A 72089-nucleotide genomic window follows, 5' to 3' on the forward strand; every position below is an offset into this window, starting at 1 on the left:
TATCGAACGAAGTCTACCTCTTCCTTCTTTCTCTGGGGTTAGCTACTATTATAATGGCATTAGAAATTGCTGAGACTGGGCTAGAACTTGCCTCCTTTGACTTGTCAAGCAAGTTCTATGGTGGAGTTAGAATGGTAACATCAATCGGTGCGTTGGCACAACCATTCATAAAATGTCCCAGTAGCTGCTCGCATCTAAAACACTTCATACTCCTTCCTGAGCTAAAACTGCAAATCCAAAGGCATTCTAGGGAAAGAATCATGTCCACTGTGCCCACTCGCTTTTCATACTTGGCTCCAATCTTGTCCCCTATTTCTCTTTGAATTTGGCATACTAGAATTAGATGGAGCTCTCTTTGGGAGGGGGCAAAAAGGCCTTTTACTACACGGTCTCCTTAGAAAGAAATACATGCACAAAATCCTCAGCCACCACCATCTTAATTGCTTCCCCGCCGCCGCTAACAAAGACAGTTTCGCATTCTTAACCAATCTATCCAAGGGAGGATCCAATCTTCTGACAAACCCATGGAGAAGGGTCTCGTCTTCCATCGGAAGAGCATGTCGGACTAGGCTTACGTAAGATCAATTGATAATACGCCTCCGTAAGTTTGCCTGCTTGAGAAAACTCTATAAACTCATTTATCTTCTCTTCCATGGGGACAAAACCTTTGATGGAGGTAAGCTTTCATGTCCTCCCATCTCAGACTATACCATTAACTTTCAATTTGGCGAGATCCATCTTACTGTACCCCGCACATGTTACACTACTCGTCCATAGAATCTGTCCAATTCAACACTCCCTCTCTCCAAGGTTTTTACCCTTGCCTCGAAATGGCTATGGTGGTTGTGACCCATATACGAAGTGCTTCCTTGACATCCTTATCCAATGCCTTAATTCTAGATATGACATCATCCATCCCTCATGATTATTCTAAAACAAAAGACCGTCGTAGGCTCGGCCAGCAATCGAGATCCTGTATCAAGGAATATAATGCCCCAGAGTCGTACACATCAATCTATGAACACTAAGGTCTCGTCGAGGTGGTGCTTATAGAGAACTATCCCTCTTGTAACAGGCGTTCACTAAGGATCATGGCAAAGGCAATGTTCTCTGCCAACCGCTCATGCCGACTATAGGTGGTGTGCCATGATCTACTGACTATCCTAAGCACACGTGTACCTCCGCCGATCATTCAGTAGTACTCAGAAAGTAGAGGCTCTCCAATTATCGAGCCGAGATGACTTAATCTGCGTAGTGAAGGTGCTTGAAGGCAAAGGCTATCGTGTCATCCTCTAGAGACAGCTCAGGGACTCCAGATAGATAGGGTCTCACCATCCGATTTGCTGCTTTATCTGAAAGCGAAACTGGATAAGATACTGTAAGTTTTGGTTTTAGGCTAGAATAGGCACCATTAGGGCCTCTTAGAGGTTGGTGGCACGAGAAGAAAGTTTTGAGTAAAAGAAAAAAGGGGAGGAAAATAAAGGAGGTACCTATTCTAGGGTTTGGATCCATTCGCGCTCTTGACAAGGATTTGATTCCCACGCTTTGTGCACTCAAGCCTTCTTTCAATCCACACTCTATGGTCATTTGCCTAGCCCGTTATCTTCACCATTAACCTTATCCTATTTTCTTGCACACATGTACACACCTTCGCTACACTGGTATTGAAAGAGGCTGCTTTCGTGCAAATTTTGCATACGCACATTTGGAGAGGATTTGAGGTCTAGAGGATTGATCACACATATTTTTAGTGATTGTTAGGCATGTTACATGGGGGTGAGGGGAGAGCGTGTTTTCAGGGATCTATTGTGGGTCTTGTTCACACGTGATTGCACCCTGTATGAGTCACGTGTGGGGCTTGTGTTGAGCATTGGTTGTGGCGTTTTTTCACACGCTTGTGCACTTTGGGTATACCGTGTTCACACACGACCATGGGTTATGATTCTTATTACTTTTACCCTTCAGTTGGGCACCATGGTACGACTTTGCATCATCATCGCGTGAGCAAGACGACATCGTTTTGATTGTTTTTCCGTTTATGATCGGATCATGGGAGAGCCGCTCATGCACTATTATCGTCGCTCTACGATCGATATTATGAGTTGCCATTTTGTGTCATGGTTCACATATCTTTTGTCAATTTCACACGTACGTTTAGTAGTGCTTCAAGGCTTAGGACCTCTATACCCTCATTTACAGACTCCACGCTATGAAGAGATGGCATACTCATGCCATTGTTGGACGTTGGAGCTTGCATGTTTGTTGCCTAGTCATATGAGGTGTTGTTTTGATGAGGAGGATATATGGTCCACATACCGCAACTTTGTTGACCCACTCTGTGCTCGAATGCGTTGACACAGAAGGTTCGGCATTGTTCGCATTCATGGGATGAGTCTTCTTTTGGTGACTTGTACGAGTGTCTGACACTCTTAAGCCGCCATGATTACGTTCTTAATACTGTAGACTACATCGATGCACGGATCTGATGATGATGATGATGATGATGTATCTTATATAAACCCATACGCATGATGATCTATTACACACACATACGATGATATTGATGTATCACACACACATGTGCACATGATGATACATACACATATATTTGCACATGATGATATGGACACTGATGCTGACGTATGTGATAGCGATGTGTGTGAGCTAGATCATGTGGGCATGATCTGGAGAGGGGGCAGGGATGATGGCATCGAGCATTATGAGTGTTCATATATCTAGGCCTACCTTCTCATCATCCAATACATGACTTGGATCTAGAACATACTTCTTCTTTCTTCAAATGAGCTCGCATGAAAATACATTGTGGATCTTCCAGTATGGAGGAGGGAATAAAAGTTCACGAGCTCAATCTCCAACTTTCCTCGTATTCATGCACAGTCTATAACTTAATCTCCAACTTTCCTCATATTTGTGTAGGGTTTATGTTATATGGGCAAAAACTTCTTGTACTTTTCCCCAAGGAGAGGGATTTTCTGTGGTTGGGTCGTATACCAACAAGGAAGACCATATCACCTTCATCAAATTCTCTAGTAGTCTACTTGAGATCAACACGCTACTTTTTTCTATCGTGAGTAGCTTTGATATCCTTTTTTATAGTCCGCATTGAATAATCCACTTTATCTATTTGCTTCAAGACTTCCACTCTGACCAGTGGGTTGAACTAAATCAATGGTGTTGCACAATCTACTATAAGATGCATCGCAATAAAATTATACCGAATGTGGAGAATTCATCCATTTTTTGGGTTCCCTTCCATGGAATGCTCGAAGAATGTCTTTGATTACCCTCTCTGCCTAATCATCAATTTCTAGATAGTACCAAAATCTATAGAGCTACAGCTTCAAAGCATTTATTCCAAGAGCAGGACACAGGAATTCAGCACCCCAATCCCTAACTATCCTTCCAAAGTAAAGTCTAAATATATCCTTTGGAATGACTTTTAGCAAACACCAAGAGCAGTATAAGTCTTTTTCAAAAGAATCGAATGAGCAACCTTCGTCAAGCGATCTACCACACCGCTAAGATGGAATCATGTCCTGCATCGACTGAAGAAAAATCTAATGATGGAATCCATGCTTATGTATTCTAATTGTATATGTGAAATAGGATGCACGTGTCTTGGCGTTTTTGTCATTTCACCTTTGCAAGGCTAAAAGAAATGCTTCTTTGTAGCAGCCACCATGACGGTCTTCACTTAGCTGGGGCGTGTCACGAGCTTTCTTTAGAATCCTCTTACTAAGATCTCTATCTTGAAAAATATACAACCGATTATTGAAGTACAAGCATCCACCTCTAACGTGAATCCATGAATTTTCTTTACTTCTAGGGTTGCCTTTACTTTTGCGGTAATCAATATGATAATAGGGATAAAGAACTTATCTAATCCAATCTCTTCCTTAATCTCAACGTGCAAGTAAGGAGGCCTTCCTGCCTAATATATCTATGACCGCATTCTCCTCGTCTAACCTATACTTGATTTTAAAACCAAACTCTCGAAGTGTTTGTATTTATCTTCTTTGCGTGATGTTAACATCATTCTGGTTGAAAATTTGCTTTAAAATTTTATGATCTATAACCCGAGAAGACAAGCAACTCTACGTCATCATTGTTCCTCTCGTGAGATCTTAGCTATAGCACCAGCGGATTAGTCAAGCAACCCCTCAGCTTATCAAAGTTACTTTGGCACATCGCGCAGACCGTTAGAATGGAATGTCCTTCTTGAGAAGCGCCGTCAAAGGAGAAACAATCTTGGCATATGAACATCGGATACCATCTTATCAATCCCAAGAACCATTTGACTTCCTCTATCGTCTTTGGTTCTGGCAAATCGATAGCCGCTTTTGCACCTTGGCGGGATCAGCTAATATACTATCTCTTGACATTATGATCCCGGATATTCAATTTGATGGTAAAGAAGGTACATGCACTCTTCTTAGAGAAAAGTCTGTGCTTCTGGAGGCTTTCGAGGACTTTGAAGAGACACATACTTCACATGCGATCAGCTACATTCTTCGAGCAAACTAGAATTGCATCAATGAAGACCGAGATAAAATCATCCGAAGGTTTCTTTTCTTTTTCTTTTTGCATTCAACAATTATAGCTAGAAGGGGAATTATTTAATCCCAGCAGCATTATCGTGAACTCGTAATGTGCATACCATGTATTAAAATCTATCTTAGGAATATTATGATACGATAACATCCTAAGTTTAAGTCAATCTTTATAAATATCTGGCCTTTATGCGATCAATCTAACAGCACATTCCAGGAGTAAGATGCTTATTCTTAACAGTAAGCCGATTTAACCCTGAATATACAATCTCATAGTCCCATCATTCTTCTTCTGAAAGAGAACGAGCACCACATAGCAAGGGGATACAAATGGGCCAAACAAAGCTCTCCTCAAACAGTTATCTCGATTATTCCCCGAGCTCGGTTGCTTTCGGAATGGCCTTCTTATAAGCTCAAGATTCACTATTGTTGGGCTCCGAGAATGAACTATTTCTCATGATCCACCTCACGAGTCGAGGGTATTGTATACGTCACAGTATATACTCACTTAACCAACATGGTTTCCTTGCAACTCTTTATCTGCAGGATGGCTTGCTTCTGCTGGAGTCCCTTCAATAACTTTACTACTTTTACAGGTTACGGGGTGGGAGTTCAACAAACTACTCCAGTTCCTTTCATCTTGTTCACATGAAGATCCATGAAGGAAATGGTGCCTTTGTGATAATATTTGGCTAGGTTCCCATCCAAGAGAAACTGAATTACATCCGTCTTTTGGCAAGTAACTTCCACTACCCAATTCCACTCGCATTGGTCTGCCTTGCTTCTGGTCGATTACTAATTTATGCAACATCCAAGTGAAATGAATGAATGAATGAGCGTTTCTCGAATCAACAAAAAGCTTAAAATTCTTACCTCAAAAATCGGATGGGGTGTAACTTAGTGAGAATCGTTGGTTTCGATCCTGGTGCTCCACTCTATCGAACGAAGTCTACCTCTTCCTTCTTTCTCTGGGGTTAGCTACTATTATAATGGCATTAGAAGTTGCTGAGACTGGGCTAGAACTTGCCTCCTTTGACTTGTCAAGCAAGTTCTATGGTGGAGTTAGAATGGTAACATCAATCGGTGCGTTGGCACAACCATTCATAAAATGTCCCAGTAGCTGCTCGCATCTAAAACACTTCATACTCCTTCCTGAGCTAAAACTGCAAATCCAAAGGCATTCTAGGGAAAGAATCATGTCCACTGTGCCCACTCGCTTTTCATACTTGGCTCCAATCTTGTCCCCTATTTCTCTTTGAACTTGGCATACTAGAATTAGATGGAGCTCTCTTTGGGAGGGGGCAAAAAGGCCTTTTACTACACGGTCTCCTTAGAAAGAAATACATGCACAAAATCCTCAGCCACCACCATCTTAATTGCTTCCCCGCCGCCACTAACAAAGACAGTTTCGCATTCTTAACCAATCTATCCAAGGGAGGATCCAATCTTCTGACAAACCCATGGAGAAGGGTCTCGTCTTCCATCGGAAGAGCATGTCGGACTAGGCTTACGTAAGATCAATTGATAATACGCCTCCGTAAGTTTGCCTGCTTGAGAAAACTCTATAAACTCATTTATCTTCTCTTCCATGGGGACAAAACCTTTGATGGAGGTAAGCTTTCATGTCCTCCCATCTCAGACTATACCATTAACTTTCAATTTGGCGAGATCCATCTTACTGTACCCCGCACATGTTACACTACTCGTCCATAGAATCTGTCCAATTCAACACTCCCTCTCTCCAAGGTTTTTACCCTTGCCTCGAAATGGCTATGGTGGTTGTGACCCATATACGAAGTGCTTCCTTGACATCCTTATCCAATGCCTTAATTCTAGATATGACATCATCCATCCCTCATGATTATTCTAAAACAAAAGACCGTCGTAGGCTCGGCCAGCAATCGAGATCCTGTATCAAGGAATATAATGCCCCAGAGTCGTACACATCAATCTATGAACACTAAGGTCTCGTCGAGGTGGTGCTTATAGAGAACTATCCCTCTTGTAACAGGCGTTCACTAAGGATCATGGCAAAGGCAATGTTCTCTGCCAACCGCTCATGCCGACTATAGGTGGTGTGCCATGATCTACTGACTATCCTAAGCACACGTGTACCTCCGCCGATCATTCAGTAGTACTCAGAAAGTAGAGGCTCTCCAATTATCGAGCCGAGATGACTTAATCTGCGTAGTGAAGGTGCTTGAAGGCAAAGGCTATCGTGTCATCCTCTAGAGACAGCTCAGGGACTCCAGATAGATAGGGTCTCACCATCCGATTTGCTGCTTTATCTGAAAGCAAAACTGGATAAGATACTGTAAGTTTTGGTTTTAGGCTAGAATAGGCACCGTTAGGGCCTCTTAGAGGTTGGTGGCACGAGAAGAAAGTTTTGAGTAAAAGAAAAAAGGGGAGGAAAATAAAGGAGGTACCTATTCTAGGGTTTGGATCCATTCGCGCTCTTGACAAGGATTTGATTCCCACGCTTTGTGCACTCAAGCCTTCTTTCACTCCACACTCTATGGTCATTTGCCTAGCCTGCTATCTTCACCATTAACCTTATCCTATTTTCTTGCACACATGTACACACCTTCGCTACACTGGTATTGAAAGAGGCTGCTTTCGTGCAAATTTTGCATACGCACATTTGGAGAGGATTTGAGGTCTAGAGGATTGATCACACATATTTTTAGTGATTGTTAGGCATGTTACATGGGGGTGAGGGGAGAGCGTGTTTTTAGGGATCTATTGTGGGTCTTGTTCACACGTGATTGCACCCTGTATGAGTCACGTGTGGGGCTTGTGTTGAGCATTGGTTGTGGCGTTTTTTCACACGCTTGTGCACTTTGGGTATACCGTGTTCACACACGACCATGGGTTATGATTCTTATTACTTTTACCCTTCAGTTGGGCACCATGGTACGACTTTGCATCATCATCGCGCGAGCAAGACGACATCGTTTTGATTGTTTTTCCGTTTACGATCGAATCATGGGAGAGCCGCTCATGCACTATTATCGTCGCTCTACGATCTATATTATGAGTTGCCATTTTGTGTCATGGTTCACATATCTTTTGTCAATTTCACACGTACGTTTAGTAGTGCTTCAAGGCTTAGGACCTCTATACCCTCATTTACAGACTCCACGCTATGAAGAGATGGCATACTCATGCCATAGTTGGACGTTGGAGCTTGCATGTTTGTTGCCTAGTCATATGAGGTGTTGTTTTGATGAGGAGGATATATGGTCCACATACGGCAACTTTGTTGACCCACTCTGTGCTCGAATGCGTTGACACAGAAGGTTCGGCATTGTTCGCATTCATGGGATGAGTCTTCTTTTGGTGACTTGTACGAGTGTCTGACACTCTTAAGCCGCCATGATTACGTTCTTAATACTGTAGACTACATCGATGCACGGATCTGATGATGATGATGATGATGATGTATCTTATATAAACCCATACGCATGATGATCTATTACACACACATACGATGATATTGATGTATCACACACGCATGTGCACATGATGATACATACACATATATTTGCACATGATGATATGGACACTGATGCTGACGTATGTGATAGCGATGTGTGTGAGCTAGATCATGTGGGCATGATCTGGAGAGGGGGCAGGGATGATGGTGTCAGGCTAAAATCTGAGAGGTATTTTGGTTCAGTGTACATATGGTGCGTGTGGTTTGCAAATGAATTTTGCCCTGAATGCCCTGGCAAGTGTACAGGCCGAGCGGTTTGGTCGTGAGTGGGTTTATGCACGTGTTTTTTTCCGGAGAAAATGCTGGAGATCTGGAGTTTTTATGGCAAGTGTGTGGTGTGCAGATGGTTACTAAGCAGAGCACCGACTGGGAAATTGATGGGTAATCATCGTGTTTAGCAAGTTAATGATGCAGCTGACGAGAATGTAGACAACTCTCGCATTTATTGGAAGGTTCGACGCGGTGTGATGTTCTGGAAAAGTATAAAGAAGGGGCTCTTTTATTATTTGAGGGTGGCCATTACTTGGTGGTTTGGAAGCTTTTAAAAAATAAAATATTAATATATCCATGTGGCCAATTTAGAAGGCCACATGGAAGGAAAAGTTGGCAGCCAGCAAATCGTCGAGAAGGTGGTAAAAGGAGTCGCCAGAAGGAAGCGAAGGTGTGCGTCGCCAGAAAAAAGCGGAAGAGAAGCCTTGCTGGAAAGGGACGCAATGCCAGGGGGGTCGTCGCCTTGCTAACAGTGAAGGGCCAGCTGTAGAGAGAGAGAGCTGAGGGGCCGCCGTGTGCCAGACGAGTGCTTGGAGATGTGTGTGCTGGCTGGACGAAAAAGAGTCGCCGGCGCTTGCTGCAGACAGAGAAGGTGACTGTGTGGCTGGTGATCGCAGTCCTGAGGAGAGGTGTGAGGCCTAGTTGACCGCCTTGGGATTGGAGATGGGCTGGTGAAGCCGAGGTAAAGGAAGGCGAAGCTGGAGTACTGCAGCTACGGAAAGTGTGAAGGCCGCCTTGGTGGACAGTGTAGCTGGAGCGCAACCACAGGTGGCAAAGGGGAGGAACCGCCTCGTGGAAGAGCTGGCGAGAACGTGAAAGCAAGGTGTCGTTGTGTGTACAAAAGGTAAAGAAGGCCTCGAAGGCAGACGTGAAGCGTGGTGGCCGCCGGGTAAAGGAGCCATCTGGTGATAAAAGTTGAGCAGTGCGAAGAAGTGAGAGTGGTGACTGTCTAGTGCTGGAGGTTACTGGACAGTAACAGGCACAGAGAGTGTGAGAGACTTTGTTGGGTAGCTGTGCAAAGCCAGAGGCAAAGAGAGAGAGAATCTGGTGATTGGCGCAGCAAAAGAGCAACAAAGAGAGGCTGCAGGCCTATGGATGATGGTTTAGTATAGGCTGGTGATTGGAACAGTATAAAGGGCTGCTGTGAGGAAGGGTACATGTGATGTGGCTTGGGCTATATTTCTGAGGATGCTGCGGTGAGTAGTGGGTTCGTGGTGAAGAGGTTTTGCAGAGGCTCTGGGGTTGGTGAGACTGCTGGTCACGACATACAGAGAGTGGGAGCTGCTGAGTGAAGGTTAGCTGGTGTGGGCGCCTTCTGGTGAGAGTAGCTGGTCTCGTGTGGGCGGTGATTGCAGGCAGAGTGTGGATGCTGACCAGAGAGGGAGCCTTGGGTTTTTGTGTGTGTTGGATGCAGAAGTGGTGCTGATGTGTGGGCTGGAAGAGTGGGGCTCGCCTACGACAATTGGCAGGTAGCAGCAGACAGAGAGTAGCCAGGCTACAGAGGAAATGAAGAAGGGTTGCTGGTGTGGGCGCCCTCTGGTGATTACAGAGATCGGGAGACAGAGGCTTGGTCGTCAGACGCGAGGGTGTATTCCCTTGGCAGTAAATCCTTGCCAGAGTCCTGGTCTTTGGTGTATTTGCTGTGTTTATACAGTGTGTATGGTGTTGTGTGTTTGCTGAATATATCATCTGTCCTTCATGGTTCTGAGCTGTCTTATGGTGTGGGTGGGTGGCGAATGTTGAGAGAGTGTTCCAGCCGGTGGCTGGTGGTGCCCCGTTCGTGGTAGTTTTTCCAAGTTTGGGAGGTGGAAGAGCTATAGAGGCAGGCTTTTCTTTCTTTTTTTCACCTCACATCCTTCTGGTGCCCCCACTGAGGAGTTGCTCAGGCATTGTGTGACTGAGGAGTGGCTCAGTTGACAGAGGATAGCTCAGGGATTTCTCTTACGAGGGTGTATGCCCCAGAGTGAGAGATTGAAGGAAGGTGTTTTTGGGTTTTTGTTTGGGATTGGAAGTGAAGTTTTGGGATCAAGATGATGTCTTACCCAGAGTTTTATGGTGGTCCGAATGAGGATGTGGCAGATTTCTTGGAAAGAATGGAGGTTGCATGTATAAGCAACCATATCAGTGAGCAGGTACAGGTGTTGCGGCTGTTGAGCATCTGTCTGAAAGGAGATGCAAGGACCTGGTACAGGGCTTATGAGGAGTCGTTGAGGGATGCTGTTCCACGCATTGAGATGACTGAGGATGGACTGAAGACAGCACTCAGCAACAGGTTCAAGAAGGTGGAAGACCCCGACAAGATTTGGCATGAGGTGCAAGCTCTGACACAAGGTGAGTGTGAATCAATAGATGATTATATGAAGAAATTTTCTTTGCTATGGGAGACTCTATGCAGGGCTTTAGGGGAAGATCAGGTGCCGCCTGATATGATGAAGAAGAACAAGTTTGTAGCTGGACTTAAGAGGAGTATTCGCTGGAAAGTGGAATTGAAGAAGCCCAGGTCATTTGAGGATGCGGTGGAAATTGCTAAGTCAAAAGATTGGAAACTGCAGCGGATGAATCAACTGGGGATGATTCCAGTTGTAGCACAGCCGGAGATTTGTAGAGTGGAGGCTACACCCATGAGTGCAGTGATTGAGAGGATGAAGCCCACTGAAGCCCAAGCTATGCAGATGATGCCACAAGCTGGTCAGGGAGTACCTATGATTCTTGCAGGTTCTGATGAGGGATTGCGACAGGATATGAAACAGATGGTTGATCTTATGAAGAATTTGAGCCTAAATTTAATGGGAAGTACAGGTGGTGGACGTGGTAGAGGTCGAGGTAATTATGAAGGGGGAGATGGACAAGCAAGATATGGACGTGGTCGCAGTAGGGGCCGTCATTTCATTCCTACATGTTGGAACTGTGGTGAGCTTGGTCATTTGAGTACAGATTGTGATAAGCCTCAGCGTATGGGTGGTGATATGTACCCACTACCTTCACAGTTACCGGACAGGTCAAATGATTATGGTATTGATATCAGGGATCAAGCAGGTCCGAGTGGAATTACAGCTGAAGAGAAGGGTAAAACTAAGGTGATAGATGTGGTCACCCTTGAGAAGATGAAGTAGGCAGAAGCTGATTTGATGCCTTTAGGAAAATGGATGCCACAGGAAAGGGAAAGCAAGGATGCTGCAGGACCCAGCAAGAAGAAAGGAAAAGTGAAGGAAGGAGAAGATGTGAAAGTCAAGCAGAAGAGGAAGCCTCGTAGGAAGTTTCAGGTAACTGATTTTCCACTAGGGGGTGGGCAGGATAGCTATAGTTTGCAGGAGGACATGGCTGAAAGGAAGGCTAACAATACTTTTGGGCAATTGATAGAGTTAGCTCCTAATTTGAAGCGCCAGTGGAAAAGACTTGTGAATCCGAGAGAGAAGGAGCCGGCCAAAGGGATAGTGACTGTTCTATCTGTCCAGGAGTTACCTGACATATGTCCTGTGGTGAATGTGTGGTATAAAGGGAAGAATCTGGGGGAGGCATACATAGATGGTGGAGCACAGATTTGTGTGATCACATTAGCAGCTGTGGAGAGGCTTGGTCTTGATTTTACTGAAGCATCTGGATTTCGTATTCGGCTAGCTAATCATCAGAAAGTCAAATGCTTAGGTATGGTTAAGGAATTAGAATTGGAAGCTTTTGATGTGAAGGTGCTTGTGGATTGTCATGTTATGCCTGCAGGAATGGGTGCATTCCCCATTATTTTGGGAAGACCATGGCTGAGAGCAGTAAAGGCTGTTCAGGATTGGAGGAAAGGAGTTATTACTCTGTATGACAGGAGAGGGGATAAGAAGCAGTTTAATATGAATAACCAAAAGCCTGTCAATGATGAAGAGGAGAGTGAAGCTGATTCGAGTGATGATACGACCAGCACCACTACTAGTGAGGAAACAGAGGATACTTCATCGAGTGAGGAGGATGCAGAGATGGATGCTGTGGTTATTGATGAGGAAGTGCTTGGTGATGAAGTTGCTGAACAAGAAGAAGCCATACATGAGGAATGCGAGGAGGTGCAAGTGAATCCTGAGCAAAGGTATGCATATGATGTGAAAGAGCTTGCTTTTAAATCTTTGGATAATGAACCTGTGTGGGATGAGTGGGAAATAGACAGTCTACAGGATGATGAGCCTGAGTTGGAGATGGATGATGAGATGTGCATGAATGTTAAAAAAGCCATGATCAGAATTGAGGCTATGAAGAAAGAGAAACAACAGAAGGCTTTGAATGATGCTGCTGTTATGGATGAGTCTATGGATGCTGTAATAGGTGAATTTCTTGGTGACCTTGACGAAGATGAGCATACAGGGACTGAGGTGGATGCTTTGGCAATGGTGCCTATTGAAGAGGAGTTTGTTTTGCCTGAGGTGGCTGGCTTTGATGGTGAGGCTTCTTATGCTGATGAACAGGAAAGTGTTATGGTACAACAGGTTTTTTTTTATGAATCTTTCATCAATTTTTACTCTCAGCAAGAGCTGCTGCATTGGTTCTCCGATATTGGTGCTGATCGTATCAAGGATATTGGGATTGAGATGAGGCAAGATGGTGTGTATGTCAGGAGCTTTGTCTCCAGAAGCTCTGGTGATATATTGTGGGAAGTGGGATGGAAAATTATGCCTGTGGAAGATGATAGAGTTTCTTGGATCATTTGGAATAGAGATGTGCTGATTACACTGTATGATGCTCAGAGGATTGATCGAGGGAAACGTGGTCATCGGAGGAAAACATGGTTATATGCTTTCTGCTGATCATAAATGATTCAGCAGGCTAGGGGTTGGGCAAAGTATGTCAGGCTAAAATCTGAGAGGTATTTTGGTTCAGTGTACATATGGTGCGTGTGGTTTGCAAATGAATTTTTCCCTGAATGCCCTGGCAAGTGTACAGGCCGAGCGGTTTGGTCGTGAGTGGGTTTATGCACGTGTTTTTTTCCGGAGAAAATGCTGGAGATCTGGAGTTTTTATGGCAACTGTGTGGTGTGCAGATGGTTACTAAGCAGAGCACCGACTGGGAAATTGATGGGTAATCATCGTGTTTAGCAAGTTAATGATGCAGCTGACGAGAATGCAGACAACTCTTGCATTTATTAGAAGGTTCGGCGCGGTGTGATGTTCTGGAAAGGTATAAAGAAGGGGCTCTTTTATTATTTGAGGGTGGCCATTACTTGGTGGTTTGGAAGCTTTTAAAAAATAAAATATTAATATATCCATGTGGCCAATTTAGAAGGCCACATGGAAGGAAAAGTTGGCAGCCAGCAAATCGTCGAGAAGGTGGTAAAAGGAGTCACCAGAAGGAAGCAAAGGTGTGCGTCGCCAGAAAAAAGCGGAAGAGAAGCCTTGCTGGAAAGGGACGCAATGCCAGGGGGGTCGTCGCCTTGCTAACAGTGAAGGGCCAGCTGCAGAGAGAGAGAGCTGAGGGGCCGCCGTGTGCCAGACGAGTGCTTGGAGATGTGTGTGCTGGCTGGACGAAAAAGAGTCGCCGACGCTTGCTGCAGACAGAGAAGGTGACTGTGTGGCTGGTGATCGCAGTCCTGAGGAGAGGTGTGAGGCCTAGTTGACCGCCTTGGGATTGGAGATGGGCTGGTGAAGCCGAGGTAAAGGAAGGCGAAGCTGGAGTACTGCAGCTACGGAAAGTGTGAAGGCCGCCTTGGTGGACAGTGTAGCTGGAGCGCAACCACAGGTGGCAAAGGGGAGGAACCGCCTCGTGGAAGAGCTGGCGAGAACGTGAAAGCAAGGTGTCGTTGTGTGTACAAAAGGTAAAGAAGGCCTCGAAGGCAGACGTGAAGCGTGGTGGCCGCCGGGTAAAGGAGCCATCTGGTGATAAAAGTTGAGCAGTGCGAAGAAGTGAGAGTGGTGACTGTCTAGTGCTGGAGGTTACTGGACAGTAACAGGCACAGAGAGTGTGAGAGACTTTGTTGGGTAGCTGTGCAAAGCTAGAGGCAAAGAGAGAGAGAATCTGGTGATTGGCGCAGCAAAAGAGCAACAAAGAGAGGCTGCAGGCCTATGGATGATGGTTTAGTATAGGCTGGTGATTGGAACAGTATAAAGGGCTGCTGTGAGGAAGGGTACATGTGATGTGGCTTGGGCTAGATTTCTGAGGATGCTGCGGTGAGTAGTGGGTTCGTGGTGAAGAGGTTTTGCAGAGGCTCTGGGGTTGGTGAGACTGCTGGTCACGACATACAGAGAGTGGGAGCTGCTGAGTGAAGGTTAGCTGGTGTGGGCGCCTTCTGGTGAGAGTAGCTGGTCTCGTGTGGGCGGTGATTGCAGGCAGAGTGTGGATGCTGACCAGAGAGGGAGCCTTGGGTTTTTGTGTGTGTTGGATGCAGAAGTGGTGCTGATGTGTGGGCTGGAAGAGTGGGGCTCGCCTACGACAATTGGCAGGTAGCAGCAGACAGAGAGTAGCCAGGCTACAGAGGAAATGAAGAAGGGTTGCTGGTGTGGGCGCCCTCTGGTGATTACAGAGATCGGGAGACAGAGGCTTGGTCGTCAGACGCGAGGGTGTATTCCCTTGGCAGTAAATCCTGGCCAGAGTCCTGGTCTTTGGTGTATTTGCTGTGTTTATACAGTGTGTATGGTGTTGTGTGTTTGCTGAATATATCATCTGTCCTTCATGGTTCTGAGCTGTCTTATGGTGTGGGTGGGTGGCGAATGTTGAGAGAGTGTTCCAGCCGGTGGCTGGTGGTGCCCCGTTCGTGGTAGTTTTTCCAAGTTTGGGAGGTGGAAGAGCTATAGAGGCAGGCTTTTCTTTCTTTTTTTCACCTCACAATGGCATCGAGCATTATGAGTGTTCATATATCTAGGCCTACCTTCTCATCATCCAATACATGACTTGGATCTAGAACATACTTCTTCTTTCTTCAAATGAGCTCGCATGAAAATACATTGTGGATCTTCCAGTATGGAGGAGGGAATAAAAGTTCACGAGCTCAATCTCCAACTTTCCTCGTATTCATGCACAGTCTATAACTTAATCTCCAACTTTCCTCATATTTGTGTAGGGTTTATGTTATATGGGCAAAAACTTCTTGTACTTTTCCCCAAGGAGAGGGATTTTCTGTGGTTGGGTCATATACCAACAAGGAAGACCATATCACCTTCATCAAATTCTCTAGTAGTCTACTTGAGATCAACACGCTACTTTTTTCTATCGTGAGTAGCTTTGATATCCTTTTTTATAGTCCGCATTGAACAATCCACTTTATCTATTTGCTTCAAGACTTCCACTCTGACCAGTGGGTTGAACTAAATCAATGGTGTTGCACAATCTACTATAAGATGCATCGCAATAAAATTATACCGAATGTGGAGAATTCATCCATTTTTTGGGTTCCCTTCCATGGAATGCTCGAAGAATGTCTTTGATTACCCTCTCTGCCTAATCATCAATTTCTAGATAGTACCAGAATCTATAGAGCTACAGCTTCAAAGCATTTATTCCAAGAGCAGGACACATGAATTCAGCACCCCGATCCCTAACTATCCTTCCAAAGTAAACTCTAAATATATCCTTTGAAATGACTTTTAGCAAACACCAAGAGCAGTATAAGTCTTTTTCAAAAGAATCGAATGAGCAACCTTCGTCAAGCGATCTGCCACACGGCTAAGATGGAATCATGTCCTGCATCGACTGAAGAAAAATCTAATGATGGAATCCATGCTTATGTATTCTAATTGTATATGTGAAATAGGATGCACGTGTCTTGGCGTTTTTGTCATTTCACCTTTGCAAGGCTAAAAGAAATGCTTCTTTGTAGCAGCCACCATGACGGTCTTCACTTAGCTGGGGCGTGTCACGAGCTTTCTTTAGAATCCTCTTATTAAGATCTCTATCTTGAAAAATATACAACCGATTATTGAAGTACAAGCATCCACCTCTAACGTGAATCCATGAATTTTCTTTACTTCTAGGGTTGCCTTTACTTTTGCGGTAATCAATATGATAATAGGGATAAAGAACTTATCTAATCCAATCTCTTCCTTAATCTCAACGTGCAAGTAAGGAGGCCTTCCTGCCTAATATATCTATGACCGCATTCTCCTCGTCTAACCTATACTTGATTTTAAAACCAAACTCTCGAAGTTTTTGTATTTATCTTCTTTGCGTGATGTTAACATCATTCTGGTTGAAAATTTGCTTTAAAATTTTATGATCTATAACCCGAGAAGACAAGCAACTCTACGTCATCACTGTTCCTCTCGTGAGATCTTAGCTATAGCACCAGCGGATTAGTCAAGCAACCCCTCAGCTTATCAAAGTTACTTTGGCACATCGCGCAGACCATTAGAATGGAATGTCCTTCTTGAGAAGCGCCGTCAAAGGAGAAACAATCTTGGCATATGAACATCGGATACCATCTTATCAATCCCAAGAACCATTTGACTTCCTCTATAGTCTTTGGTTCTGGCAAATCGATAGCCGCTTTTGCACCTTGGCGGGATCAGCTAATATACTATCTCTTGACATTATGATCCCGGATATTCAATTTGATGGTAAAGAAGGTACATGCACTCTTCTTAGAGAAAAGTCTGTGCTTCTGGAGGCTTTCGAGGACTTTGAAGAGACACATACTTCACATGCGATCAGCTACATTCTTCGAGCAAACTAGAATTGCATCAATGAAGACCGAGATAAAATCATCCGAAGGTTTCTTTTCTTTTTCTTTTTGCATTCAACAGTTATAGCTAGAAGGGGAATTATTTAATCCCAACAGCATTATCATGAACTCGTAATGTGCATACCATGTATTAAAATCTATCTTAGGAATATTATGATACGATAACATCCTAAGTTTAAGTCAATCTTTATAAATATCTGGCCTTTATGCGATCAATCTAACAGCACATTCCAGGAGTAAGATGCTTATTCTTAACAGTAAGCCGATTTAACCCTGAATATACAATCTCATAGTCCCATCATTCTTCTTCTGAAAGAGAACGAGCACCACATAGCAAGGGGATACAAATGGGCCAAACAAAGCTCTCCTCAAACAGTTATCTCGATTATTCCCCGAGCTCGGTTGCTTTCGGAATGGCCTTCTTATAAGCTCAAGATTCACTATTGTTGGGCTCCGAGAATGAACTCTTTCTCATGATCCACCTCACGAGTCGAGGGTATTGTATACGTCACAGTATATACTCACTTAACCAACATGGTTTCCTTGCAACTCTTTATCTGCAGGATGGCTTGCTTCTGCTGGAGTCCCTTCAATAACTTTACTACTTTTACAGGTTACGGGGTGGGAGTTCAACAAACTACTCCAGTTCCTTTCATCTTGTTCACATGAAGATCCATGAAGGAAATGGTGCCTTTGTGATAATATTTGGCTAGGTTCCCATCCAAGAGAAACTGAATTACATCCGTCTTTTGGCAAGTAACTTCCACTACCCAATTCCACTCGCATTGGTCTGCCTTGCTTCTGGTCGATTACTAATTTATGCAACATCCAAGTGAAATGAATGAATGAATGAGCGTTTCTCGAATCAACAAAAAGCTTAAAATTCTTACCTCAAAAATCGGATGGGGTGTAACTTAGTGAGAATCGTTGGTTTCGATCCTGGTGCTCCACTCTATCGAACGAAGTCTACCTCTTCCTTCTTTCTCTGGGGTTAGCTACTATTATAATGGCATTAGAAGTTGCTGAGACTGGGCTAGAACTTGCCTCCTTTGACTTGTCAAGCAAGTTCTATGGTGGAGTTAGAATGGTAACATCAATCGGTGCGTTGGCACAACCATTCATAAAATGTCCCAGTAGTAGCTACTCGCATCTAAAACACTTCATACTCCTTCCTGAGCTAAAACTGCAAATCCAAAGGCATTCTAGGGAAAGAATCATGTCCACTGTGCCCACTCGCTTTTCATACTTGGCTCCAATCTTGTTCCCTATTTCTCTTTGAATTTGGCATACTAGAATTAGATGGAGCTCTCTTTGGGAGGGGGCAAAAAGGCCTTTTACTACACGGTCTCCTTAGAAAGAAATACATGCACAAAATCCTCAGTCACCACCATCTTAATTGCTTCCCCGCCGCTAACAAAGACAGTTTCGCATTCTTAACCAATCTATCCAAGGGAGGATCCAATCTTCTGACAAACCCATGGAGAAGGGTCTCGTCTTCCATCGGAAGAGCATGTCGGACTAGGCTTACGTAAGATCAATTGATAATACGCCTCCGTAAGTTTGCCTGCTTGAGAAAACTCTATAAACTCATTTATCTTCTCTTCCATGGGGACAAAACCTTTGATGGAGGTAAGCTTTCATGTCCTCCCATCTCAGACTATACCATTAACTTTCAATTTGGCGAGATCCATCTTACTGTACCCCGCACATGTTACACTACTCGTCCATAGAATCTGTCCAATTCAACACTCCCTCTCTCCAAGGTTTTTACCCTTGCCTCGAAATGGCTATGGTGGTTGTGACCCATATACGAAGTGCTTCCTTGACATCCTTATCCAATGCCTTAATTCTAGATATGACATCATCCATCCCTCATGATTATTCTAAAACAAAAGACCGTCGTAGGCTCGGCCAGCAATCGAGATCCTGTATCAAGGAATATAATGCCCCAGAGTCGTACACATCAATCTATGAACACTAAGGTCTCGTCGAGGTGGTGCTTATAGAGAACTATCCCTCTTGTAATAGGAAGTTCACTAAGGATCATGGCAAAGGCAATGTTCTCTGCCAACCGCTCATGCCGACTATAGGTGGTGTGCCATGATCTACTGACTATCCTAAGCACACGTGTACCTCCGCCGATCATTCAGTAGTACTCAGAAAGTAGAGGCTCTCCAATTATCGAGCCGAGATGACTTAATCTGCGTAATGAAGGTGCTTGAAGGCAAAGGCTATCGTGTCATCCTCTAGAGACAGCTCAGGGACTCCAGATAGATAGGGTCTCACCATCCGATTTGCTGCTTTATCTGAAAGCGAAACTGGATAAGATACTGTAAGTTTTGGTTTTAGGCTAGAATAGGCACCGTTAGGGCCTCTTAGAGGTTGGTGGCACGAGAAGAAAGTTTTGAGTAAAAGAAAAAAGGGGAGGAAAATAAAGGAGGTACCTATTCTAGGGTTTGGATCCATTCGCGCTCTTGACAAGGATTTGATTCCCACGCTTTGTGCACTCAAGCCTTCTTTCACTCCACACTCTATGGTCATTTGCCTAGCCCGTTATCTTCACCATTAACCTTATCCTATTTTCTTGCACACATGTACACACCTTCGCTACACTGGTATTGAAAGAGGCTGCTTTCGTGCAAATTTTGCATACGCACATTTGGAGAGGATTTGAGGTCTAGAGGATTGATCACACATATTTTTAGTGATTGTTAGGCATGTTACATGGGGGTGAGGGGAGAGCGTGTTTTCAGGGATCTATTGTGGGTCTTGTTCACACGTGATTGCACCCTGTATGAGTCACGTGTGGGGCTTGTGTTGAGCATTGGTTGTGGCGTTTTTTCACACGCTTGTGCACTTTGGGTATACCGTGTTCACACACGACCATGGGTTATGATTCTTATTACTTTTACCCTTCAGTTGGGCACCATGGTACGACTTTGCATCATCATTGCGCGAGCAAGACGACATCGTTTTGATTGTTTTTCTGTTTACGATCGGATCATGGGAGAGCCGCTCATGCACTATTATCGTCGCTCTACGATCGATATTATGAGTTGCCATTTTGTGTCATGGTTCACATATCTTTTGTCAATTTCACACGTACGTTTAGTAGTGCTTCAAGGCTTAGGACCTCTATACCCTCATTTACAGACTCCACGCTATGAAGAGATGGCATACTCATGCCATAGTTGGACGTTGGAGCTTGCATGTTTGTTGCCTAGTCATATGAGGTGTTGTTTTGATGAGGAGGATATATGGTCCACATACGGCAACTTTGTTGACCCACTCTGTGCTCGAATGCGTTGACACAGAAGGTTCGGCATTGTTCGCATTCATGGGATGAGTCTTCTTTTGGTGACTTGTACGAGTGTCTGACACTCTTAAGCCGCCATGATTACGTTCTTAATACTGTGGACTACATCGATGCACGGATCTGATGATGATGATGATGATGATGTATCTTATATAAACCCATACGCATGATGATCTATTACACACACATACGATGATATTGATGTATCACACACACATGTGCACATGATGATACATACACATATATTTGCACATGATGATATGGACACTGATGCTGACGTATGTGATAGCGATGTGTGTGAGCTAGATCATGTGGGCATGATCTGGAGAGGGGGCAGGGATGATGGCATCGAGCATTATGAGTGTTCATATATCTAGGCCTACCTTCTCATCATCCAATACATGACTTGGATCTAGAACATACTTCTTCTTTCTTCAAATGAGCTCGCATGAAAATGCATTGTGGATCTTCCAGTATGGAGGAGGGAATAAAAGTTCACGAGCTCAATCTCCAACTTTCCTCGTATTCATGCACAGTCTATAACTTAATCTCCAACTTTCCTCATATTTGTGTAGGGTTTATGTTATATGGGCAAAAACTTCTTGTACTTTTCCCCAAGGAGAGGGATTTTCTGTGGTTGGGTCGTATACCAACAAGGAAGACCATATCACCTTCATCAAATTCTCTAGTAGTCTACTTGAGATCAACACGCTACTTTTTTCTATCGTGAGTAGCTTTGATATCCTTTTTTATAGTCCGCATTGAACAATCCACTTTATCTATTTGCTTCAAGACTTCCACTCTGACCAGTGGGTTGAACTAAATCAATGGTGTTGCACAATCTACTATAAGATGCATCGCAATAAAATTATACCGAATGTGGAGAATTCATCCATTTTTTGGGTTCCCTTCCATGGAATGCTCGAAGAATGTCTTTGATTACCCTCTCTGCCTAATCATCAATTTCTAGATAGTACCAGAATCTATAGAGCTACAGCTTCAAAGCATTTATTCCAAGAGCAGGACACATGAATTCAGCACCCCGATCCCTAACTATCCTTCCAAAGTAAAGTCTAAATATATCCTTTGGAATGACTTTTAGCAAACACCAAGAGCAGTATAAGTCTTTTTCAAAAGAATCGAATGAGCAACCTTCGTCAAGCGATCTACCACACGGCTAAGATGGAATCATGTCCTGCATCGACTGAAGAAAAATCTAATGATGGAATCCATGCTTATGTATTCTAATTGTATATGTGAAATAGGATGCACGTGTCTTGGCGTTTTTGTCATTTCACCTTTGCAAGGCTAAAAGAAATGCTTCTTTGTAGCAGCCACCATGACGGTCTTCACTTAGCTGGGGCGTGTCACGAGCCTCTTATTAAGATCTCTATCTTGAAAAATATACAACCGATTATTGAAGTACAAGCATCCAGCATCCATGAATTTTCTTTACCTCTAGGGTTGCCTTTACTTTTGCGGTAATCAATATGATAATAGGGATAAAGAACTTATCTAATCCAATCTCTTCCTTAATCTCAACGTGCAAGTAAGGAGGCCTTCCTGCCTAATATATCTATGACCGCATTCTCCTCGTCTAACCTATACTTGATTTTAAAACCAAACTCTCGAAGTGTTTGTATTTATCTTCTTTGCGTGATGTTAACATCGTTCTGGTTGAAAATTTGCTTTAAAATTTTATGATCTATAACCCGAGAAGACAAGCAACTCTACGTCATCACTGTTCCTCTCGTGAGATCTTAGCTATAGCACCAGCGGATTAGTCAAGCAACCCCTCAGCTTATCAAAGTTACTTTGGCACATCGCGCAGACCATTAGAATGGAATGTCCTTCTTGAGAAGCGCCGTCAAAGGAGAAACAATCTTGGCATATGAACATCGGATACCATCTTATCAATCCCAAGAACCATTTGACTTCCTCTATCGTCTTTGGTTCTGGCAAATCGATAGCCGCTTTTGCACCTTGGCGGGATCAGCTAATATACTATCTCTTGACATTATGATCCCGGATATTCAATTTGATGGTAAAGAAGGTACATGCACTCTTCTTAGAGAAAAGTCTGTGCTTCTGGAGGCTTTCAAGGACTTTGAAGAGACACATACTTCACATGCGATCAGCTACATTCTTCGAGCAAACTAGAATTGCATCAATGAAGACCGAGATAAAATCATCCGAAGGTTTCTTTTCTTTTTCTTTTTGCATTCAACAGTTATAGCTAGAAGGGGAATTATTTAATCCCAACAGCATTATCGTGAACTCGTAATGTGCATACCATGTATTAAAATCTATCTTAGGAATATTATGATACGATAACATCCTAAGTTTAAGTCAATCTTTATAAATATCTGGCCTTTATGCGATCAATCTAACAGCACATTCCAGGAGTAAGATGCTTATTCTTAACAGTAAGCCGATTTAACCCTGAATATACAATCTCATAGTCCCATCATTCTTCTTCTGAAAGAGAACGAGCACCACATAGCAAGGGGATACAAATGGGCCAAACAAAGCTCTCCTCAAACAGTTATCTCGATTATTCCCCGAGCTCGGTTGCTTTCGGAATGGCCTTCTTATAAGCTCAAGATTCACTATTGTTGGGCTCCGAGAATGAACTCTTTCTCATGATCCACCTCACGAGTCGAGGGTATTGTATACGTCACAGTATATACTCACTTAACCAACATGGTTTCCTTGCAACTCTTTATCTGCAGGATGGCTTGCTTCTGCTGGAGTCCCTTCAATAACTTTACTACGTTTACAGGTTACGGGGTGGGAGTTCAACAAACTACTCCAGTTCCTTTCATCTTGTTCACATGAAGATCCATGAAGGAAATGGTGCCTTTGTGATAATATTTGGCTAGGTTCCCATCCAAGAGAAACTGAATTACATCCGTCTTTTGGCAAGTAACTTCCACTACCCAATTCCACTCGCATTGGTCTGCCTTGCTTCTGGTCGATTACTAATTTATGCAACATCCAAGTGAAATGAATGAATGAATGAGCGTTTCTCGAATCAACAAAAAGCTTAAAATTCTTACCTCAAAAATCGGATGGGGTGTAACTTAGTGAGAATCGTTGGTTTCGATCCTGGTGCTCCACTCTATCGAACGAAGTCTACCTCTTCCTTCTTTCTCTGGGGTTAGCTACTATTATAATGGCATTAGAAGTTGCTGAGATTGGGCTAGAACTTGCCTCCTTTGACTTGTCAAGCAAGTTCTATGGTGGAGTTAGAATGGTAACATCAATCGGTGCATTGGCACAACCATTCATAAAATGTCCCAGTAGCTACTCGCATCTAAAACACTTCATACTCCTTCCTGAGCTAAAACTGCAAATCCAAAGGCATTCTAGGGAAAGAATCATGTCCACTGTGCCCACTCGCTTTTCATACTTGGCTCCAATCTTGTCCCCTATTTCTCTTTGAATTTGGCATACTAGAATTAGATGGAGCTCTCTTTGGGACGGGGCAAAAAGGCCTTTTACTACACGGTCTCCTTAGAAAGAAATACATGCACAAAATCCTCAGCCACCACCATCTTAATTGCTTCCCCGCCGCTAACAAAGACAGTTTCGCATTCTTAACCAATCTATCCAAGGGAGGATCCAATCTTCTGACAAACCCATGGAGAAGGGTCTCGTCTTCCATCGAAAGAGCATGTCCGACTAGGCTTACGTAAGATCAATTGATAATACGCCTCCGTAAGTTTGCCTGCTTGAGAAAACTCTATAAACTCATTTATCTTCTCTTCCATGGGGACAAAACCTTTGATGGAGGTAAGCTTTCATGTCCTCCCATCTCAGACTATACCATTAACTTTCAATTTGGCGAGATCCATCTTACTGTACCCCGCACATGTTACACTACTCGTCCATAGAATCTGTCCAATTCAACACTCCATCTCTCCAAGGTTTTTACCCTTGCCTCGAAATGGCTATGGTGGTTGTGACCCATATACAAAGTGCTTCCTTGACATCCTTATCCAATGCCTTAATTCTAGATATGACATCATCCATCCCTCATGATTATTCTAAAACAAAAGACCGTCGTAGGCTCGGCCAGCAATCGAGATCCTGTATCAAGGAATATAATGCCCCAGAGTCGTACACATCAATCTATGAACACTAAGGTCTCGTCGAGGTGGTGCTTATAGAGAACTATCCCTCTTGTAACAGGCAGTTCACTAAGGATCATGGCAAAGGCAATGTTCTCTGCCAACCGCTCATGCCGACTATAGGTGGTGTGCCATGATCTACTGACTATCCTAAGCACACGTGTACCTCCGCTGATCATTCAGTAGTACTCAGAAAGTAGAGGCTCTCCAATTATCGAGCCGAGATGACTTAATCTGCGTAATGAAGGTGCTTGAAGGCAAAGGCTATCGTGTCATCCTCTAGAGACAGCTCAGGGACTCCAGATAGATAGGGTCTCACCATCCGATTTGCTGCTTTATCTGAAAGCGAAATTGGATAAGATACTGTAAGTTTTGGTTTTAGGCTAGAATAGGCACCGTTAGGGCCTCTTAGAGGTTGGTGGCACGAGAAGAAAGTTTTGAGTAAAAGAAAAAAGGGGAGGAAAATAAAGGAGGTACCTATTCTAGGGTTTGGATCCATTCGTGCTCTTGACAAGGATTTGATTCCCACGCTTTGTGCACTCAAGCCTTCTTTCACTCCACACTCTATGGTCATTTGCCTAGCCCGTTATCTTCACCATTAACCTTATCCTATTTTCTTGCACACATGTACACACCTTTGCTACACTGGTATTGAAAGAGGCTGCTTTCGTGCAAATTTTGCATACGCACATTTGGAGAGGATTTGAGGTCTAGAGGATTGATCACACATATTTTTAGTGATTGTTAGGCATGTTACATGGGGGTGAGGGGAGAGCGTGTTTTCAGGAATCTATTGTGGGTCTTGTTCACACGTGATTGCACCCTGTATGAGTCACGTGTGGGGCTTGTGTTGAGCATTGGTTGTGGCGTTTTTTCACACGCTTGTGCACTTTGGGTATACCGTGTTCACACACGACCATGGGTTATGATTCTTATTACTTTTACCCTTCAGTTGGGCACCATGGTACGACTTTGCATCATCATCACGACATCGTTTTGATTGTTTTTTCGTTTACGATCGGATCATGGGAGAGCCGCTCATGCACTATTATCGTCGCTCTACGATCGATATTATGAGTTGCCATTTTGTGTCATGGTTCACATATCTTTTGTCAATTTCACACGTACGTTTAGTAGTGCTTCAAGGCTTAGGACCTCTATACCCTCATTTACAGACTCCACGCTATGAAGAGATGGCATACTCATGCCATAGTTGGACGTTGGAGCTTGCATGTTTGTTGCCTAGTCATATGAGGTGTTGTTTTGATGAGGAGGATATATGGTCCACATACGGCAACTTTGTTGACCCACTCTGTGCTCGAATGCGTTGACACAGAAGGTTCGGCATTGTTCGCATTCATGGGATGAGTCTTCTTTTGGTGACTTGTACGAGTGTCTGACACTCTTAAGCCGCCATGATTACGTTCTTAATACTGTGGACTACATCGATGCACGGATCTGATGATGATGATGATGATGATGTATCTTATATAAACCCATACACATGATGATCTATTACACACACATACGATGATATTGATGTATCACACACACATGTGCACATGATGATACATACACATATATTTGCACATGATGATATGGACACTGATGCTGACGTATGTGATAGCGATGTGTGTGAGCTAGATCATGTGGGCATGATCTGGAGAGGGGGCAGGGATGATGGCATCGAGCATTATGAGTGTTCATATATCTAGGCCTACCTTCTCATCATCCAATACATGACTTGGATCTAGAACATACTTCTTCTTTCTTCAAATGAGCTCGCATGAAAATACATTGTGGATCTTCCAGTATGGAGGAGGGAATAAAAGTTCACGAGCTCAATCTCCAACTTTCCTCGTATTCATGCACAGTCTATAACTTAATCTCCAACTTTCCTCATATTTGTGTAGGGTTTATGTTATATGGGCAAAAACTTCTTGTACTTTTCCCCAAGGAGAGGGATTTTCTGTGGTTGGGTCGTATACCAACAAGGAAGACCATATCACCTTCATCAAATTCTCTAGTAGTCTACTTGAGATCAACACGCTACTTTTTTCTATCGTGAGTAGCTTTGATATCCTTTTTTATAGTCCGCATTGAACAATCCACTTTATCTATTTGCTTCAAGACTTCCACTCTGACCAGTGGGTTGAACTAAATCAATGGTGTTGCACAATCTACTATAAGATGCATCGCAATAAAATTATACCGAATGTGGAGAATTCATCCATTTTTTGGGTTCCCTTCCATGGAATGCTCGAAGAATGTCTTTGATTACCCTCTCTGCCTAATCATCAATTTCTAGATAGTACCAGAATCTATAGAGCTACAGCTTCAAAGCATTTATTCCAAGAGCAGGACACATGAATTCAGCACCCCGATCCCTAACTATCCTTCCAAAGTAAAGTCTAAATATATCCTTTGGAATGACTTTTAGCAAACACCAAGAGCAGTATAAGTCTTTTTCAAAAGAATCGAATGAGCAACCTTCGTCAAGCGATCTACCACACGGCTAAGATGGAATCATGTCCTGCATCGACTGAAGAAAAATCTAATGATGGAATCCATGCTTATGTATTCTAATTGTATATGTGAAATAGGATGCACGTGTCTTGGCGTTTTTGTCATTTCACCTTTGCAAGGCTAAAAGAAATGCTTCTTTGTAGCAGCCACCATGACGGTCTTCACTTAGCTGGGGCGTGTCACGAGCTTTCTTTAGAATCCTCTTATTAAGATCTCTATCTTGAAAAATATACAACCGATTATTGAAGTACAAGCATCCAGCATCCATGAATTTTCTTTACCTCTAGGGTTGCCTTTACTTTTGCGGTAATCAATATGATAATAGGGATAAAGAACTTATCTAATCCAATCTCTTCCTTAATCTCAACGTGCAAGTAAGGAGGCCTTCCTGCCTAATATATCTATGACCGCATTCTCCTCGTCTAACCTATACTTGATTTTAAAACCAAACTCTCGAAGTGTTTGTATTTATCTTCTTTGCGTGATGTTAACATCATTCTGGTTGAAAATTTGCTTTAAAATTTTATGATCTATAACCCGAGAAGACAAGCAACTCTACGTCATCACTGTTCCTCTCGTGAGATCTTAGCTATAGCACCAGCGGATTAGTCAAGCAACCCCTCAGCTTATCAAAGTTACTTTGGCACATCGCGCAGACCATTAGAATGGAATGTCCTTCTTGAGAAGCGCCGTCAAAGGAGAAACAATCTTGGCATATGAACATCGGATACCATCTTATCAATCCCAAGAACCATTTGACTTCCTCTATCGTCTTTGGTTCTGGCAAATCGATAGCCGCTTTTGCACCTTGGCGGGATCAGCTAATATACTATCTCTTGACATTATGATCCCGGATATTCAATTTGATGGTAAAGAAGGTACATGCACTCTTCTTAGAGAAAAGTCTGTGCTTCTGGAGGCTTTCGAGGACTTTGAAGAGACACATACTTCACATGCGATCAGCTACATTCTTCGAGCAAACTAGAATTGCATCAATGAAGACCGAGATAAAATCATCCGAAGGTTTCTTTTCTTTTTCTTTTTGCATTCAACAGTTATAGCTAGAAGGGGAATTATTTAATCCCAACAGCATTATCATGAACTCGTAATGTGCATACCATGTATTAAAATCTATCTTAGGAATATTATGATACGATAACATCCTAAGTTTAAGTCAATCTTTATAAATATCTGGCCTTTATGCGATCAATCTAACAGCACATTCCAGGAGTAAGATGCTTATTCTTAACAGTAAGCCGATTTAACCCTGAATATACAATCTCATAGTCCCATCATTCTTCTTCTGAAAGAGAACGAGCACCACATAGCAAGGGGATACAAATGGGCCAAACAAAGCTCTCCTCAAACAGTTATCTCGATTATTCCCCGAGCTCGGTTGCTTTCGGAATGGCCTTCTTATAAGCTCAAGATTCACTATTGTTGGGCTCCGAGAATGAACTCTTTCTCATGATCCACCTCACGAGTCGAGGGTATTGTATACGTCACAGTATATACTCACTTAACCAACATGGTTTCCTTGCAACTCTTTATCTGCAGGATGGCTTGCTTCTGCTGGAGTCCCTTCAATAACTTTACTACTTTTACAGGTTACGGGGTGGGAGTTCAACAAACTACTCCAGTTCCTTTCATCTTGTTCACATGAAGATCCATGAAGGAAATGGTGCCTTTGTGATAATATTTGGCTAGGTTCCCATCCAAGAGAAACTGAATTACATCCGTCTTTTGGCAAGTAACTTCCACTACCCAATTCCACTCGCATTGGTCTGCCTTGCTTCTGGTCGATTACTAATTTATGCAACATCCAAGTGAAATGAATGAATGAATGAGCGTTTCTCGAATCAACAAAAAGCTTAAAATTCTTACCTCAAAAATCGGATGGGGTGTAACTTAGTGAGAATCGTTGGTTTCGATCCTGGTGCTCCACTCTATCGAACGAAGTCTACCTCTTCCTTCTTTCTCTGGGGTTAGCTACTATTATAATGGCATTAGAAGTTGCTGAGACTGGGCTAGAACTTGCCTCCTTTGACTTGTCAAGCAAGTTCTATGGTGGAGTTAGAATGGTAACATCAATCGGTGCATTGGCACAACCATTCATAAAATGTCCCAGTAGTAGCTACTCGCATCTAAAACACTTCATACTCCTTCCTGAGCTAAAACTGCAAATCCAAAGGCATTCTAGGGAAAGAATCATGTCCACTGTGCCCACTCGCTTTTCATACTTGGCTCCAATCTTGTCCCCTATTTCTCTTTGAATTTGGCATACTAGAATTAGATGGAGCTCTCTTTGGGAGGGGGCAAAAAGGCCTTTTACTACACGGTCTCCTTAGAAAGAAATACATGCACAAAATCCTCAGTCACCACCATCTTAATTGCTTCCCCGCCGCTAACAAAGACAGTTTCGCATTCTTAACCAATCTATCCAAGGGAGGATCCAATCTTCTGACAAACCCATGGAGAAGGGTCTCGTCTTCCATCGGAAGAGCATGTCGGACTAGGCTTACGTAAGATCAATTGATAATACGCCTCCGTAAGTTTGCCTGCTTGAGAAAACTCTATAAACTCATTTATCTTCTCTTCCATGGGGACAAAACCTTTGATGGAGGTAAGCTTTCATGTCCTCCCATCTCAGACTATACCATTAACTTTCAATTTGGCGAGATCCATCTTACTGTACCCCGCACATGTTACACTACTCGTCCATAGAATCTGTCCAATTCAACACTCCCTCTCTCCAAGGTTTTTACCCTTGCCTCGAAATGGCTATGGTGGTTGTGACCCATATACGAAGTGCTTCCTTGACATCCTTATCCAATGCCTTAATTCTAGATATGACATCATCCATCCCTCATGATTATTCTAAAACAAAAGACCGTCGTAGGCTCGGCCAGCAATCGAGATCCTGTATCAAGGAATATAATGCCCCAGAGTCGTACACATCAATCTATGAACACTAAGGTCTCGTCGAGGTGGTGCTTATAGAGAACTATCCCTCTTGTAATAGGAAGTTCACTAAGGATCATGGCAAAGGCAATGTTCTCTGCCAACCGCTCATGCCGACTATAGGTGGTGTGCCATGATCTACTGACTATCCTAAGCACACGTGTACCTCCGCCGATCATTCAGTAGTACTCAGAAAGTAGAGGCTCTCCAATTATCGAGCCGAGATGACTTAATCTGCGTAATGAAGGTGCTTGAAGGCAAAGGCTATCGTGTCATCCTCTAGAGACAGCTCAGGGACTCCAGATAGATAGGGTCTCACCATCCGATTTGCTGCTTTATCTGAAAGCGAAACTGGATAAGATACTGTAAGTTTTGGTTTTAGGCTAGAATAGGCACCGTTAGGGCCTCTTAGAGGTTGGTGGCACGAGAAGAAAGTTTTGAGTAAAAGAAAAAAGGGGAGGAAAATAAAGGAGGTACCTATTCTAGGGTTTGGATCCATTCGCGCTCTTGACAAGGATTTGATTCCCACGCTTTGTGCACTCAAGCCTTCTTTCACTCCACACTCTATGGTCATTTGCCTAGCCCGTTATCTTCACCATTAACCTTATCCTATTTTCTTGCACACATGTACACACCTTCGCTACACTGGTATTGAAAGAGGCTGCTTTCGTGCAAATTTTGCATACGCACATTTGGAGAGGATTTGAGGTCTAGAGGATTGATCACACATATTTTTAGTGATTGTTAGGCATGTTACATGGGGGTGAGGGGAGAGCGTGTTTTCAGGGATCTATTGTGGGTCTTGTTCACACGTGATTGCACCCTGTATGAGTCACGTGTGGGGCTTGTGTTGAGCATTGGTTGTGGCGTTTTTTCACACGCTTGTGCACTTTGGGTATACCGTGTTCACACACGACCATGGGTTATGATTCTTATTACTTTTACCCTTCAGTTGGGCACCATGGTACGACTTTGCATCATCATCACGACATCGTTTTGATTGTTTTTCCGTTTACGATCGGATCATGGGAGAGCCGCTCATGCACTATTATCGTCGCTCTACGATCGATATTATGAGTTGCCATTTTGTGTCATGGTTCACATATCTTTTGTCAATTTCACACGTACGTTTAGTAGTGCTTCAAGGCTTAGGACCTCTATACCCTCATTTACAGACTCCACGCTATGAAGAGATGGCATACTCATGCCATAGTTGGACGTTGGAGCTTGCATGTTTGTTGCCTAGTCATATGAGGTGTTGTTTTGATGAGGAGGATATATGGTCCACATACGGCAACTTTGTTGACCCACTCTGTGCTCGAATGCGTTGACACAGAAGGTTCGGCATTGTTCGCATTCATGGGATGAGTCTTCTTTTGGTGACTTGTACGAGTGTCTGACACTCTTAAGCCGCCATGATTACGTTCTTAATACTGTGGACTACATCGATGCACGGATCTGATGATGATGATGATGATGATGTATCTTATATAAACCCATACGCATGATGATCTATTACACACACATACGATGATATTGATGTATCACACACACATGTGCACATGATGATACATACACATATATTTGCACATGATGATATGGACACTGATGCTGACGTATGTGATAGCGATGTGTGTGAGCTAGATCATGTGGGCATGATCTGGAGAGGGGGCAGGGATGATGGCATCGAGCATTATGAGTGTTCATATATCTAGGCCTACCTTCTCATCATCCAATACATGACTTGGATCTAGAACATACTTCTTCTTTCTTCAAATGAGCTCGCATGAAAATGCATTGTGGATCTTCCAGTATGGAGGAGGGAATAAAAGTTCACGAGCTCAATCTCCAACTTTCCTCGTATTCATGCACAGTCTATAACTTAATCTCCAACTTTCCTCATATTTGTGTAGGGTTTATGTTATATGGGCAAAAACTTCTTGTACTTTTCCCCAAGGAGAGGGATTTTCTGTGGTTGGGTCGTATACCAACAAGGAAGACCATATCACCTTCATCAAATTCTCTAGTAGTCTACTTGAGATCAACACGCTACTTTTTTCTATCGTGAGTAGCTTTGATATCCTTTTTTATAGTCCGCATTGAACAATCCACTTTATCTATTTGCTTCAAGACTTCCACTCTGACCAGTGGGTTGAACTAAATCAATGGTGTTGCACAATCTACTATAAGATGCATCGCAATAAAATTATACCGAATGTGGAGAATTCATCCATTTTTTGGGTTCCCTTCCATGGAATGCTCAAAGAATGTCTTTGATTACCCTCTCTGCCTAATCATCAATTTCTAGATAGTACCAGAATCTATAGAGCTACAGCTTCAAAGCATTTATTCCAAGAGCAGGACACATGAATTCAGCACCCCGATCCCTAACTATCCTTCCAAAGTAAAGTCTAAATATATCCTTTGGAATGACTTTTAGCAAACACCAAGAGCAGTATAAGTCTTTTTCAAAAGAATCGAATGAGCAACCTTCGTCAAGCGATCTACCACACGGCTAAGATGGAATCATGTCCTGCATCGAGTGAAGAAAAATCTAATGATGGAATCCATGCTTATGTATTCTAATTGTATATGTGAAATAGGATGCACGTGTCTTGGCGTTTTTGTCATTTCACCTTTGCAAGGCTAAAAGAAATGCTTCTTTGTAGCAGCCACCATGACGGTCTTCACTTAGCTGGGGCGTGTCACGAGCTTTCTTTAGAATCCTCTTATTAAGATCTCTATCTTGAAAAATATACAACCGATTATTGAAGTACAAGCATCCAGCATCCATGAATTTTCTTTACCTCTAGGGTTGCCTTTACTTTTGCGGTAATCAATATGATAATAGGGATAAAGAACTTATCTAATCCAATCTCTTCCTTAATCTCAACGTGCAAGTAAGGAGGCCTTCCTGCCTAATATATCTATGACCGCATTCTCCTCGTCTAACCTATACTTGATTTTAAAACCAAACTCTCGAAGTGTTTGTATTTATCTTCTTTGCGTGATGTTAACATCATTCTGGTTGAAAATTTGCTTTAAAATTTTATGATCTATAACCCGAGAAGACAAGCAACTCTACGTCATCACTGTTCCTCTCGTGAGATCTTAGCTATAGCACCAGCGGATTAGTCAAGCAACCCCTCAGCTTATCAAAGTTACTTTGGCACATCGCGCAGACCATTAGAATGGAATGTCCTTCTTGAGAAGCGCCGTCAAAGGAGAAACAATCTTGGCATATGAACATCGGATACCATCTTATCAATCCCAAGAACCATTTGACTTCCTCTATCGTCTTTGGTTCTGGCAAATCGATAGCCGCTTTTGCACCTTGGCGGGATCAGCTAATATACTATCTCTTGACATTATGATCCCGGATATTCAATTTGATGGTAAAGAAGGTACATGCACTCTTCTTAGAGAAAAGTCTGTGCTTCTAGAGGCTTTCAAGGACTTTGAAGAGACACATACTTCACATGCGATCAGCTACATTCTTCGAGCAAACTAGAATTGCATCAATGAAGACCGAGATAAAATCATCCGAAGGTTTCTTTTCTTTTTCTTTTTGCATTCAACAGTTATAGCTAGAAGGGGAATTATTTAATCCCAACAGCATTATCGTGAACTCGTAATGTGCATACCATGTATTAAAATCTATCTTAGGAATATTATGATACGATAACATCCTAAGTTTAAGTCAATCTTTATAAATATCTGGCCTTTATGCGATCAATCTAACAGCACATTCCAGGAGTAAGATGCTTATTCTTAACAGTAAGCCGATTTAACCCTGAATATACAATCTCATAGTCCCATCATTCTTCTTCTGAAAGAGAACGAGCACCACATAGCAAGGGGATACAAATGGGCCAAACAAAGCTCTCCTCAAACAGTTATCTCGATTATTCCCCGAGCTCGGTTGCTTTCGGAATGGCCTTCTTATAAGCTCAAGATTCACTATTGTTGGGCTCCGAGAATGAACTCTTTCTCATGATCCACCTCACGAGTCGAGGGTATTGTATACGTCACAGTATATACTCACTTAACCAACATGGTTTCCTTGCAACTCTTTATCTGCAGGATGGCTTGCTTCTGCTGGAGTCCCTTCAATAACTTTACTACTTTTACAGGTTACGGGGTGGGAGTTCAACAAACTACTCCAGTTCCTTTCATCTTGTTCACATGAAGATCCATGAAGGAAATGGTGCCTTTGTGATAATATTTGGCTAGGTTCCCATCCAAGAGAAACTGAATTACATCCGTCTTTTGGCAAGTAACTTCCACTACCCAATTCCACTCGCATTGGTCTGCCTTGCTTCTGGTCGATTACTAATTTATGCAACATCCAAGTGAAATGAATGAATGAATGAGCGTTTCTCGAATCAACAAAAAGCTTAAAATTCTTACCTCAAAAATCGGATGGGGTGTAACTTAGTGAGAATCGTTGGTTTCGATCCTGGTGCTCCACTCTATCGAACGAAGTCTACCTCTTCCTTCTTTCTCTGGGGTTAGCTACTATTATAATGGCATTAGAAGTTGCTGAGATTGGGCTAGAACTTGCCTCCTTTGACTTGTCAAGCAAGTTCTATGGTGGAGTTAGAATGGTAACATCAATCGGTGCATTGGCACAACCATTCATAAAATGTCCCAGTAGCTACTCGCATCTAAAACACTTCATACTCCTTCCTGAGCTAAAACTGCAAATCCAAAGGCATTCTAGGGAAAGAATCATGTCCACTGTGCCCACTCGCTTTTCATACTTGGCTCCAATCTTGTCCCCTATTTCTCTTTGAATTTGGCATACTAGAATTAGATGGAGCTCTCTTTGGGACGGGGCAAAAAGGCCTTTTACTACACGGTCTCCTTAGAAAGAAATACATGCACAAAATCCTCAGCCACCACCATCTTAATTGCTTCCCCGCCGCTAACAAAGACAGTTTCGCATTCTTAACCAATCTATCCAAGGGAGGATCCAATCTTCTGACAAACCCATGGAGAAGGGTCTCGTCTTCCATCGAAAGAGCATGTCCGACTAGGCTTACGTAAGATCAATTGATAATACGCCTCCGTAAGTTTGCCTGCTTGAGAAAACTCTATAAACTCATTTATCTTCTCTTCCATGGGGACAAAACCTTTGATGGAGGTAAGCTTTCATGTCCTCCCATCTCAGACTATACCATTAACTTTCAATTTGGCGAGATCCATCTTACTGTACCCCGCACATGTTACACTACTCGTCCATAGAATCTGTCCAATTCAACACTCCATCTCTCCAAGGTTTTTACCCTTGCCTCGAAATGGCTATGGTGGTTGTGACCCATATACAAAGTGCTTCCTTGACATCCTTATCCAATGCCTTAATTCTAGATATGACATCATCCATCCCTCATGATTATTCTAAAACAAAAGACCGTCGTAGGCTCGGCCAGCAATCGAGATCCTGTATCAAGGAATATAATGCCCCAGAGTCGTACACATCAATCTATGAACACTAAGGTCTCGTCGAGGTGGTGCTTATAGAGAACTATCCCTCTTGTAACAGGCAGTTCACTAAGGATCATGGCAAAGGCAATGTTCTCTGCCAACCGCTCATGCCGACTATAGGTGGTGTGCCATGATCTACTGACTATCCTAAGCACACGTGTACCTCCGCTGATCATTCAGTAGTACTCAGAAAGTAGAGGCTCTCCAATTATCGAGCCGAGATGACTTAATCTGCGTAATGAAGGTGCTTGAAGGCAAAGGCTATCGTGTCATCCTCTAGAGACAGCTCAGGGACTCCAGATAGATAGGGTCTCACCATCCGATTTGCTGCTTTATCTGAAAGCGAAATTGGATAAGATACTGTAAGTTTTGGTTTTAGGCTAGAATAGGCACCGTTAGGGCCTCTTAGAGGTTGGTGGCACGAGAAGAAAGTTTTGAGTAAAAGAAAAAAGGGGAGGAAAATAAAGGAGGTACCTATTCTAGGGTTTGGATCCATTCGTGCTCTTGACAAGGATTTGATTCCCACGCTTTGTGCACTCAAGCCTTCTTTCACTCCACACTCTATGGTCATTTGCCTAGCCCGTTATCTTCACCATTAACCTTATCCTATTTTCTTGCACACATGTACACACCTTTGCTACACTGGTATTGAAAGAGGCTGCTTTCGTGCAAATTTTGCATACGCACATTTGGAGAGGATTTGAGGTCTAGAGGATTGATCACACATATTTTTAGTGATTGTTAGGCATGTTACATGGGGGTGAGGGGAGAGCGTGTTTTCAGGAATCTATTGTGGGTCTTGTTCACACGTGATTGCACCCTGTATGAGTCACGTGTGGGGCTTGTGTTGAGCATTGGTTGTGGCGTTTTTTCACACGCTTGTGCACTTTGGGTATACCGTGTTCACACACGACCATGGGTTATGATTCTTATTACTTTTACCCTTCAGTTGGGCACCATGGTACGACTTTGCATCATCATCACGACATCGTTTTGATTGTTTTTCCGTTTACGATCGGATCATGGGAGAGCCGCTCATGCACTATTATCGTCGCTCTACGATCGATATTATGAGTTGCCATTTTGTGTCATGGTTCACATATCTTTTGTCAATTTCACACGTACGTTTAGTAGTGCTTCAAGGCTTAGGACCTCTATACCCTCATTTACAGACTCCACGCTATGAAGAGATGGCATACTCATGCCATAGTTGGACGTTGGAGCTTGCATGTTTGTTGCCTAGTCATATGAGGTGTTGTTTTGATGAGGAGGATATATGGTCCACATACGGCAACTTTGTTGACCCACTCTGTGCTCGAATGCGTTGACACAGAAGGTTCGGCATTGTTCGCATTCATGGGATGAGTCTTCTTTTGGTGACTTGTACGAGTGTCTGACACTCTTAAGCCGCCATGATTACGTTCTTAATACTGTGGACTACATCGATGCACGGATCTGATGATGATGATGATGATGATGTATCTTATATAAACCCATACACATGATGATCTATTACACACACATACGATGATATTGATGTATCACACACACATGTGCACATGATGATACATACACATATATTTGCACATGATGATATGGACACTGATGCTGACGTATGTGATAGCGATGTGTGTGAGCTAGATCATGTGGGCATGATCTGGAGAGGGGGCAGGGATGATGGCATCGAGCATTATGAGTGTTCATATATCTAGGCCTACCTTCTCATCATCCAATACATGACTTGGATCTAGAACATACTTCTTCTTTCTTCAAATGAGCTCGCATGAAAATACATTGTGGATCTTCCAGTATGGAGGAGGGAATAAAAGTTCACGAGCTCAATCTCCAACTTTCCTCGTATTCATGCACAGTCTATAACTTAATCTCCAACTTTCCTCATATTTGTGTAGGGTTTATGTTATATGGGCAAAAACTTCTTGTACTTTTCCCCAAGGAGAGGGATTTTCTGTGGTTGGGTCGTATACCAACAAGGAAGACCATATCACCTTCATCAAATTCTCTAGTAGTCTACTTGAGATCAACACGCTACTTTTTTCTATCGTGAGTAGCTTTGATATCCTTTTTTATAGTCCGCATTGAACAATCCACTTTATCTATTTGCTTCAAGACTTCCACTCTGACCAGTGGGTTGAACTAAATCAATGGTGTTGCACAATCTACTATAAGATGCATCGCAATAAAATTATACCGAATGTGGAGAATTCATCCATTTTTTGGGTTCCCTTCCATGGAATGCTCAAAGAATGTCTTTGATTACCCTCTCTGCCTAATCATCAATTTCTAGATAGTACCAGAATCTATAGAGCTACAGCTTCAAAGCATTTATTCCAAGAGCAGGACACATGAATTCAGCACCCCGATCCCTAACTATCCTTCCAAAGTAAAGTCTAAATATATCCTTTGGAATGACTTTTAGCAAACACCAAGAGCAGTATAAGTCTTTTTCAAAAGAATCGAATGAGCAACCTTCGTCAAGCGATCTACCACACGGCTAAGATGGAATCATGTCCTGCATCGAGTGAAGAAAAATCTAATGATGGAATCCATGCTTATGTATTCTAATTGTATATGTGAAATAGGATGCACGTGTCTTGGCGTTTTTGTCATTTCACCTTTGCAAGGCTAAAAGAAATGCTTCTTTGTAGCAGCCACCATGACGGTCTTCACTTAGCTGGGGCGTGTCACGAGCTTTCTTTAGAATCCTCTTATTAAGATCTCTATCTTGAAAAATATACAACCGATTATTGAAGTACAAGCATCCAGCATCCATGAATTTTCTTTACCTCTAGGGTTGCCTTTACTTTTGCGGTAATCAATATGATAATAGGGATAAAGAACTTATCTAATCCAATCTCTTCCTTAATCTCAACGTGCAAGTAAGGAGGCCTTCCTGCCTAATATATCTATGACCGCATTCTCCTCGTCTAACCTATACTTGATTTTAAAACCAAACTCTCGAAGTGTTTGTATTTATCTTCTTTGCGTGATGTTAACATCATTCTGGTTGAAAATTTGCTTTAAAATTTTATGATCTATAACCCGAGAAGACAAGCAACTCTACGTCATCACTGTTCCTCTCGTGAGATCTTAGCTATAGCACCAGCGGATTAGTCAAGCAACCCCTCAGCTTATCAAAGTTACTTTGGCACATCGCGCAGACCATTAGAATGGAATGTCCTTCTTGAGAAGCGCCGTCAAAGGAGAAACAATCTTGGCATATGAACATCGGATACCATCTTATCAATCCCAAGAACCATTTGACTTCCTCTATCGTCTTTGGTTCTGGCAAATCGATAGCCGCTTTTGCACCTTGGCGGGATCAGCTAATATACTATCTCTTGACATTATGATCCCGGATATTCAATTTGATGGTAAAGAAGGTACATGCACTCTTCTTAGAGAAAAGTCTGTGCTTCTGGAGGCTTTCAAGGACTTTGAAGAGACACATACTTCACATGCGATCAGCTACATTCTTCGAGCAAACTAGAATTGCATCAATGAAGACCGAGATAAAATCATCCGAAGGTTTCTTTTCTTTTTCTTTTTGCATTCAACAGTTATAGCTAGAAGGGGAATTATTTAATCCCAACAGCATTATCGTGAACTCGTAATGTGCATACCATGTATTAAAATCTATCTTAGGAATATTATGATACGATAACATCCTAAGTTTAAGTCAATCTTTATAAATATCTGGCCTTTATGCGATCAATCTAACAGCACATTCCAGGAGTAAGATGCTTATTCTTAACAGTAAGCCGATTTAACCCTGAATATACAATCTCATAGTCCCATCATTCTTCTTCTGAAAGAGAACGAGCACCACATAGCAAGGGGATACAAATGGGCCAAACAAAGCTCTCCTCAAACAGTTATCTCGATTATTCCCCGAGCTCGGTTGCTTTCGGAATGGCCTTCTTATAAGCTCAAGATTCACTATTGTTGGGCTCCGAGAATGAACTCTTTCTCATGATCCACCTCACGAGTCGAGGGTATTGTATACGTCACAGTATATACTCACTTAACCAACATGGTTTCCTTGCAACTCTTTATCTGCAGGATGGCTTGCTTCTGCTGGAGTCCCTTCAATAACTTTACTACTTTTACAGGTTACGGGGTGGGAGTTCAACAAACTACTCCAGTTCCTTTCATCTTGTTCACATGAAGATCCATGAAGGAAATGGTGCCTTTGTGATAATATTTGGCTAGGTTCCCATCCAAGAGAAACTGAATTACATCCGTCTTTTGGCAAGTAACTTCCACTACCCAATTCCACTCGCATTGGTCTGCCTTGCTTCTGGTCGATTACTAATTTATGCAACATCCAAGTGAAATGAATGAATGAATGAGCGTTTCTCGAATCAACAAAAAGCTTAAAATTCTTACCTCAAAAATCGGATGGGGTGTAACTTAGTGAGAATCGTTGGTTTCGATCCTGGTGCTCCACTCTATCGAACGAGGTCTACCTCTTCCTTCTTTCTCTGGGGTTAGCTACTATTATAATGGCATTAGAAGTTGCTGAGATTGGGCTAGAACTTGCCTCCTTTGACTTGTCAAGCAAGTTCTATGGTGGAGTTAGAATGGTAACATCAATCGGTGCATTGGCACAACCATTCATAAAATGTCCCAGTAGCTACTCGCATCTAAAACACTTCATACTCCTTCCTGAGCTAAAACTGCAAATCCAAAGGCATTCTAGGGAAAGAATCATGTCCACTGTGCCCACTCGCTTTTCATACTTGGCTCCAATCTTGTCCCCTATTTCTCTTTGAATTTGGCATACTAGAATTAGATGGAGCTCTCTTTGGGACGGGGCAAAAAGGCCTTTTACTACACGGTCTCCTTAGAAAGAAATACATGCACAAAATCCTCAGCCACCACCATCTTAATTGCTTCCCCGCCGCTAACAAAGACAGTTTCGCATTCTTAACCAATCTATCCAAGGGAGGATCCAATCTTCTGACAAACCCATGGAGAAGGGTCTCGTCTTCCATCGAAAGAGCATGTCCGACTAGGCTTACGTAAGATCAATTGATAATACGCCTCCGTAAGTTTGCCTGCTTGAGAAAACTCTATAAACTCATTTATCTTCTCTTCCATGGGGACAAAACCTTTGATGGAGGTAAGCTTTCATGTCCTCCCATCTCAGACTATACCATTAACTTTCAATTTGGCGAGATCCATCTTACTGTACCCCGCACATGTTACACTACTCGTCCATAGAATCTGTCCAATTCAACACTCCATCTCTCCAAGGTTTTTTACCCTTGCCTCGAAATGGCTATGGTGGTTGTGACCCATATACAAAGTGCTTCCTTGACATCCTTATCTAATGCCTTAATTCTAGATATGACATCATCCATCCCTCATGATTATTCTAAAACAAAAGACCGTCGTAGGCTCGGCCAGCAATCGAGATCCTGTATCAAGGAATATAATGCCCCAGAGTCGTACACATCAATCTATGAACACTAAGGTCTCGTCGAGGTGGTGCTTATAGAGAACTATCCCTCTTGTAACAGGCAGTTCACTAAGGATCATGGCAAAGGCAATGTTCTCTGCCAACCGCTCATGCCGACTATAGGTGGTGTGCCATGATCTACTGACTATCCTAAGCACACGTGTACCTCCGCTGATCATTCAGTAGTACTCAGAAAGTAGAGGCTCTCCAATTATCGAGCCGAGATGACTTAATCTGCGTAATGAAGGTGCTTGAAGGCAAAGGCTATCGTGTCATCCTCTAGAGACAGCTCAAGGACTCCAGATAGATAGGGTCTCACCATCCGATTTGCTGCTTTATCTGAAAGCGAAATTGGATAAGATACTGTAAGTTTTGGTTTTAGGCTAGAATAGGCACCGTTAGGGCCTCTTAGAGGTTGGTGGCACGAGAAGAAAGTTTTGAGTAAAAGAAAAAAGGGGAGGAAAATAAAGGAGGTACCTATTCTAGGGTTTGGATCCATTCGTGCTCTTGACAAGGATTTGATTCCCACGCTTTGTGCACTCAAGCCTTCTTTCACTCCACACTCTATGGTCATTTGCCTAGCCCGTTATCTTCACCATTAACCTTATCCTATTTTCTTGCACACATGTACACACCTTTGCTACACTGGTATTGAAAGAGGCTGCTTTCGTGCAAATTTTGCATACGCACATTTGGAGAGGATTTGAGGTCTAGAGGATTGATCACACATATTTTTAGTGATTGTTAGGCATGTTACATGGGGGTGAGGGGAGAGCGTGTTTTCAGGAATCTATTGTGGGTCTTGTTCACACGTGATTGCACCCTGTATGAGTCACGTGTGGGGCTTGTGTTGAGCATTGGTTGTGGCGTTTTTTCACACGCTTGTGCACTTTGGGTATACCGTGTTCACACACGACCATGGGTTATGATTCTTATTACTTTTACCCTTCAGTTGGGCACCATGGTACGACTTTGCATCATCATCACGACATCGTTTTGATTGTTTTTCCGTTTACGATCGGATCATGGGAGAGCCGCTCATGCACTATTATCGTCGCTCTACGATCGATATTATGAGTTGCCATTTTGTGTCATGGTTCACATATCTTTTGTCAATTTCACACGTACGTTTAGTAGTGCTTCAAGGCTTAGGACCTCTATACCCTCATTTACAGACTCCACGCTATGAAGAGATGGCATACTCATGCCATAGTTGGACGTTGGAGCTTGCATGTTTGTTGCCTAGTCATATGAGGTGTTGTTTTGATGAGGAGGATATATGGTCCACATACGGCAACTTTGTTGACCCACTCTGTGCTCGAATGCGTTGACACAGAAGGTTCGGCATTGTTCGCATTCATGGGATGAGTCTTCTTTTGGTGACTTGTACGAGTGTCTGACACTCTTAAGCCGCCATGATTACGTTCTTAATACTGTGGACTACATCGATGCACGGATCTGATGATGATGATGATGATGATGTATCTTATATAAACCCATACACATGATGATCTATTACACACACATACGATGATATTGATGTATCACACACACATGTGCACATGATGATACATACACATATATTTGCACATGATGATATGGACACTGATGCTGACGTATGTGATAGCGATGTGTGTGAGCTAGATCATGTGGGCATGATCTGGAGAGGGGGCAGGGATGATGGCATCGAGCATTATGAGTGTTCATATATCTAGGCCTACCTTCTCATCATCCAATACATGACTTGGATCTAGAACATACTTCTTCTTTCTTCAAATGAGCTCGCATGAAAATACATTGTGGATCTTCCAGTATGGAGGAGGGAATAAAAGTTCACGAGCTCAATCTCCAACTTTCCTCGTATTCATGCACAGTCTATAACTTAATCTCCAACTTTCCTCATATTTGTGTAGGGTTTATGTTATATGGGCAAAAACTTCTTGTACTTTTCCCCAAGGAGAGGGATTTTCTGTGGTTGGGTCGTATACCAACAAGGAAGACCATATCACCTTCATCAAATTCTCTAGTAGTCTACTTGAGATCAACACGCTACTTTTTTCTATCGTGAGTAGCTTTGATATCCTTTTTTATAGTCCGCATTGAACAATCCACTTTATCTATTTGCTTCAAGACTTCCACTCTGACCAGTGGGTTGAACTAAATCAATGGTGTTGCACAATCTACTATAAGATGCATCGCAATAAAATTATACCGAATGTGGAGAATTCATCCATTTTTTGGGTTCCCTTCCATGGAATGCTCAAAGAATGTCTTTGATTACCCTCTCTGCCTAATCATCAATTTCTAGATAGTACCAGAATCTATAGAGCTACAGCTTCAAAGCATTTATTCCAAGAGCAGGACACATGAATTCAGCACCCCGATCCCTAACTATCCTTCCAAAGTAAAGTCTAAATATATCCTTTGGAATGACTTTTAGCAAACACCAAGAGCAGTATAAGTCTTTTTCAAAAGAATCGAATGAGCAACCTTCGTCAAGCGATCTACCACACGGCTAAGATGGAATCATGTCCTGCATCGAGTGAAGAAAAATCTAATGATGGAATCCATGCTTATGTATTCTAATTGTATATGTGAAATAGGATGCACGTGTCTTGGCGTTTTTGTCATTTCACCTTTGCAAGGCTAAAAGAAATGCTTCTTTGTAGCAGCCACCATGACGGTCTTCACTTAGCTGGGGCGTGTCACGAGCTTTCTTTAGAATCCTCTTATTAAGATCTCTATCTTGAAAAATATACAACCGATTATTGAAGTACAAGCATCCAGCATCCATGAATTTTCTTTACCTCTAGGGTTGCCTTTACTTTTGCGGTAATCAATATGATAATAGGGATAAAGAACTTATCTAATCCAATCTCTTCCTTAATCTCAACGTGCAAGTAAGGAGGCCTTCCTGCCTAATATATCTATGACCGCATTCTCCTCGTCTAACCTATACTTGATTTTAAAACCAAACTCTCGAAGTGTTTGTATTTATCTTCTTTGCGTGATGTTAACATCATTCTGGTTGAAAATTTGCTTTAAAATTTTATGATCTATAACCCGAGAAGACAAGCAACTCTACGTCATCACTGTTCCTCTCGTGAGATCTTAGCTATAGCACCAGCGGATTAGTCAAGCAACCCCTCAGCTTATCAAAGTTACTTTGGCACATCGCGCAGACCATTAGAATGGAATGTCCTTCTTGAGAAGCGCCGTCAAAGGAGAAACAATCTTGGCATATGAACATCGGATACCATCTTATCAATCCCAAGAACCATTTGACTTCCTCTATCGTCTTTGGTTCTGGCAAATCGATAGCCGCTTTTGCACCTTGGCGGGATCAGCTAATATACTATCTCTTGACATTATGATCCCGGATATTCAATTTGATGGTAAAGAAGGTACATGCACTCTTCTTAGAGAAAAGTCTGTGCTTCTGGAGGCTTTCGAGGACTTTGAAGAGACACATACTTCACATGCGATCAGCTACATTCTTCGAGCAAACTAGAATTGCATCAATGAAGACCGAGATAAAATCATCCGAAGGTTTCTTTTCTTTTTCTTTTTGCATTCAACAGTTATAGCTAGAAGGGGAATTTGTTTAATCCCAACAGCATTATCGTGAACTCGTAATGTGCATACCATGTATTAAAATCTATCTTAGGAATATTATGATACGATAACATCCTAAGTTTAAGTCAATCTTTATAAATATCTGGCCTTTATGCGATCAATCTAACAGCACATTCCAGGAGTAAGATGCTTATTCTTAACAGTAAGCCGATTTAACCCTGAATATACAATCTCATAGTCCCATCATTCTTCTTCTGAAAGAGAACGAGCACCACATAGCAAGGGGATACAAATGGGCCAAACAAAGCTCTCCTCAAACAGTTATCTCGATTATTCCCCGAGCTCGGTTGCTTTCGGAATGGCCTTCTTATAAGCTCAAGATTCACTATTGTTGGGCTCCGAGAATGAACTCTTTCTCATGATCCACCTCACGAGTCGAGGGTATTGTATACGTCACAGTATATACTCACTTAACCAACATGGTTTCCTTGCAACTCTTTATCTGCAGGATGGCTTGCTTCTGCTGGAGTCCCTTTAATAACTTTACTACTTTTACAGGTTACGGGGTGGGAGTTCAACAAACTACTCCAGTTCCTTTCATCTTGTTCACATGAAGATCCATGAAGGAAATGGTGCCTTTGTGATAATATTTGGCTAGGTTCCCATCCAAGAGAAACTGAATTACATCCGTCTTTTGGCAAGTAACTTCCACTACCCAATTCCACTCGCATTGGTCTGCCTTGCTTCTGGTCGATTACTAATTTATGCAACATCCAAGTGAAATGAATGAATGAATGAGCGTTTCTCGAATCAACAAAAAGCTTAAAATTCTTACCTCAAAAATCGGATGGGGTGTAACTTAGTGAGAATCGTTGGTTTCGATCCTGGTGCTCCACTCTATCGAACGAAGTCTACCTCTTCCTTCTTTCTCTGGGGTTAGCTACTATTATAATGGCATTAGAAGTTGCTGAGACTGGGCTAGAACTTGCCTCCTTTGACTTGTCAAGCAAGTTCTATGGTGGAGTTAGAATGGTAACATCAATCGGTGCGTTGGCACAACCATTCATAAAATGTCCCAGTAGCTGCTCGCATCTAAAACACTTCATACTCCTTCCTGAGCTAAAACTGCAAATCCAAAGGCATTCTAGGGAAAGAATCATGTCCACTGTGCCCACTCCCTTTTCATACTTGGCTCCAATCTTGTCCCCTATTTCTCTTTGAATTTGGCATACTAGAATTAGATGGAGCTCTCTTTGGGAGGGGGCAAAAAGGCCTTTTACTACAAGGTCTCCTTAGAAAGAAATACATGCACAAAATCCTCAGCCACCACCATCTTAATTGCTTCCCCGCCGCTAACAAAGACAGTTTCGCATTCTTAACCAATCTATCCAAGGGAGGATCCAATCTTCTGACAAACCCATGGAGAAGGGTCTCGTCTTCCATCGGAAGAGCATGTCGGACTAGGCTTACGTAAGATCAATTGATAATACGCCTCCGTAAGTTTGCCTGCTTGAGAAAACTCTATAAACTCATTTATCTTCTCTTCCATGGGGACAAAACCTTTGATGGAGGTAAGCTTTCATGTCCTCCCATCTCAGACTATACCATTAACTTTCAATTTGGCGAGATCCATCTTACTGTACCCCGCACATGTTACACTACTCGTCCATAGAATCTGTCCAATTCAACACTCCATCTCTCCAAGGTTTTTACCCTTGCCTCGAAATGGCTATGGTGGTTGTGACCCATATACAAAGTGCTTCCTTGACATCCTTATCCAATGCCTTAATTCTAGATATGACATCATCCATCCCTCATGATTATTCTAAAACAAAAGACCGTCGTAGGCTCGGCCAGCAATCGAGATCCTGTATCAAGGAATATAATGCCTTAGAGTCGTACACATCAATCTATGAACACTAAGGTCTCGTCGAGGTGGTGCTTATAGAGAACTATCCCTCTTGTAACAGGCAGTTCACTAAGGATCATGGCAAAGGCAATGTTCTCTGCCAACCGCTCATGCCGACTATAGGTGGTGTGCCATGATCTACTGACTATCCTAAGCACACGTGTACCTCCGCCGATCATTCAGTAGTACTCAGAAAGTAGAGGCTCTCCAATTATCGAGCCGAGATGACTTAATCTGCGTAATGAAGGTGCTTGAAGGCAAAGGCTATCGTGTCATCCTCTAGAGATAGCTCAGGGACTCCAGATAGATAGGGTCTCACCATCCGATTTGCTGCTTTATCTGAAAGCGAAACTGGATAAGATACTGTAAGTTTTGGTTTTAGGCTAGAATAGGCACCGTTAGGGCCTCTTAGAGGTTGGTGGCACGAGAAGAAAGTTTTGAGTAAAAGAAAAAAGGGGAGGAAAATAAAGGAGGTACCTATTCTAGGGTTTGGATCCATTCGCGCTCTTGACAAGGTCTTGTTCACACGTGATTGCACCCTGTATGAGTCACGTGTGGGGCTTGTGTTGAGCATTGGTTGTGGCGTTTTTTCACACGCTTGTGCACTTTGGGTATACCGTGTTCACACACGACCATGGGTTATGATTCTTATTACTTTTACCCTTCAGTTGGGCACCATGGTACGACTTTGCATCATCATCGCGCGAGCAAGACGACATCGTTTTGATTGTTTTTCCGTTTATGATCGGATCATGGGAGAGCCGCTCATGCACTATTATCGTCGCTCTACGATCGATATTATGAGTTGCCATTTTGTGTCATGGTTCATATATCTTTTGTCAATTTCACACATACGTTTAGTAGTGCTTCAAGGCTTAGGACCTCTATACCCTCATTTACAGACTCCACGCTATGAAGAGATGGCATACTCATGCCATTGTTGGACGTTGGAGCTTGCATGTTTGTTGCCTAGTCATATGAGGTGTTGTTTTGATGAGGAGGATATATGGTCCACATACGGCAACTTTGTTGACCCACTCTGTGCTCGAATGCGTTGACACAGAAGGTTCGGCATTGTTCGCATTCATGGGATGAGTCTTCTTTTGGTGACTTGTACGAGTGTCTGACACTCTTAAGCCGCCATGATTACGTTCTTAATACTGTAGACTACATCGATGCACGGATCTGATGATGATGATGATGATGATGTATCTTATATAAACCCATACGCATGATGATCTATTACACACACATACGATGATATTGATGTATCACACACACATGTGCACATGATGATACATACACATATATTTGCACATGATGATATGGACACTGATGCTGACGTATGTGATAGCGATGTGTGTGAGCTAGATCACGTGGGCATGATCTGGAGAGGGGGCAGGGATGATGGCATCGAGCATTATGAGTGTTCATATATCTAGGCCTACCTTCTCATCATCCAATACATGACTTGGATCTAGAACATACTTCTTCTTTCTTCAAATGAGCTCACATGAAAATACATTGTGGATCTTCCAATATGGAGGAGGGAATAAAAGTTCACGAGCTCAATCTCCAACTTTCCTCATATTCATGCACAGTCTATAACTTAATCTCCAACTTTCCTCATATTTGTGTAGGGTTTATGTTATATGGGCAAAAACTTCTTGTACTTTTCCCCAAGGAGAGGGATTTCCTGTGGTTGGGTCGTATACCAACAAGGAAGACCATATCACCTTCATCAAATTCTCTAGTAGTCTACTTGAGATCAATACGCTACTTTTTTATATCGTGAGTAGCTTTGATATCCTTTTTTATAGTCCGCATTGAACAATCCACTTTATCTATTTGCTTCAAGACTTCCACTCTGACCAGTGGGTTGAACTAAATCAATGGTGTTGCACAATCTACTATAAGATGCATCGCAATAAAATTATACCGAATGTGGAGAATTCATCCATTTTTTGGGTTCCCTTCCATGGAATGCTCGAAGAATGTCTTTGATTACCCTCTCTGCCTAATCATCAATTTCTAGATAGTACCAAAATCTATAGAGCTACAGCTTCAAAGCATTTATTCCAAGAGCAGGACACATGAATTCAGCACCCCGATCCCTAACTATCCTTCCAAAGTAAAGTCTAAATATATCCTTTGGAATGACTTTTAGCAAACACCAAGAGCAGTATAAGTCTTTTTCAAAAGAATCGAATGAGCAACCTTCGTCAAGCAATCTACCACACGGCTAAGATGGAATCATGTCCTGCATCGACTGAAGAAAAATCTAATGATGGAATCCATGCTTATGTATTCTAATTGTATATGTGAAATAGGATGCACGTGTCTTGGCGTTTTTGTCATTTCACCTTTGCAAGGCTAAAAGAAATGCTTCTTTGTAGCAGCCACCATGACGGTCTTCACTTAGCTGGGGCGTGTCACGAGCTTTCTTTAGAATCCTCTTATTAAGATCTCTATCTTGAAAAATATACAACCGATTATTGAAGTACAAGCATCCACCTCTAACGTGAATCCATGAATTTTCTTTACTTCTAGGGTTGCCTTTACTTTTGCGGTAAGCAATATGATAATAGGGATAAAGAACTTATCTAATCCAATCTCTTCCTTAATCTCAACGTGCAAGTAAGGAGGCCTTCCTGCCTAATATATCTATGACGGCATTCTCCTCGTCTAACCTATACTTGATTTTAAAACCAAACTCTCGAAGTGTTTGTATTTATCTTCTTTGCGTGATGTTAACATCATTCTGGTTGAAAATTTGCTTTAAAATTTTATGATCTATAACCCGAGAAGACAAGCAACTCTACGTCATCACTGTTCCTCTCGTGAGATCTTAGCTATAGCACCAGCGGATTAGTCAAGCAACCCCTCAGCTTATCAAAGTTACTTTGGCACATCGCGCAGACCATTAGAATGGAATGTCCTTCTTGAGAAGCGCCGTCAAAGGAGAAACAATCTTGGCATATGAACATCGGATACCATCTTATCAATCCCAAGAACCATTTGACTTCCTCTATCGTCTTTGGTTCTGGCAAATCGATAGCCGCTTTTGCACCTTGGCGGGATCAGCTAATATACTATCTCTTGACATTATGATCCCGGATATTCAATTTGATGGTAAAGAAGGTACATGCACTCTTCTTAGAGAAAAGTCTGTGCTTCTGGAGGCTTTCGAGGACTTTGAAGAGACACATACTTCACATGCGATCGATCAGCTACATTCTTCGAGCAAACTAGAATTGCATCAATGAAGACCGAGATAAAATCATCCGAGGTTTCTTTTCTTTTTCTTTTTGCATTCAACAATTATAGCTAGAAGGGGAATTATTTAATCCCAACAGCATTATCGTGAACTCGTAATGTGCATACCGTGTATTAAAATCTATCTTAGGAATATTATGATACGATAACATCCTAAGTTTAAGTCAATCTTTATAAATATCTGGCCTTTATGCGATCAATCTAACAGCACATTCCAGGAGTAAGATGCTTATTCTTAACAGTAAGCCGATTTAACCCTGAATATACAATCTCATAGTCCCATCATTCTTCTTCTGAAAGAGAACGAGCACCACATAGCAAGGGGATACAAATGGGCCAAACAAAGCTCTCCTCAAACAGTTATCTCGATTATTCCCCGAGCTCGGTTGCTTTCGGAATGGCCTTCTTATAAGCTCAAGATTCACTATTGTTGGGCTCCGAGAATGAACTCTTTCTCATGATCCACCTCACGAGTCGAGGGTATTGTATACGTCACAGTATATACTCACTTAACCAACATGGTTTCCTTGCAACTCTTTATCTGCAGGATGGCTTGCTTCTGCTGGAGTCCCTTCAATAACTTTACTACTTTTACAGGTTACGGGGTGGGAGTTCAACAAACTACTCCAGTTCCTTTCATCTTGTTCACATGAAGATCCATGAAAGAAATGGTGCCTTTGTGATAATATTTGGCTAGGTTCCCATCCAAGAGAAACTGAATTACATCCGTCTTTTGGCAAGTAACTTCCACTACCCAATTCCACTCGCATTGGTCTGCCTTGCTTCTGGTCGATTACTAATTTATGCAACATCCAAGTGAAATGAATGAATGAATGAGCGTTTCTCGAATCAACAAAAAGCTTAAAATTCTTACCTCAAAAATCGGATGGGGTGTAACTTAGTGAGAATCGTTGGTTTCGATCCTGGTGCTCCACTCTATCGAACGAAGTCTACCTCTTCCTTCTTTCTCTGGGGTTAGCTACTATTATAATGGCATTAGAAGTTGCTGAGACTGGTCTAGAACTTGCCTCCTTTGACTTGTCAAGCAAGTTCTATGGTGGAGTTAGAATGGTAACATCAATCGGTGCGTTGGCACAACCATTCATAAAATGTCCCAGTAGCTGCTCGCATCTAAAACACTTCATACTCCTTCCTGAGCTAAAACTGCAAATCCAAAGGCATTCTAGGGAAAGAATCATGTCCACTGTGCCCACTCACTTTTCATACTTGGCTCCAATCTTGTCCCCTATTTCTCTTTGAATTTGGCATACTAGAATTAGATGGAGCTCTCTTTGGGAGTGTAAGATTCCTCCCCCAACCCCTTTTTGATGTCTAGTATCTTCCCCTGTAATCAATCTCTCTTCAGAAATATAAAGACCTTGTTTCTAACTGTTTTAACCTAGAAAGAGAAAATATTCTAGAGAGAGAATATTCAGATTTTGAATATTTTTAGATAGAAAAATATCTCATATAATTAAAATGAATTCCCCTGAAACAGAAATTCAAAAAGAATATTCCAATGTGCAATTGGAATTAATTGGAAATAGGTATAAAGAACCTTAGTCTAAGGGTATAGATTTTCAGAAATCTTTAGACTATGGTCCAATTAAAGTTCCTATGGGCCAATAGCATCAATACATGTGTAGGGAGGAGATAAATCCTATTTGTAAAAAGAAGATACCCAAAAATGAGTAAATGCTCACATGAGGTGAAGAGTTGAAAATGTACAAGGTTTATTAGTAAAAAAACTATGAGCAATATTAAAAATATGAGATATTTTGGGTATAATGATTTTATTATGACACATATGTAAGGAAGGGGAGTCCCTTAAATGCTCACATAAGATGAAGAGTTGAAAATGTACAAGGTTTATTAGTAAAAAACTATGAGCAATATTAAAATGATTCCATTATGACACCTATGTAAGGAAGGGGAGTTCTTTAAAGGAGGTGCATATTTCACATAAGATGAAGAGTTGAAAATGTACAAGGTTTATTAGTAAAAAAAAACTATGACACATATGTAAGGAAGAGGAATTCTTTAAAGGAGGTGCATATTTCACATAAGATGAAGAGTTGAAAATGTACAAGGTTTATTAGTAAAAAACTATGAGCAATAAAATTTTGACACATATGTAAGGAAGGGGAATTCTTTAAAGGAGGTGCATATTTCACATGCTTGAATGAGTTTTAAACTCATAAAAATTGAGATATTTCATCTCTCCTCTCTCCTCATTCAAGTCTAGTTCCAAAAAGTTAGCTTAACTGACCTAAAAATGGTCAAAAAGTGACCAAACTGACTTGGAAAATTCTAGAATCGGTTTGTTTGGTTAGGAGCTCAAATTTTCCTATAAATAGAAGCCTTCCCTTGTTGAAAAAAATATAGAGTCTTATGCCTTGTTACTCTACTCCACCTAAGCCAAATTAGATAGAGTCTTATATCTTGTTACTCTACTCCATCTAAGCCAAAATATATAGTGTCTTATGCTATGTTACTCCACCTAAGCCAAGAACTGTGAATTCTTTAATAATTCACTAGTTTTTGACACTCTCTCTTTCTTCAATCCCCATTGGTGGCTCCATCAACATACTAAACCAATTGATTGGTTGGGGGCCTCTACCGTGAATAAAGAATCAAGCAAATCATAAGGTAAGTATATTGAATTTTGATCTTTTCTATAATTTCTCAATGATTCTCTCTTCTCAACCCCTCTCAAGCTTGAGAAATTTAATTGGTATGGTTTTTTAAATGCTATTGAAGTTAATTGGTGAATAGTAGTGAAGAGTTACATAATTTTATAAATGCTATAGAAGTTAATTTCCATTTATGTTTAAATTCCAATGGCTTTTATGTAATTTCTCTCTCTCACTCAAGAAATGGTCATACTCATGACTCATTCTCAATCCAAATGAAGCTTTTCATAAAGCTTTTCCTTAATCAAGCTATGCTTGAGGCCAAATTAATGGCTTTTTGCTATGCTTTTAGTTTATGCACACTGATGATTCAATCCATTATGGATTGATGACCTAATTAGAGACCATTCTAATTATTTCCTTAATGATAAGCTTTATCCCTTAGAAAAAAAAAATTTGAGATTTATCAGTCATAGTAGCGGAGCTATGGCAAAATTTTTATAGAAATCACGCATAAAATAAATTCATTCAAAGCATAAAAAGAGGACTTCCTACCATATCCTAGGAACTATCATCCTAGATTAATTAAAAGAATATTATTATGCATGGAGATATGGACGTTTGCATGAAGATGTAGATGTATAGATGTAGATGAGAATGGAGATGTGGATGTATATATGTAGATGTAGATGTATAGATGTAGATGTGAATAGAGATGTGGATGTATACATGTAGATGTAGATGTATAGATGTAGATGGGAATGGAGATGTGGATGTATATATGTAGATGTAGATGTATAGATGTAGATGTGAATAGAGATGTGGATGTATACATGTAGATGTAGATGTATAGACGTAGATGGGAATGGAGATGTGGATGTATGCATGTAGATGTAGGTGTATAGACGTAGATGTGGATGTAGAGGTGGATGTATGCATGTAGATGTAGGTGTATAGACGTAGATGTGAATGTGGAGTGGATGTATGCATGTAGATGTAGATGTATGGAGGTAAATGTGAATGTGGATGTGGATGTATGCATAGGGATGTAGATGTATGCATGTAGATGTGAATGTACGCATATAGTTGTGGATGTATGGATGTGAATATACGATTGTGATGTGAGGGAATCTGAAGTGATGAGATGGAAATGATGTGATGGGATGAGTATACATATAAATGGAATATGAAATAAGTAATGTAGATTGAGGAGGGATAATGTGGAAAAATGAAAGTTAAAATAGAAATTGTATTGTAAACGGTTTGTAAATGCTGTTTGTAAATGCTGTTTGTAAATGATTGTTTTATGTCAAGAATGCTGGGGGGAGCATTTTGACCGTCTTGTGATTAAGGTCGTGATGAGAAAGTTGCAACTGCTGACGGGGATACAGAACGGGATGAAATCAAAAAAATCCGTCGAAAGCGCGAAGCGCTTTCAACCAACCTACGGCCTATCCACGGCTGAATGGAAAATGTGGTTGGTGGCGGGGAGTCAATGAAGGACGTCTCGCGTAGCAAGGTCGGCCGAGGTCTTGACCAGCCTCGGTGCGATTAAAATGGTGAGCTTCCGGTACGGTGGATGAGGGGCCAAGGAAGCGGCCTATGCGTGAAGCGCTAGGTTACCTGCGAAGGATCCTAGAGGGTGCTGACCATACGGTGCTCGGGCTCTGGGTCGCCTAGGATACCCACGCGTGCGTCGAGGAAGATATTGGAACAGAGTTGGAGTTGTTTTCTGAAATCGAGCATGGATCTGGTTGATTGACCTTGCTGGTCTTCAATGGATGAGTCCATGGCTCCTTATATGGATCCGTTGGTTGATCTTGCTGATCTTCAACGAGAGTCCATCTTGTTAAGTGATTATATTGCCAAGTATTATGGGCTAGGAACTATCGAAACGGCTCCTGAGCGTTCTAGTTGCCAATGATGCCATAGATACTCTGATGAAGGAATGATGGGAAATTAAGAATCAATTGGATAAAGTGGAAGATGGTGATCAATGATACTATGGTTTTATTAAAGGATTGTTTTAAACTGGTTGAATCTGGTTGAAAAAGGTAATTTCATATTGGGTGTGTGAGTGGTGTGACTAGTTTTATTTTGCATGAACATCCGGCTAGGGGGCCTTGGAACTCTTTTCTTTGGTACCCGGGACAAAACCTAACCAAATTTTTAATTGGATCCCATCACTACAGTGGTTGGGCGGTTGGCTAACCCATGGGATTGGATGGGGTTAGGCTGGACTGATGGATCCGTAAATCGAGACTCAAACTTTTGTTTTTACGATAGAAAAAAAAAACCCGGACAGTAACTGTTCTATGGATAGGAACCAACGGCTGTGCCTCTTGAATGGGGAAAAAAGCGTTGATCCCAATGATCCAAGTGCAAGTTTCTTCCTTGAACTGACTAAGTATCTTATAGATGTAATTGGATCATCTCGATCAGAAATGATCTTGACTACGTTAGAGTAAAAAGTTATCCTGGTGGAATCGCCCGTGCTTCCGGTTAAGAAAGTTTTTCCGGGTTCGGTTTTGGAACAACCGACGGATTAGTCTCTTATCCGGATATCCGTGGGCGAGGCCCCGAGTGTGGGACCCCTGTCCCGCGCGAGAAGCGCTACTTCCGTTGCCAGTACCCCGAATCCGTTGCTCGGTGGGAACAGGGATCTTACAGTTGGTATCAGAGCATTTGGTTAATAAACATCAACTGAGAAGACAAATATGTCAAAAATTTATCAAGAAACACAAAAAGGTTATAATTGTGTGATATAATTCATACAATTTGATATTCAAACTGAAAGTCGTAATTTGGTAATTGGGTCTTCAAATGGAAGTTTTGCAATTATATAGAACCCTGACTTGCTTGAGGCCTAGACATGATGGTATTTACCTTATAATTCCAAGGGCCGTGACTACCCGTATATACCGAGAGTATACTGCAGCTCTTTACTGACAGTATATACGAGTAAATCTAAGACTTGAAATTTTAAGCGTTAATGCTATCCAGATGATGATTTCGAATGTGATTGATATGATTTTTAATTCTGTTTGAGAATTGATGAATTGATTTGGATTCTGATTGAAAATGCTGATTGAAAAAAAAATATTGATTTTTAAAAATTAGTTGAAATATAATGAAACCACAATGAGGGGGAATGGGATTAGTCCCTGTGATGATATTCATAACTAGAATGATGATAACGAATTCAGCAAATCACTATGAGATTAGTGGGTTGTGCTGTCAGATTACTACTGTTAATACTTGACCGGTAGATCAAGTTAAGGGATGTCAAATTGAGAACTTGCTTGACTGAAATTTCCGTGTGGAGGAATGTTCCGAAGGAAACTTTTCGGTCTAATGGACCATTATCATGTTAAAGATATGAATGATATAATCTGAATGAATTGTTATTTAATGATGAGTTCTATATAAGGGATATTTATCCCAGTGTTCTGTTGGGTTGACCAGAATATAAGGAACCCCAGAATAAAATTGGATCTTAAGAATAAGAGCTGTCCTCTACCTTGCGAGATGAGGACATCTCGCACTTTTTAAGTGGGGTAGGATGTAAGATTCCTCCCCAGCCTTCGAGGTATATAGGAGTAAGAATCTCCCTTTCGGATCTTATAATTATTCCCTCTCTAAAATAAAAGAAAGTTTCTGTTTAAAAAAAGGAAGACCCTTTTCCTAGAATACTTCTCAGGAGTCACGCCTATTTTAAGGATTCAAAACAATGAGTTCAGAAGTGAAAATCGATGTTTTGGATACCAAGGTTTTGGTTTTCATTCGAGTACGGCCCAAAAGAAGTTCTTTATCTCTTGGGGAGTATAAGAAGTTATCCCCCAGATATTGTGATCCTTATATCTAAATTCAATGAAAGTAGGTGACTTAGCCTACAAGTTTCTTTTATCTCCTCATCTCAAAATTCTTAATGCCTTCTATAGAAAAATGTGTCAAACTCAAATCATGGAAAGACGAAAAAAACTTTAGTGGCAAGTTACGATGGCTTCTAGGTTACGCTAGCTCCTTCCTCTATATAAGTCGTAACTTTTACTTGTCGCTCACAGTAATCTTACTCCCATCAATCTCCTTTCTTTCTTAATCTCCTTCATGGCTTGGCAACAAGAACTAGTTTTATCCATGATGATTTCTCACCTTCAAGACGCAAGAGAGTCTGTGAAGAAAGACTTTATAGAGCAGTATGAGCGCTCACTTTTTCCTCACCTAGGAACTTCTGTAGCGCAGACCAAATGGCGGACCTATCAAAACATAACTAGGGTAACACCCTGGGGTCAGCAGCACTTTCGTAACAATGTCCGCTTGGCCATGGTTATCGAAGCCTTGGGTTTGGGTCCCCGATACTACTGCGTCATGAGATCAAGGCATCTTGGGTTTTCTGAGCGGGTCTTCTTACTGGCGTGTTTTCTTCCTCATGAGAAGATATGCCTTTACCCCGTTTTTGGCTTGCCTCTCAGAGGTCCTTTTGTTGGATCACCTCATACCACTGAGATAGGTGCGGCAATAACCAGCAGAATCATTCCCATAGATGAGTTACCCTATACTTGTGCAGCTTGTGAGGACTGCTTTTGTGACCATATGATGGACGGGCTTATGGAAGTGTAAAGAGTTCTTCTATCTTTACTGTATAAGTTCCGAGAATGAATAAAGTTTAAATCTTGTTCTTATCTTGCCCTCTTTAAGACTTTTCTTGGTGGTTAATCTTGATTAAAATTTTTCTCTAAGTCTCATATTCGTGCATCTTGCGAAATTATCCCAAGTTGCGAGATGAGGACATCTCGCATTTTTTAAGTGGGGTAGAATGTAAGATTCCTCCCCCAACCCCTTTTTGATGTCTAGTATCTTCCCCTGTAAATCAATCCCTCTTCAGAAATATAAAGACCTTGTTTCTAACTATTTTATGATTCCATTATGACACCTATGTAAGGAAGGGGAGTTCTTTAAAGGAGGTGCATATTTCACATAAGATGAAGAGTTGAAAATGTACAAGGTTTATTAGTAAAAAAAAAACTATGACACATATGTAAGGAAGAGGAATTCTTTAAAGGAGGTGCATATTTCACATAAGATGAAGAGTTGAAAATGTACAAGGTTTATTAGTAAAAAACTATGAGCAATAAAATTTTAACACATATGTAAGGAAGGGGAATTCTTTAAAGGAGGTGCATATTTCACATGCTTGAATGAGTTTTAAACTCATAAAAATTGAGATATTTCATCTCTCCTCTCTCCTCATTCAAGTCTAGCTCCAAAAAGTTAGCTTAACTGACCTAAAAATGGTCAAAAAGTGACCAAACTGACTTGGAAAATTCTAGAATCGGTTTGTTTGGTTAGGAGCTCAAATTTTCCTATAAATAGAACCTTCCCTTGTTGAAAAAAATATAGAGTCTTATGCCTTGTTACTCTACTCCACCTAAGCCAAATTAGATAGAGTCTTATGCCTTGTTACTCTACTCCACCTAAGCCAAATTAGATAGAGTCTTATATCTTGTTACTCTACTCCATCTAAGCCAAAATATATAGTGTCTTATGCTATGTTACTCCACCTAAGCCAAGAACTGTGAATTCTTTAATAATTCACTAGTTTTTGACACTCTCTCTTTCTTCAATCCCCATTGGTGGCTCCATCAACATACTAAACCAATTGATTGGTTGGGGGCCTCTACCGTGAATAAAGAATCAAGCAAATCATAAGGTAAGTATATTGAATTTTGATCTTTTCTATAATTTCTCAATGATTCTCTCTTCTCAACCCCTCTCAAGCTTGAGAAATTTAATTGGTATGGTTTTTTAAATGCTATTGAAGTTAATTGGTGAATAGTAGTGAAGAGTTACATAATTTTATAAATGCTATAGAAGTTAATTTCCATTTATGTTTAAATTCTAATGGCTTTTATGTAATTTCTCTCTCTCACTCAAGAAATGGTCATACTCATGACTCATTCTCAATCCAAATGAAGCTTTTCATAAAGCTTTTCCTTAATCAAGCTATGCTTGAGGCCAAATTAATGGCTTTTTGCTATGCTTTTAGTTTATGCACACTGATGATTCAATCCATTATGGATTGATGACCCAATTAGAGACCATTCTAATTATTTCCTTAATGATAAGCTTTATCCCTTAGAAAAAAAAAATTTGAGATTTATCAGTCATAGTAGCGGAGCTATGGCAAAATTTTTATAGAAATCACGCATAAAATAAATTCATTCAAAGCATAAAAAGAGGACTTCCTACCATATCCTAGGAACTATCATCCTAGATTAATTAAAAAAATATTATTATGCATGGAGATATGGACGTTTGCATGAAGATGTAGATGTATAGATGTAGATGTGAATAGAGATGTGGATGTATACATGTAGATGTAGATGTATAGATGTAGATGGGAATGGAGATGTGGATGTATGCATGTAGATGTAGATGTATAGACGTAGATGTGAATGGAGATGTGGATGTATGCATGTAGATGTAGATGTATAGACGTAGATGTGAATGGAGATGTGGATGTATGCATGTAGATGTAGGTGTATAGACGTAGATGTGGATGTAGAGGTGGATGTAGAGGTGTAGATGTAGATGTATAGATGTGGATGTGAATGTGGAGTGGATGTATGCATGTAGATGTAGATGTATGGAGGTAAATGTGAATGTGGATGTGGATGTATGCATAGGGATGTAGATGTATGCATGTAGATGTGAATGTACGCATATAGTTGTGGATGTATGGATGTGAATATACGATTGTGATGTGAGGGAATCTGAAGTGATGAGATGGAAATGATGTGATGGGATGAGTATACATATAAATGGAATATGGAATAAGTAATGTAGATTGAGGAGGGATAATGTGGAAAAATGAAAGTTAAAATAGAAATTGTATTGTAAACGGTTTGTAAATGCTGTTTGTAAATGATTGTTTTATGTCAAGAATGCTGGGGGGAGCATTTTGACCGTCTTGTGATTAAGGTCGTGATGAGAAAGTTGCAACTACTGACGGGGAGTCAATGAAGGACGTCTCGCGTAGCAAGGCGGCCGAGGTCTTGACCAGCCTCGGTGCGATTAAAATGGTGAGCTTCCGTTACGGTGGATGAGGGGCCAAGGAAGCGGCCTATGCGTGAAGCGCTAGGTTACCTGCGAAGGATCCTAGAGGGTGCTGACCATACGGTGCTCGGGCTCTGGGTCGCCTAGGATACCCACGCGTGCGTCGAGGAAGATATTGGAACAGAGTTGGAGTTGTTTTCTGAAATCGAGCATGGATCTGGTTGATTGACCTTGCTGGTCTTCAATGGATGAGTCCATGGCTCCTTATATGGATCCGTTGGTTGATCTTGCTGATCTTCAACGAGAGTCCATCTTGTTAAGTGATTATATTGCCAAGTATTATGGGCTAGGAACTATCGAAACGGCTCCTGAGCGTTCTAGTTGCCAATGATGCCATAGATACTCTGATGAAGGAATGATGGGAAATTAAGAATCAATTGGATAAAGTGGAAGATGGTGATCAATGATACTATGGTTTTATTAAAGGATTGTTTTAAACTGGTTGAATCTGGTTGAAAAAGGTAATTTCATATTGGGTGTGTGAGTGGTGTGACTAGTTTTATTTTGCATGAACATCCGGCTAGGGGGCCTTGGAACTCTTTTCCTTGGTACCCGGGACAAAACCTAACCAAATTTTTAATTGGATCCCATCACTACAGTGGTTGGGCGGTTGGCTAACCCATGGGATTGGATGGGGTTAGGCTGGACTGATGGATCCGTAAATCGAGACTCAAACTTTTGTTTTTACGATAGAAAACAAAATCCCGGACAGTAACTGTTCTATGGATAGGAACCAACGGCTGTGCCTCTTGAATGGGGAAAAAAGCGTTGATCCCAATGATCCAAGTGCAAGTTTCTTCCTTGAACTGACTAAGTATCTTATAGATGTAATTGGATCATCTCGATCAGAAATGATCTTGACTACGTTAGAGTAAAAAGTTATCCTGGTGGAATCGCCCGTGCTTCCGGTTAAGAAAGTTTTTCCGGGTTCGGTTTTGGAACAACCGACGGATTAGTCTCTTATCCGGATATCCGTGGGCGAGGCCCCGAGTGTGGGACCCCTGTCCCGCGCGAGAAGCGCTACTTCCGCTGCCAGTACCCCGAATCCGTTGCTCGGTGGGAACAGGGATCTTACAGGGAGGGGGCAAAAAGGCCTTTTACTACACGGTCTCCTTAGAAAGAAATACATGCACAAAATCCTCAGCCACCACCATCTTAATTGCTTCCCCGCCGCTAACAAAGATAGTTTCGCATTCTTAACCAATCTATCCAAGGGAGGATCCAATCTTCTGACAAACCCATGGAGAAGGGTCTCGTCTTCCATCGGAAGAGCATGTCGGACTAGGCTTACGTAAGATCAATTGATAATACGCCTCCGTAAGTTTGCCTGCTTGAGAAAACTCTATAAACTCATTTATCTTCTCTTCCATGGGGACAAAACCTTTGATGGAGGTAAGCTTTCATGTCCTCCCGTCTCAGACTATACCATTAACTTTCAATTTGGCGAGATCCATCTTACTGTACCCCGCACATGTTACACTACTCGTCCATAGAATCTGTCCAATTCAACACTCCCTCTCTCCAAGGTTTTTACCCTTGCCTCGAAATGGCTATGGTGGTTGTGACCCGTATACGAAGTGCTTCCTTGACATCCTTATCCAATGCCTTAATTCTAGATATGACATCATCCATCCCTCATGATTATTCTAAAACAAAAGACCGTCGTAGGCTCGGCCAGCAATCGAGATCCTGTATCAAGGAATATAATGCCTTAGAGTCGTACACATCAATCTATGAACACTAAGGTCTCGTCGAGGTGGTGCTTATAGAGAACTATCCCTCTTGTAACAGGCAGTTCACTAAGGATCATGGCAAAGGCAATGTTCTCTGCCAACCGCTCATGCCGACTATAGGTGGTGTGCCATGATCTACTGACTATCCTAAGCACACGTGTACCTCCGCCGATCATTCAGTAGTACTCAGAAAGTAGAGGCTCTCCAATTATCGAGCCGAGATGACTTAATCTGCGTAGTGAAGGTGCTTGAAGGCAAAGGCTATCGTGTCATCCTCTAGAGACAGCTCAGGGACTCCAGATAGATAGGGTCTCACCATCCGATTTGCTGCTTTATCTGAAAGCGAAACTGGATAAGATACTGTAAGTTTTGGTTTTAGGCTAGAATAGGCACCGTTAGGGCCTCTTAGAGGTTGGTGGCACGAGAAGAAAGTTTTGAGTAAAAGAAAAAAGGGGAGGAAAATAAAGGAGGTACCTATTCTAGGGTTTGGATCCATTCGCGCTCTTGACAAGGATTTGATTCCCACGCTTTGTGCACTCAAGCCTTCTTTCACTCCACACTCTATGGTCATTTGCCTAGCCCATTATCTTCACCATTAACCTTATCCTATTTTCTTGCACACATGTACACACCTTCGCTACACTGGTATTGAAAGAGGCTGCTTTCGTGCAAATTTTGCATACGCACATTTGGAGAGGATTTGAGGTCTAGAGGATTGATCACACATATTTTTAGTGATTGTTAGGCATGTTACATGGGGGTGAGGGGAGAGCGTGTTTTCAGGGATCTATTGTGGGTCTTGTTCACACGTGATTGCACCCTGTATGAGTCACGTGTGGGGCTTGTGTTGAGCATTGGTTGTGGCGTTTTTTCACACGCTTGTGCACTTTGGGTATACCGTGTTCACACACGACCATGGGTTATGATTCTTATTACTTTTACCCTTCAGTTGGGCACCATGGTACGACTTTGCATCATCATCGCGCGAGCAAGACGACATCATTTTGATTGTTTTTTCGTTTACGATCGGATCATGGGAGAGCCGCTCATGCACTATTATCGTCGCTCTACGATCGATATTATGAGTTGCCATTTTGTGTCATGGTTCACATATCTTTTGTCAATTTCACACGTACGTTTAGTAGTGCTTCAAGGCTTAGGACCTCTATACCCTCATTTACAGACTCCACGCTATGAAGAGATGGCATACTCATGCCATTGTTGGACGTTGGAGCTTGCATGTTTGTTGCCTAGTCATATGAGGTGTTGTTTTGATGAGGAGGATATATGGTCCACATACGGCAACTTTGTTGACCCACTCTGTGCTCGAATGCGTTGACACAGAAGGTTCGGCATTGTTCGCATTCATGGGATGAGTCTTCTTTTGGTGACTTGTACGAGTGTCTGACACTCTTAAGCCGCCATGATTACGTTCTTAATACTGTAGACTACATCGATGCACGGATCTGATGATGATGATGATGATGATGTATCTTATATAAACCCATACGCATGATGATCTATTACACACACATACGATGATATTGATGTATCACACACACATGTGCACATGATGATACATACACACATATTTGCACATGATGATATGGACACTGATGCTGACGTATGTGATAGCGATGTGTGTGAGCTAGATCATGTGGGCATGATCTGGAGAGGGGGCAGGGATGATGGCATCGAGCATTATGAGTGTTCATATATCTAGGCCTACCTTCTCATCATCCAATACATGACTTGGATCTAGAACATACTTCTTCTTTCTTCAAATGAGCTCGCATGAAAATACATTGTGGATCTTCCAGTATGGAGGAGGGAATAAAAGTTCACGAGCTCAATCTCCAACTTTCCTCGTATTCATGCACAGTCTATAACTTAATCTCCAACTTTCCTCATATTTGTGTAGGGTTTATGTTATATGGGCAAAAACTTCTTGTACTTTTTCCCAAGGAGAGGGATTTTCTGTGGTTGGGTCGTATACCAACAAGGAAGACCATATCACCTTCATCAAATTCTCTAGTAGTCTACTTGAGATCAACACGCTACTTTTTTCTATCGTGAGTAGCTTTGATATCCTTTTTTATAGTCCGCATTGAACAATCCACTTTATCTATTTGCTTCAAGACTTCCACGTAGATGTAGATGTAGATGGGAATGGAGATGTGGATGTATACATGTAGATGTAGATGTATAGACGTAGATGTGAATGGAGATGTGGATGTATGCATGTAGATGTAGGTGTATAGACGTAGATGTGAATGGAGATGTGGATGTATGCATGTAGATGTAGGTGTATAGACGTAGATGTGGATGTAGAGGTGGATGTAGAGGTGTAGATGTAGATGTATAGATGTGGATGTGAATGTGGAGTGGATGTATGCATGTAGATGTAGATGTATGGAGGTAAATGTGAATGTGGATGTGGATGTATGCATAGGGATGTAGATGTATGCATGTAGATGTGAATGTACGCATATAGTTGTGGATGTATGGATGTGAATATACGATTGTGATGTGAGGGAATCTGAAGTGATGAGATGGAAATGATGTGATGGGATGAGTATACATATAAATGGAATATGGAATAAGTAATGTAGATTGAGGAGGGATAATGTGGAAAAATGAAAGTTAAAATAGAAATTGTATTGTAAACGGTTTGTAAATGCTGTTTGTAAATGCTGTTTGTAAATGATTGTTTTATGTCAAGAATGCTGGGGGGAGCATTTTGACCGTCTTGTGATTAAGGTCGTGATGAGAAAGTTGCAACTGCTGACGGGGAGTCAATGAAGGACGTCTCGCGTAGCAAGGTCGGCCGAGGTCTTGACCAGCCTCGGTGCGATTAAAATGGTGAGCTTCCGGTACGGTGGATGAGGGGCCAAGGAAGCGGCCTATGCGTGAAGCGCTAGGTTACCTGCGAAGGATCCTAGAGGGTGCTGACCATACGGTGCTCGGGCTCTGGGTCGCCTAGGATACCCACGCGTGCGTCGAGGAAGATATTGGAACAGAGTTGGAGTTGTTTTCTGAAATCGAGCATGGATCTGGTTGATTGACCTTGCTGGTCTTCAATGGATGAGTCCATGGCTCCTTATAAGGGTCCGTTGGTTGATCTTGCTGATCTTCAACGAGAGTCCATCTTGTTAAGTGATTATATTGCCAAGTATTATGGGCTAGGAACTATCGAAACGGCTCCTGAGCGTTCTAGTTGCCAATGATGCCATAGATACTCTGATGAAGGAATGATGGGAAATTAAGAATCAATTGGATAAAGTGGAAGATGGTGATCAATGATACTATGGTTTTATTAAAGGATTGTTTTAAACTGGTTGAATCTGGTTGAAAAAGGTAATTTCATATTGGGTGTGTGAGTGGTGTGACTAGTTTTATTTTGCATGAACATCCGGCTAGGGGGCCTTGGAACTCTTTTCCTTGGTACCCGGGACAAAACCTAACCAAATTTTTAATTGGATCCCATCACTACAGTGGTTGGGCGGTTGGCTAACCCATGGGATTGGATGGGGTTAGGCTGGACTGATGGATCCGTAAATCGAGACTCAAACTTTTGTTTTTACGATAGGAAAAAAAATCCCGGACAGTAAGTGTTCTATGGATAGGAACCAACGGCTGTGCCTCTTGAATGGGGAAAAAAGCGTTGATCCCAATGATCCAAGTGCAAGTTTCTTCCTTGAACTGACTAAGTATCTTATAGATGTAATTGGATCATCTCGATCAGAAATGATCTTGACTACGTTAGAGTAAAAAGTTATCCTGGTGGAATCGCCCGTGCTTCCGGTTAAGAAAGTTTTTTCGGGTTCGGTTTTGGAACAACCGACGGATTAGTCTCTTATCCGGATATCCGTGGGCGAGGCCCCGAGTGTGGGACCCCTGTCCCGCGCGAGAAGCGCTACTTCCGCTGCCAGTACCCCGAATCCGTTGCTCGGTGGGAACAGGGATCTTACAGGGAGGGGGCAAAAAGGCCTTTTACTACACGGTCTCCTTAGAAAGAAATACATGCACAAAATCCTCAGCCACCACCATCTTAATTGCTTCCCCGCCGCTAACAAAGACAGTTTCGCATTCTTAACCAATCTATCCAAGGGAGGATCCAATCTTCTGACAAACCCATGGAGAAGGGTCTCGTCTTCCATCGGAAGAGCATGTCGGACTAGGCTTACGTAAGATCAATTGATAATACGCCTCCGTAAGTTTGCCTGCTTGAGAAAACTCTATAAACTCATTTATCTTCTCTTCCATGGGGACAAAACCTTTGATGGAGGTAAGCTTTCATGTCCTCCCATCTCAGACTATACCATTAACTTTCAATTTGGCGAGATCCATCTTACTGTACCCCGCACATGTTACACTACTCGTCCATAGAATCTGTCCAATTCAACACTCCCTCTCTCCAAGGTTTTTACCCTTGCCTCGAAATGGCTATGGTGGTTGTGACCCATATACGAAGTGCTTCCTTGACATCCTTATCCAATGCCTTAATTCTAGATATGACATCATCCATCCCTCATGATTATTCTAAAACAAAAGACCGTCGTAGGCTCGGCCAGCAATCGAGATCCTGTATCAAGGAATATAATGCCCCAGAGTCGTACACATCAATCTATGAACACTAAGGTCTCGTCGAGGTGGTGCTTATAGAGAACTATCCCTCTTGTAACAGGCAGTTCACTAAGGATCATGGCAAAGGCAATGTTCTCTGCCAACCGCTCATGCCGACTATAGGTGGTGTGCCATGATCTACTGACTATCCTAAGCACACGTGTACCTCCGCCGATCATTCAGTAGTACTCAGAAAGTAGAGGCTCTCCAATTATCGAGCTGAGATGACTTAATCTGCGTAGTGAAGGTGCTTGAAGGCAAAGGCTATCGTGTCATCCTCTAGAGACAGCTCAGGGACTCCAGATAGATAGGGTCTCACCATCCGATTTGCTGCTTTATCTGAAAGCGAAACTGGATAAGATACTGTAAGTTTTGGTTTTAGGCTAGAATAGGCACCGTTAGGGCCTCTTAGAGGTTGGTGGCACGAGAAGAAAGTTTTGAGTAAAAGAAAAAAGGGGAGGAAAATAAAGGAGGTACCTATTCTAGGGTTTGGATCCATTCGCGCTCTTGACAAGGATTTGATTCCCACGCTTTGTGCACTCAAGCCTTCTTTCACTCCACACTCTATGGTCATTTGCCTAGCCCGTTATCTTCACCATTAACCTTATCCTATTTTCTTGCACACATGTACACACCTTCGCTACACTGGTATTGAAAGAGGCTGCTTTCGTGCAAATTTTGCATACGCACATTTGGAGAGGATTTGAGGTCTAGAGGATTGATCACACATATTTTTAGTGATTGTTAGGCATGTTACATGGGGGTGAGGGGAGAGCGTGTTTTCAGGGATCTATTGTGGGTCTTGTTCACATGTGATTGCACCCTGTATGAGTCACATGTAGGGCTTGTGTTGAGCATTGGTTGTGGCGTTTTTTCACACGCTTGTGCACTTTGGGTATACCGTGTTCACACACGACCATGGGTTATGATTCTTATTACTTTTACCCTTCAGTTGGGCACCATGGTACGACTTTGCATCATCATCGCGCGAGCAAGACGACATCATTTTGATTGTTTTTTCGTTTACGATCGGATCATGGGAGAGCCGCTCATGCACTATTATCGTCGCTCTACGATCGATATTATGAGTTGCCATTTTGTGTCATGGTTCACATATCTTTTGTCAATTTCACACGTACGTTTAGTAGTGCTTCAAGGCTTAGGACCTCTATACCCTCATTTACAGACTCCACGCTATGAAGAGATGGCATACTCATGCCATTGTTGGATGTTGGAGCTTGCATGTTTGTTGCCTAGTCATATGAGGTGTTGTTTTGATGAGGAGGATATATGGTCCACATACGGCAACTTTGTTGACCCACTCTGTGCTCGAATGCGTTGACACAGAAGGTTCGGCATTGTTCGCATTCATGGGATGAGTCTTCTTTTGGTAACTTGTACGAGTGTCTGACACTCTTAAGCCGCCATGATTACGTTCTTAATACTGTAGACTACATCGATGCACGGATCTGATTATGATGATGATGATGATGTATCTTATATAAACCCATACGCATGATGATCTATTACACACACATACGATGATATTGATGTATCACACACACATGTGCACATGATGATACATACACACATATTTGCACATGATGATATGGACACTGATGCTGACGTATGTGATAGCGATGTGTGTGAGCTAGATCATGTGGGCATGATCTGGAGAGGGGGCAGGGATGATGGCATCGAGCATTATGAGTGTTCATATATCTAGGCCTACCTTCTCATCATCCAATACATGACTTGGATCTAGAACATACTTCTTCTTTCTTCAAATGAGCTCGCATGAAAATACATTGTGGATCTTCCAGTATGGAGGAGGGAATAAAAGTTCACGAGCTCAATCTCCAACTTTCCTCGTATTCATGCACAGTCTATAACTTAATCTCCAACTTTCCTCATATTTGTGTAGGGTTTATGTTATATGGGCAAAAACTTCTTGTACTTTTTCCCAAGGAGAGGGATTTTCTGTGGTTGGGTCGTATACCAACAAGGAAGACCATATCACCTTCATCAAATTCTCTAGTAGTCTACTTGAGATCAACACGCTACTTTTTTCTATCGTGAGTAGCTTTGATATCCTTTTTTATAGTCCGCATTGAACAATCCACTTTATCTATTTGCTTCAAGACTTCCACTCTGACCAGTGGGTTGAACTAAATCAATGGTGTTGCACAATCTACTATAAGATGCATCGCAATAAAATTATACCGAATGTGGAGAATCCATCCATTTTTTGGGTTCCCTTCCATGGAATGCTCGAAGAATGTCTTTGATTACCCTCTCTGCCTAATCATCAATTTCTAGATAGTACCAAAATCTATAGAGCTATAGCTTCAAAGCATTTATTCCAAGAGCAGGACACATGAATTCAGCACCCCGATCCCTAACTATCCTTCCAAAGTAAAGTCTAAATATATCCTTTGGAATGACTTTTAGCAAACACCAAGAGCAGTATAAGTCTTTTTCAAAAGAATCGAATGAGCAACCTTCGTCAAGCGATCTACCACACGGCTAAGATGGAATCATGTCCTGCATCGACTGAAGAAAAATCTAATGATGGAATCCATGCTTATGTATTCTAATTGTATATGTGAAATAGGATGCACGTGTCTTGGCGTTTTTGTCATTTCACCTTTGCAAGGCTAAAAGAAATGCTTCTTTGTAGCAGCCACCATGACGGTCTTCACTTAGCTGGGACGTGTCACGAGCTTTCTTTAGAATCCTCTTATTAAGATCTCTATCTTGAAAAATATACAACCGATTATTGAAGTACAAGCATCCACCTCTAACGTGAACCCATGAATTTTCTTTACTTCTAGGGTTGCCTTTACTTTTGCGGTAAGCAATATGATAATAGGGATAAAGAACTTATCTAATCCAATCTCTTCCTTAATCTCAACGTGCAAGTAAGGAGGCCTTCCTGCCTAATATATCTATGACCGCATTCTCCTCGTCTAACCTATACTTGATTTTAAAACCAAACTCTCGAAGTGTTTGTATTTATCTTCTTTGCGTGATGTTAACATCATTCTGGTTGAAAATTTGCTTTAAAATTTTATGATCTATAACCCGAGAAGACAAGCAACTCTACGTCATCACTGTTCCTCTCGTGAGATCTTAGCTATAGCACCAGCGGATTAGTCAAGCAACCCCTCAGCTTATCAAAGTTACTTTGGCACATCGCGCAGACCATTAGAATGGAATGTCCTTCTTGAGAAGCGCCGTCAAAGGAGAAACAATCTTGGCATATGAACATCGGATACCATCTTATCAATCCCAAGAACCATTTGACTTCCTCTATCGTCTTTGGTTCTGGCAAATCGATAGCCGCTTTTGCACCTTGGCGGGATCAGCTAATATACTATCTCTTGACATTATGATCCCGGATATTCAATTTGATGGTAAAGAAGGTACATGCACTCTTCTTAGAGAAAAGTCTGTGCTTCTGGAGGCTTTCGAGGACTTTGAAGAGACACATACTTCACATGCGATCAGCTACATTCTTCGAGCAAACTAGAATTGCATCAATGAAGACCGAGATAAAATCATCCGAGGTTTCTTTTCTTTTTCTTTTTGCATTCAACAATTATAGCTAGAAGGGGAATTATTTAATCCCAACAGCATTATCGTGAACTCGTAAGGTGCATACCGTGTATTAAAATCTATCTTAGGAATATTATGATACGATAACATCCTAAGTTTAAGTCAATCTTTATAAATATCTGGCCTTTATGCGATCAATCTAACAGCACATTCCAGGAGTAAGATGCTTATTCTTAACAGTAAGCCGATTTAACCCTGAATATACAATCTCATAGTCCCATCATTCTTCTTCTGAAAGAGAACGAGCACCACATAGCAAGGGGATACAAATGGGCCAAACAAAGCTCTCCTCAAACAGTTATCTCGATTATTCCCCGAGCTCGGTTGCTTTCGGAATGGCCTTCTTATAAGCTCAAGATTCACTATTGTTGGGCTCCGAGAATGAACTCTTTCTCATGATCCACCTCACGAGTCGAGGGTATTGTAGTTAAATCTACGTCACAGTATATACTCACTTAACCAACATGGTTTCCTTGCAACTCTTTATCTGCAGGATGGCTTGCTTCTGCTGGAGTCCCTTCAATAACTTTACTACTTTTACAGGTTACGGGGTGGGAGTTCAACAAACTACTCCAGTTCCTTTCATCTTGTTCACATGAAGATCCATGAAGGAAATGGTGCCTTTGTGATAATATTTGGCTAGGTTCCCATCCAAGAGAAACTGAATTACATCCGTCTTTTGGCAAGTAACTTCCACTACCCAATTCCACTCGCATTGGTCTGCCTTGCTTCTGGTCGATTACTAATTTATGCAACATCCAAGTGAAATGAATGAATGAATGAGCGTTTCTCGAATCAACAAAAAGCTTAAAATTCTTACCTCAAAAATCGGATGGGGTGTAACTTAGTGAGAATCTTTGGTTTCGATCCTGGTGCTCCACTCTATCGAACGAAGTCTACCTCTTCCTTCTTTCTCTGGGGTTAGCTACTATTATAATGGCATTAGAAGTTGCTGAGACTGGTCTAGAACTTGCCTTCTTTGACTTGTCAAGCAAGTTCTATGGTGGAGTTAGAATGGTAACATCAATCGGTGCGTTGGCACAACCATTCATAAAATGTCCCAGTAGCTGCTCGCATCTAAAACACTTCATACTCCTTCCTGAGCTAAAACTGCAAATCCAAAGGCATTCTAGGGAAAGAATCATGTCCACTGTGCCCACTCGCTTTTCATACTTGGCTCCAATCTTGTCCCCTATTTCTCTTTGAATTTGGCATACTAGAATTAGATGGAGCTCTCTTTGGGAGTGTAAGATTCCTCCCCCAACCCCTTTTTGATGTCTAGTATCTTCCCCTGTAATCAATCCCTCTTCAGAAATATAAAGACCTTGTTTCTAACTGTTTTAACCTAGAGAGAGAAAATATTCTAGAGAGAGAATATTCAGATTTTGAATATTTTTAGATAGAAAAATATCTCGTATAATTAAGATGAATTCCCTTGAAACAAAAATTCAAAAAGAATATTCCAATGTGCAATTGGAATTAATTGGAAATAGGTATAAAGAACCTTAGTCTAAGGGTATAGATTTTCAGAATTCTTTAGACTATGGTCCAATTAAAGTTCCTATGGGCCAATAGCATCAATACATGTGTAGGGAGGAGATAAATCCTATTTGTAAAAAGAAGATACCCAAAAATGAGTAAATGCTCACATGAGGTGAAGAGTTGAAAATGTACAAGGTTTATTAGTAAAAAAACTATGAGCAATATTAAAAATATGAGATATTTTGGGTATAATGATTTTATTATGACACATATGTAAGGAAGGGGAGTCCCTTAAATGCTCACATAAGATGAAGAGTTGAAAATGTACAAGGTTTATTAGTAAAAAACTATGAGCAATATTAAAATGATTCCATTATGACACCTATGTAAGGAAGGGGAGTTCTTTAAAGGAGGTGCATATTTCACATAAGATGAAGAGTTGAAAATGTACAAGGTTTATTAGTAAAAAAAAACTATGACACATATGTAAGGAAGAGGAATTCTTTAAAGGAGGTGCATATTTCACATAAGATGAAGAGTTGAAAATGTACAAGGTTTATTAATAAAAAACTATGAGCAATAAAATTTTGACACATATGTAAGGAAGGGGAATTCTTTAAAGGAGGTGCATATTTCACATGCTTGAATGAGTTTTAAACTCATAAAAATTGAGATATTTCATCTCTCCTCTCTCCTCATTCAAGTCTAGTTCCAAAAAGTTAGCTTAACTGACCTAAAAATGGTCAAAAAGTGACCAAACTGACTTGGAGAATTCTAGAATCGGTTTGTTTGGTTAGGAGCTCAAATTTTCCTATAAATAGAAGCCTTCCCTTGTTGAAAAAAATATAGAGTCTTATGCCTTGTTACTCTACTCCACCTAAGCCAAATTAGATAGAGTCTTATGCCTTGTTACTCTACTCCACCTAAGCCAAATTAGATAGAGTCTTATATCTTGTTACTCTACTCCATCTAAGCCAAAATATATAGTGTCTTATGCTATGTTACTCCACCTAAGCCAAGAACTGTGAATTCTTTAATAATTCACTAGTTTTTGACACTCTCTCTTTCTTCAATCCCCATTGGTGGCTCCATCAACATACTAAACCAATTGATTGGTTGGGGGCCTCTACCGTGAATAAAGAATCAAGCAAATCATAAGGTAAGTATATTGAATTTTGATCTTTTCTATAATTTCTCAATGATTCTCTCTTCTCAACCCCTCTCAAGCTTGAGA

Source organism: Cibotium barometz, chromosome 20 (genome assembly GCF_041138505.1).
Source record: "Cibotium barometz isolate CiBa-2024 chromosome 20, ASM4113850v1, whole genome shotgun sequence".
NCBI classification, from domain to species: Eukaryota; Viridiplantae; Streptophyta; class Polypodiopsida; order Cyatheales; family Cibotiaceae; genus Cibotium; species Cibotium barometz.